The 72,089-nt window shown below is 42.7% G+C and overlaps 2 protein-coding genes across 2 annotated transcripts; both read left to right on the top strand.

Annotated features, from left to right (window-relative positions):
- Positions 1-25,943: 25,943 nt before the first annotated feature.
- Positions 25,944-43,924, top strand: prkx (protein kinase X-linked). Its single transcript, XM_080520200.1, has 9 exons — positions 25,944-26,191; positions 26,530-26,682; positions 31,610-31,778; positions 32,391-32,654; positions 36,821-36,940; positions 39,048-39,143; positions 40,627-40,684; positions 42,124-42,201; positions 42,279-43,924. The coding sequence occupies exons 2-9, from the start codon at positions 26,556-26,558 to the stop codon at positions 42,402-42,404; spliced, it is 1,038 nt and encodes a 345-aa protein (XP_080376326.1). The 5' UTR covers positions 25,944-26,191; positions 26,530-26,555; the 3' UTR covers positions 42,405-43,924.
- Positions 43,925-55,978: 12,054 nt separating this feature from the next.
- mxra5a (matrix-remodelling associated 5a) lies at positions 55,979-67,891 on the top strand. The gene is made up of 8 exons (XM_080519573.1): positions 55,979-56,117; positions 57,284-57,510; positions 57,616-57,745; positions 58,118-58,508; positions 58,927-62,649; positions 63,322-64,231; positions 64,982-65,305; positions 65,535-67,891. Exons 2-8 carry the CDS (start codon positions 57,323-57,325, stop codon positions 67,123-67,125), a joined length of 7,257 nt encoding a protein of 2,418 aa, XP_080375699.1. The 5' UTR covers positions 55,979-56,117; positions 57,284-57,322; the 3' UTR covers positions 67,126-67,891.
- Positions 67,892-72,089: the final 4,198 nt, after the last annotated feature.

Here is a 72,089-nt window from a genome sequence, read left to right as displayed (position 1 = left end):
ACACATCACTTCAAGTTTAACCTTTTGGTCCTAAAACTAATGAAAATAACCAGAAATAATAATAATAATAATAAAAAAATAAGAGGAAATAAATCACTGTCGTGACCTGATCTCAAAAAGAAAACTTTTTCACCTGAATTCATCACTGTTGTACTCTAATTGTAATTCTAAAATTGCAGTGAAAATGTTGTCTGGCTATAATTCAGTTGATGAATATGAATAAATCTGGGCTGTTTTTGTAAAAATGTGAGGTTGATTGTAATTTCCTTAACTGATCAATATAAAGGGGTCATGTGTAAAATAGCTCAGAATAGAAAAGCAGTTTCACAATTGCATAAACAGACTTAGTTAATTTCGTCATAGCATAATGCAGTTCGGAGTCACTCCCACCAGCCTGAGTCCGATCACATTGAACTTGTACCAGCCTGCATCTTTGCCTGGAGGGGGATTTCACTGCTGAGGCATTGGGAGAGGTAAAACCTGAAGATAAAAGTCTCGCTTCATTCAGCGTGACTATGTTCATAAATCAGATGGAGCGGAGGAATGCACACTCTAAATCAGTGATGGCAGAAAGTGGTACAAACAAATGTGCTGTGTCAGTCCTGGTCACAGAACAGAAGGTGAAGATGCTGTTTGACGACTACAAGCATGTATTGACCTGAACAGACAATACCATTGTTAGATGCCTCAACAAAGCCAGAAGACTCGACTGGCATTCAACGGCAGTCTGCACTGATAATAAATGACGTTGCGATCCACAGAGGGTTGTAGTGTAGCACGAACAACACGACACTGCAACAATAGCCAAAAGCCAGTTGCCTTGTTGGCGAGGTAGCATTAGCATTGAAGCCATGCAGCGACAGTGAATTTGTAAAAACGCAAGTGAATTGTCCGAAAATGTGTTAACTTATAAGGTTCAAAACATTTACTGGGTCCAATAGTTCAATAAAAGTTTGACTTGTGTGTTGACTCTCTGGCAGAGTCATGATGGAGCAGCTCACTGAGCGATGATATTTTTCAGTGTTGGAAATCATCCTGATTGTACTCGTGTCTACTCACACAGTTTCAGCAGCTTCAGCCTTCTTCCTATTTTCACATCTTCAGCATTACGTGTCTGGATGTCCTTTATGGACTGAGGACCAACAGATCAGTAGGTATGTTGTGAATGGAAGATCAAACTTGTGAATGTTTTTTTTAAGTAAGAAGGGTGGATGTGATGTGTTGGGTATGAGTTAAAATTCATGAATGAAGCTATTTGGTAAACCATTTCAGGGTGAGTTGCAGTAGTCAAGGTGAGATGTGACCAGATTAACTAGTGTTGGAAATGAGGAATGAATGGAGGCGGTTTGTGTTGTTTGTGTGACTCCGAACCTGAGGGATAACAGGGCAGGAGAGTTATGGATGCAGAATGAGAAACTAAGATTGGAAGGAAAGTGTGGATTTGGAACTGAGAAGATGAAATTTACTGCTATTTGCTTTTAGTTTCAGAAGTTTTGTCAAGTTCTTGTAGATTTGAAACATCCAATAAGGGATGAATTTTGAAGCTTTGTGGTGGGCTTAGAATGGAGCTGCACAGCTCACCAATCATTTGTGCAACAGTCCATCGATGTGTTGGACAGCGCCACAGTTTATCACTGTATTCAGCAATGGACGGTGCCAGTGCCACAGCATTCAGTAATGGATAGCCTCACAGTTATCACTGCATTCAGCACTGGACAGCTCCACAGTTTAATACTGTATTCAGCTCTGGACAGCTTCAAAGTTCCCAATTCATGCACAAGGAATGTTTCTTCTCATTTAAGTGCAGCTGCCACCTTCAACTCATTGTTGACACACTGGCAGCAGAAAGCGAAAAACATAATATGGAGTTTGTTCAATAAGAACACATATTGACTAACACTGAAAATATGTTTTCATCCTTTAAATTGAGGCTTAATGACCAGTGAAAACATTTTCTGTAGCCTCCAGCTGTGCCAGGTGACGTATGCAGGTGAAGCAGAGAGCAGGAGAAAAAAAGTTAAGAGAGCGCTCCACCAATTATTCTCAACTGGAAGCAATGTGGTGAAAAAAAACATGCTTCCATTTATTTTCAGCTGTACAGCACAGTGAAGCAGCAATGTGCATGCAATCTTGGTGCAGGCAGTGCCACACGAGATAAATACAGTGCCGGCTGGAGGAAAATCACTGTGTTATTGGGTCCTGAATGGAATTGGAGCCCTGTGGATGTGTGTGTTGGGGTGTCGTTTTTGTTGTATCTCTCAGTTGGCACACTGCTGGCGACTCCTCCATGTGTGGTGTTAACATGGCATTACATGGGGCTCGTGTCATCGCTGACATTGACGAGGAACAGCATGTGTTTGTGCGAGGATGCGTGGAGCTGTGTGTGTACAGTGCGGTGAAACATAAAGCCACATCTCCAAATTGCCAGTAATAGAAACAAGCAAGAGAGAAAATCTATAGAATTATTCATAGCTTACTTTTTTTTTTTTTTTTTTTTTCATTCAAGCGAAGGATGACAGCATGGAGCAGAAGTAGCGGAGGCCCCATGGTACATTTCTGAGATGAGAAAATAAACCGAATCAATATCCTTACAGTTGATGCCATGTGGCAGAGATTGATACTCTGCTGGTGCGTATGAAATATGCATGCCCTCTAAATCTAAAAATATTGTGATTGTGGAGCGAGCCCGTTAGACTGCAAGAAACTTTTAGATGTTGCTGAAAACACGTCGGTCCTTTGCAGTTCAATGGTTACTGTAATTAACTCACACAACAGAACTTTATCAAGGGCTAAAATTCAATACATATCTGCCATGTTTCTTCTAAAACCAATCTTTGTTTCTCAAGCTGTCCTACCGTCCACCTCCATCTACCTCCATCCATCCTAACACCTGTCTCGCTCTGTCCAGCCCTGCTCCTGCTCACCTGTGATGGTGCCTGCAATTATGGCCCCTTTTGGAGCCGTTTCATTCAGATTGTGGGGGTTTAAATGTATTTTCCTCCGATTCAGGGGGTCTGGGTGGGTTTTTTTTTTTTTTTTTCCCTCAAATTGATCACATCACTGTAAAGACAGCAGCTCCTCAGTGTGGTCTGAAGCACCAGGCCAGAGTTGTTCTTCTCTGTAATGACAGTCCGTTCCACTGTATAAATCCTGTCAAGCAGCCCAGACTGGCTTTAAACTCAGTGGAGGGGATGTTGAACTCTTTCGATGAGTAACAGCTCTGGTTATAGCTATTTCAACTTTACATTTTGAGCCACATATTCACTCACTCTTCCATCTACGTCAGTTAAACGTCGAATTTGAGCTGCATTGATCATCAGTTTAAAATGAATGTTGTATCTCTTCCTTGTCTCAAAGTAATCCCTGTATCATTCCATCTTTCAGGGACAGGTTACTGTTATCTGGATGTTTTTTAATCTTTATGAAATACAAATGGTTTCAGATTACATGTCCTGTACTTACCATTCAAAGACGAGGTGAAGAAGGTGAGGAATCTCCTTTTCTTTGACCAAATATAAACCAGCCTAGTTATGATGAGGCCAATTTAAAACCAGATTCTGTACTCACTGTGATTAAGAAGGGTCTCCCTGGGAAGGATAATGAAATGTTTTGAAACTGTACATACCAACCCACACAGGTACAGAAATGTAGAATGCACGATGCAGTTCTTTCTTCTTTTGGAACCTTTTTTGAATCAGTGTGTGAAATATCTGACTGAACAATACAGAAACGTACACTCGTGCATTTCTTGAATCTGCTGTTCTTATTGTCTATCTTCTGATTGATTGTGCCTCAATGATTTCAGCCTCTGTGTGTTATTGCTGCCCTCATCAACTTGTGTTGTTCTTTTGAGTAGATGTGAAAATAAGCATTTTTGAAATACTTCACAAATATTACCAGACTTCCTTGTCATAATAAGGGATTCATTATAAACCTCTTCAGCAAATGGCCTGATGTCTTGCAGACTTTTTAATGGGAATAAATAAATCTCCATAAACAATAAGATGATTTGATGGAACTTCGCTGGGCTCCATAAATTGGTCTCATTAGTGGGTGAAGTGCTGAATGATGGTGCAGAGCCACATTTCAGTCCCACTCAGAACCAGCATGCATGCTTAACTTTGATTTAATACATACAGAAGACAATTTAAGGGATAAATTGGGTGTGATTGCGAGGAGACAGAAATAATGAAGGATTGCTGACTATTAAATCTCTATCAGCTTGGAGTAATTAGCGACTTTTGTCCCAATGTTGCAGAAGCTGCAGTCAGGAGGTGATGGAAGATGGATGTTATCGCTTCATCACTTGAGAAACGGAGATGGGCCGAGGTGCTGGAAACAGCCTGGAAAGCTCCTGGTGACATTTGGATGCCTCTGTGCTGACGAGCTGACATGATTCTCTGCTTTTGTGGCGGCGTCAAAAGAACGAGGTGACAGGAATACTGCCAACGTGAAAACCTTTGTTTGGGCTGCAAAAGCTGTGAGTCACAGACCTGTGAATGCATGAAGGACTGCGTGGATCCTCCTTTATACCCGTCCTGTCCATTATGCAGCACAGACTGTGACTGAGCACAATCTGTTTGTTCAGTTCTGTCACATTAAAGCAGGGAGCAATCACTGAAGGTCACATCATTTCAAGAAAAAAAAAAAATGTTCAGTCCACGCTGAATGATCATAATGTCATTATATCTACAACACGAGTGTCAATCCCTACCAAATGATCATCCAAAATATACATGGATGTACTAATATGATGTTAGTTGTAATGAAATTCAAGTGGCTGCACGGATTGGACATGTTTTTGGGATATCTCCCTATATTTTGAAGTAGGCGACATCATTTTTTGAATTTTTTTTAAACAAATCACTGTTGAAATGAAATTGGGCTGAATGTAGCTCCTGAACATTTTGTGCATTGGTGGTGATGAGGTCTCTGCGTAGCCTTCATATCAACAGTATGGACCAAGACGTGGACTGAAGAGGACGTCTGTGCTGAGAATGAACTCAAAACCGGCCAGTAACAGAACACCACAGTGCTGGAGGAGACGTTTCAGCATTTTAATTTGTCTATTCATGCATTCAGTCATTCAAATTCATTTTTAACATGTTAACCAATGATTTGTCACAAAAACAAACCACACGAAAAATGCAAAATACACAACCTGCATGTCTGAGGTGCAATATGTAGCATTCCCGACGTGTCATAAATATGAGCTCAGCAGCAAAAATTGACAAAATATGAAATTGCTCCAATGGTTGAAAGTTGTTTTTAGCAGCCAAAAAGTTTAACTTAAAATTGCTACACATCTCAAACTGCTGAAATTGTGCAAAATGCTAAAGGTAGAACTGCAAAGGTCATTCACAAAAACCTCTCAATTTCATCAATTCAAACATGTTTTGTGACTGCTGACAAATTTCATTTTGTGGAAAGTGGTAAAAAAAAAAAAAAAGCGGGCGAAAGGGTGATGAGATAACTGTATATTTGGTCTGTTTCAAGCGATGACAACATGTGACAATATTCACTAAAGCTGCTCGAAACTCAGTAAAAGTCAGATAAATGATAAGCATGCAGTGAAACATGTGCCACATAAAGATCTTTATGAGCAAAACAGATCATTACATCTATTTACCTTCAGTTTGATGCACCTGTCAGGTCACTGAACGAGTGTGCTGGAGGCTTTTTATGGAAATAAGTCTGAAAAGCTGCCAAGAGTAGTGAGAAAACACGTTGATTTTTCAGCATTAGACAGAGAAAAGCTGAAGTTGTTGAATTTTAAAACACAATAAATCACAGTCAAATTATCTTAGATGCATTGCTTGCACATGAATAACACTCAATATGGTGTTTTATGTTTAGACACTTTAATGATCTCAGCTGTCAAACGTATGTTTACGCCAGCTACTATATTCAGTACAAGTGTTACTAAAGACTGTCACATCCGTTTGAATCCACCATCAATTTGTCCACTGCAGGATAAAGAAAACTTTCTAAACCTTCAGCTGGGGATCATCATGATAAGTTCCTTCATGCTTCCTCACAACTAACTAAAGTGAAACACACACAATTGCAGGTTCCGCCTTCACATTGCAGCAGGAACGTCTCCCGGTACAATTCCGTGTTGAGCTCCGTGGTGATTCTGGGAAAAGAAGAAGGAAAACAGTCAAGATTCTTCAAATGAATGAAAAATATAAATAACTTTGAGGGAAAATTTTTATATTCTCATTAAACTAACGCAAAAGTTTCACTTAAATGTTTGAATTTAGAGGGGGGGGGGGGGGGGGAATGATGATTCTGAGAAAAAAAAATAAAAAAATGAAAAATGGGGCCAAAAAATTAAAACTCAAATTCAGATAAAACATTATTCTGTGAGGAGAAAAGTCACAATTTAGAGAAAGAAAAGAGAACAAAAGGAATATTTTGAGTTTTGGGGAGAAAAAAATACTTTTTGTATGTTTTAATATAATAAATTCACATTGACTTGAAATGATATATAGCTTAAAGTGTATAATTGTTTGTTTTGTTAGATGATTCAGTCTTCTCTAGATTTCACTAGATTCACCGAGCGCAGCTACAGTATATTTTGCAGCACAGTGACTTTGTGTCACCGAACACTTTCAGTGACGCTCCTTCATTGAACGATGACTGTACATGTTGAACTCCACACTCACAGCAAAGTGCTGCTGACGGTGGTATTTACTCATGCGTCATTGAATCCCACACATAATCCAGACATGCAGAAGGCCTGGGGCTGATGAACTGGTAGGGAGGGTGCTGTGTACTCGTGTTCCCCCGGTCAGGGGTGAGAAGATCACAGACGCCCCCCTGGGGCGGGGGCGGGAAGCACGAGTTAATGTTTCGCAGCCAACAGATTAAGAACAAGCCGCCAGACATCAAGTCCAAGCAGACACGAGGGAGTGAAGGGTAATGGATCAGAGAAAATACTCCGCGCTCGGTTCGAGAAAGGAGGACACATTCAACCGCAAAAAAACCTCTCAGAGCCGATTAGTGGGCCTCATCATTTCATGGCTGGAGAGAAACGATCATCTGAGGTTCTGCTGGAGACACTGCAGACGGCTCGGATCAGGGGGATCAATATGTTTATCATAACAAGTTGAATCCTTCTGTTGATGATGAAGAATCAAAGGCACGATTAACTGTCAGGATCTTTCACCAATTATGTGTTTACCTCGCGAGATATCTTCTTATACTCTTCACACAAAGCTGTTTTATCCTCAAACTAAATTTTTTTTAGATGTTTTACATTTTTACACATCATAGTAACTTTTTTTGTTGTAGCTGTTTTCACTCTTTTGGAATATCATGCTTGCCATTTATCTTACAGTTTGTTTCTATTTCTTATTTTAGTTTTCATAATAGTTCGGTGACTGTCAGGACAATTTCCGAGTAAAGAAATATCTCAGGGAGACAGAATACACAGGAATCAGATTGAGAGCAATTTAAAAAGTTTAAGACAATTGTATTACATTATTCTTGCAAGGAGAGACAATGTCACAGTGCAGCCTTTGCTGGAGTTTGTCCAACGATGAAATTGGACTGCGCTGTCTTAAAGGCTGAATTGTTTTGAGAAAGATCCACCTGTTTCCTGCACTGTTGACTCTCAAGGATACAAAAAGTAGCACAGAGGTTCCAAAAGCGCTGACATGGGCCATCCTTGAAAGTCTGGCTGGAAAACAATTACACATCATTCATTATGAGACAAAAACAAGATTTCCCTAACAGTAACTAAAGGAGTTATTAGACAGGTGAATTCTATTTGTTGTCAGATGTTGATATGCGGAGCTTCTGAAAAGTGGACGATGAGAGGAATGTGTGATTTTAATCACCCTGCTGGTGGCTGGTCACTGGGAGCGGCGTGCTGAGCTGAAAAATGACCTTTCGTGTTGGAGATATCAAGCATTCAGTGATATGAGAAGACTGTAGGGGAGGATTGAGGCTTTTCTTTCTCCAGGACAGTGGGTCATTACTGAGAGAGGACTGAAGGGATAGTCAGAGGGGTGATACTGCGCTCGCTCAAGGAGGGGAAAGTAACAAGTCAAAGAAGGAGAATTCTCTCAGAGATTCGGCAATGGAGCCAAAATACCACCACCATCATCATCCAGGAGCTCCGTGTGCAAACAGGATCAAACCCACTCAATAAACACAGCAGCGTCAGATTTGAGGAGATTATCCTGCTGGTCAAGTGGAAGTCTGATCATCGTCTGATATCTGGAACATGTTCATTACATACTGGAAAAGATCATGATGGTAGAGGCAGGAAGCAAAAATCTAAAGTGACTCATTTCTCATCTGCTTCTTTCAGTCACAGGTCTCATGGTGATTGGTTTATATATTTGGGTCACTTTTAGGTCACCCGTGAGTTTATTGTACCCATTTTTTTTAGGAAAACCCAAAACAGGAACACAACAGATGGAATGTTCTTACACGCAAGTAAATGTTTACATGCGAGACTTAAATTAATTAAACATTAAATAAAATGTTTACAACTTGTCGTGAGAAAATCACTCATTATGGATGAAAAGATAAAAACACTTAGTCACGGTGCAAATTCTTTGTTTGTTTCCTGTCTGTGGGTTTAAGCTGCTTGATTTCCCCTTCTGGTTCCTTGACCTGATGTGTTTCGTCTTCTCCCACTGACAGCACAATATATTGAGCTGCAGTCCTGTGTTGAGTTGCCAGTTCCTGGTCTCCGGCCCACCTTTTATCAGACTATACTTCTGCCCTGCCCTCGAGTAATATCTAGATTGTGACCCTTGTGTGCTGCTGGCTCCCCTTTGTCTCTGTTTGACGATAAAGAGAGCTCCTGTCTGGCCCCTTGTTGTGTCCGACCTTTTGAGTCCTCCCCTCGTGTGTGAAAATGTTCTTTTGTAACATGGACATCTTGAAGTTTCCTGTGCATATATCAAATGTATAATGTCACCATGTGGCATGTAAAAATATTTTGAGAGAAGGTACAACAGGTAAAACTGCTATTACAGCTATTACAAAACATTATTTAAAAAACAAAAAAAGATACTAAAATGTCAAAAAAAACCATTATTTTTTTCATTGATATTTGAGGAAGTAAACATGAGATGCTCATGGTGCAGCAGATAAAGGGTTAACAACACTGCCACATGGTGCTCATGGGCCATGCGTTCATACTATGGTGACATTGTTGTTGACACGATGATCCAATTACGTCCCGGTGACCTTTCCTGGAGGTGTGGGACGGATGAAGGCCGTCCGCGGCGAACCATTTTCACCAACATTTTTGTTTTGAGTCTACAGCTTCACTCAGGTCCTATTTTTATTGATTGAAAATCATCATCATCTTCATCATCATCTGTGCAGATGTGAAAGGAGACTCAGTTCATTTTATGATGTGTAACCTGAACTAGTGATAATATTTGGGGTTGTGCATTGGCCTTTTTTTTTTTTTTTTGTCGTCTTTGCACTGGAGTCTGCATGAATCAGAACAGAATCACGTCCTGTATTCTCACTCCCCACACATTCATTCACAGCTTGCTCACTGGTTATTTCCTATGTTGTCGTTGCATTTGTTTGAGGTCTTCTTGCATTTTTCGTCTTGAAAGCATATTTGTGTTTGACCTCTGGCTTGACTACATTTTGATTTTTGGGTGTCTTGGACAGCTTAATTTCTGCATACGTGTCTCCAATCTAGTTCATATAATCACAGATCCTGATAATAATACGGCATTACTTTGTCTAGACTGTATTACCCACTTTGAGCTGGTTAAAGACAATCTTTTTAGTCTTATTTCAGCTAAACTAATTCTATTTTCCGGGCTTTAACAAAGCTTCTTGAAGGGTTTGTCTCATCTGTTTTCTATTACTGATAAAACAGCTTTTGGTCATGCATACAAATGTTCTTCATCCCACTGAAGAACCGTGTCTGTTCAGCTGAGCACAGGAAACTGCACATCACACCACCAGCTCATTAAGCCTGCAGCAGCACCTGGATTCCTTTTCACCTTATTTTTGCTTTTACGTCCTCGGGAGGACATTTATAGAAATTAGGCCACATTGTTTCATTGAATAGGAAGAGTTTATTCACCTGAAAATAGTCCTAATTAAATGCAATTCTCCTTTTTTGTCAGTGCAGTAACGCGAGCACACAGTGATAATTGTTTCAGACACAGTCCATAACTCAAGCTGCTCCAAACCTCCTTCAGCAGGGACTGTAACTGACCCCATTCACTTTGTAAGTTTTTATATTACTGTGAAACCGCTAATACTTGAGAGGCTATGCTTATTATTGAAAAGAAATGAATCACCGCTAAAAGTCCTGTCTCATTTCACTCACTTTTAATTGCATCCACTTTGAGGTTTTTCACCCTGACGAGTGCGTCAAGCTAAATTCCTCACATTCAAATTAAAGGTCCAAAAGGCAATACAATGTCGCTGGAACTGTGGGGGAATTGTCTGAACCTTTATTGTCATGATTTCCCTGAAAAACTCAATCACAAAACTTGATCAGGGCCAAATAGTTCAGAGTATTACTGATCAACTATATTTAATAAATTCCTAATTTGTTCTTGTTTTTTGGTAAGCTAACAATTGCAAATTGATAGCAGACATGGCGAAACAGTCAGGATTTAGATTTAGATAATATTGCTTTCACATAAAGCAAACACGTTTTGCAAATGCACCCGTATTGCGAAATAGTTCAAGGAGCTCTACATGCAGTCTCAGAATTATGTTCCTCTGGCTCCTGCTGGGTTTCACAGGGTTATTGTATTTCCACATCCGGCGATATTTAAAAAAAAGCTCATATGGCTTTAACTGCTGAAAAGGAATAAAACAGCAAAAAAATATATATATATATATGAAACATGAAATTTCTGAAATACTTGAAATAGCTAAAATAACTAGGAAGACTAGAAATAGCTTCAACCACCGGAAAAGATAAAAAGAACACAATAAAGAAGAGAATTGTAAGAAGAAGAGAAAAAAAAGCTTAATCTTAACTATACTTATTCAACCTCAATGTTATTTTACCCGGAAGCGGAGGCCCACCGTAGACCTCAAACACCCAGAGCACCTGCAAAGGGGCCCAGTGTTTAACAGACACGTATTTAATGTGTAGTATCTTTGACATTGAAATGACGCGTCATGAAGCAGCAGTGTGGAAAGTGTTCACAAAGTGTCTGTTTAAAGCATACTGTTGTTTAAAGGTGCTAATCCATCAGCACTCAGGTGCTGGCTGCACCCTGGGGCTCCATCTGCAGAGCTCAGCCTTGGAAAACAGAAGCAGCTGCTCTTCAGGGTCCTTCTGGAGCCTGTTTATCCCTTGTTGATTTCAGAAATAACCCATTTGAGGCTTGGTAATGGCAGCAATCAATAACCGACGTGTCTCTTGGTGGAAGTGAAAGTCCCGGCTCATGGGCACACCGCACGGCTCCGCCGCTGCAGCGTTGACTCTCTTCCACGCTCACAAATGCACGAATTCATGAGTGAGAGCCGATGTTCAATATATTCTATGTTTTCTTTGTTTGTCAGTGCTGAAGCAGCGTGAGTTGCGATACAACAAAACAGGACACAGAAAACCAATGAATCACAAACAACCTTTCTTCAACACGCAAACTCCACAGAGGCTGACTCAATGAAGTTAAACCTCAGATTACAACCATTTTTGTCGTTGTTTTCTTTTGTTGTTTTGTTTTTATCTGGAAGCTTCACAGTGATTTGATAAGATGTCTTTCTTCCGTTTGCACCCACGTTTGCCCTGTTTCAAACTGTGGTTTGGTTAAGAGATCTGTGCAGCCGCTAGCGGCTCTTCAGCCCCTCTGCAGTGGCTTCATGAAGATTTATATATACATTTATTTATCCTTATTTTTTGCTTTAATTGCATTCAAGCCATCTTTGAAACATTTGATAATTTCACTAGTTGAGTTTGTAAAGTCACCTCTTAGTAAATAAACGCTCATTGAAATCAATGAAGGTCAATATAAGACGAGGAAGGATTTCAATACATGAAATGATCCAATATAGTAAAAATATTCTATCTATGATGATTTAGTGACAGTTTTATTCCATTTTTGGCCACGAATGACTAAAAGGTGCTAAATGCATTGAGAAAGTAGAAATGACTTGACCAGGTTAAAGATTGTAGATTTCAACAGAATGCTACGAAATTCAATAGCCAAAATTAATACTGAATGTCAAAAGGCTGACAAAATGAGAATCAAGAAGGACTCATCAAACTATCGAGTTAAAGGGAATATATCAATATGGGATCATAAAATGCACAGGGCAGTGAAGACGTGAGCCGCATCACTGCTTTTTTTTTCTCTGCAGAAAATGTCAGTGGCTGTTTGGTGCTCGCACCTCAAATATTGAACGAGCTGACAGGCGATCTCCAATAGGTGGAGGAAATATAAGTCCAAAGACAAAGAAACCAGTGCGAATGCTTCAACAATGTGCACAAAGCTCTGTGATCATCCCTGAAGCATCTCTGCTAATATTAGCCTGCTCCTCATCACTGCTTCCTCCGTAACTGAGCCGGAGCTTTTCTGACAGAAGAGGAAACGCAAACCATCAAACAGCGCACAGATCTGTAGACTACTGTCGCCTTCATGGAGCGTCGTCTTCGCTCGGCAGCCACGATGTGTTGCCCCGGGGCCGCAATCAGGTATTAAGCACCCTATTTTTAAACTCTCCTGCCAATTTGGCGTCTCTCTGGGTGATTACCAGCAGAATAACTATGCTAATTGTTTAATAAGCGCACTTTGCTCTGCATCAAAGAAGAGATTTTTGCATAATATTTCCCGCAAGTTCAAAGCTGTCGTTACGCTGAACAAATGGCCTCGACAGCGGAGGCTGCTTTTAAATGCAACCAGAGAGGGGGGTTAGAAGACAGCCATGTAATTGCATAATTAAAACAAGGTTATCAAAGTGGAAAGCGGAGCGGTTTTGTCATATATTTGCTATAAAAAAAAAAGCTATAGGCTCTTTCTGAGCTCTGCGCTCAAGGCTTTACAGATCTTAATTGGGCACCTGAGTCAAGTACTTAGGCACTATCTAATGTGATTTAATTTATTCACTTTCTTCTAGACACAAAAACCTCTGGCTATACAATGAGAAAATCACTTTTCAGTGTGTGTCTTTCAGTAAGTCCTCCGATTGTCCCTGGCAGATTTCTTCATCAGAGGGAGCGGTTCGTCTCTAATCGTTCTCTGCTTCCGTCTCCTTGAAGTTCAGAGGAAAACAGCCTCGCTGGGTTTCTGCTGCTACCTGCCATCATGGCGCGTCTCCTGGGGGACCCGACGGGCCTCTGGAAGCAGGAAGCCCTCGGAGGTCTGAGCCGGCTGTCAGTCAGCGGACAAGGTCACCGTGAAAGTGGCTCCGAGCCGTGGTGTTAATCCTCGCACCGCCTGTCTGCGAACACTTTCACATTTCAGACACTTCATCAAGTCACATCTGACCCTCACATGGTCACAATTAACCCGACAGCCCGTACAGTCCCGCCGACTGCTACCTGTCCAAAGAACAGTACAATAGACCAACACTCCTGTTGTCTCCAGGTCAGTTTCAACCATTTTCAAGAGTGAAAATGACATTAATGGTTCCATGCTCTTTGTAAGTCGCACTATTAAAACAAATTTGACATAATAAAGGTAATATTTGTGAGATATGCGTGGATCTAAATGTCCCCATGTTCATTTAGATATTTATTTGATTGCTGCTTGTGTTTGGAGAATGGAAAAATAGTTAGATATATTTTCATTGATGAGGTTTTGTTTAATTTGACATATAACAACAATAACTTTGGATTATTAGTAAAGTTACTCCACAATGCTAGTGGAAAGCTACCATTTTAGTCACAGCTAATTGGTAACGTACACTAAATCTAATGGTAGCAATGGATACAAATACTGAAACACCTCCAGAATAATTTGAGGATATTTACGATAAGATACTTTAATTATTAAATTAAAATCAAAATGAGCAACAATGCTGTTACCATACATTTCCATTGCTGTAATGTAAAGGTTCCATTAGTGGCAATGCAAAGTATCTTCTGGGTTTCCCTTGTTCTCATGAAACTATTTGTTAGACATTGCAAAGGTGACTTTACATTTCCGCTGCCGTCACTCAAGCCTTCGTTTGTCAAAATGCTTCAGTTTCCACGCATTTTACTGCCAGAGATGTTGACCAGCATGAGCAACAATGCTCAGGCTACAGCATATTTCACTCGCTGTAACATTAGCTTTCATTATTGCCAATGTCATTGTTATCATATGTTTTCTTTGCCACAGCAAGTAGCCGTTTCTTTTCCTTCTTTTTTTGATTCTACAAGATTATCTAATGACTCAGAATGAATGTGAAACCTTACAGCTACCATTTACTAAATACCCATAAAAAAAAAAAATCTAATTACGAGTAAACCCAAACTGGATCTCCAACCTGAAGCCCCCCCATCCTCCCTGTAGACCACCACTCTGTGCATAATGAGTCATTGATTAGCTTCACACGACAATCGGTGTTTTCTTCGTTCACCTGCTGAGTTGGTATTAAAGCTGCATTTAAAATCAGTCTGTTTACGGTACAGTGAAGGTTGTTACTGGAATATTCTTCCCGTTTTTGACCGAGCCGGTCGTCAGCTCTGAGCGATGGAAAATCCAAAGCGTTGTGTTGGTTTTTACAGAGAAGGAAAGTCGACAGTCTCTGCATCTCTCCCTCCATCCCTGTCCTCTCCTCCTCCTTCCCCTCAAGAGTTTAATTCAAACCTTCTGTGCAGAGTTGAGCAGCCACAGAGCATCAGGCACAAATCCAGAGCGCCCCCACATGGACCAGAGGGGAACTCCACCCTGAACAGACAGGAAAAGAGAGGCCAGCTATGTTTAGAGGGAAATTATTATGTAAGTCATCGTCGTCACATTCAGAGCACAGTCTGCCAAGAAGAGAAGAAAAAAGAGAGAGGAAATACAATACCACAACCTGCAGATCTGCAGCCACATGTGGCTCTACAGCTGCTCTTTAGCCACTCCATGAAGCCATTGACATAAACAGCTGAGCAGAAAATTTGTACCGAAGACTTTTCTCTTTTGTGCATATAGCAACCTATCCCACTATTTATCCTCATTTCAAAGGGTAAATGTATGTTGTGGCTCCAGATAAATTCTATGTGGTTTAAAGTGGCGAAAACAACTCTCTTAGTCATAAAGGTTGCAGTCTGCAGGAGAAAAGCAGATCACACATTTAAAAACTTTTAAATCCTTTCATACCGTGACTTTAAGTCAAACCCTGGCATTAGACTAATGAGGGTCTGATTATGGAAGAAGCCTGTTTATTTTAACCTCCATGATGATCAAAAAGCTGTGGTTTACTCTCATCTGAACTGTGATGTTGTATGATTCCCACAAGTAGTGCATGGGGTGTGAGCCGTCGTTTAGGCATTGAGAGGAAATCGATCGGTTCTGTTGTTTTGCTGTCTGATTTTTATTTCCCAAGGGAGCTGATGTAGAAAACAGGATGCGAATAAAGTCTGAAACCATGACTGCATGCTACGGTTTGTCTTCTGGCAGGAAACGCTGACTAAAGTTTGGCTGAAACAGCAAAAACAGCCACATTAGTACTAATATTAGGAGTACATACTGACCAGTCTTAACTATTTCAGTTTATCGTTCCATTTCAGCCTTTGTATGTCTTTATAAACCTATTTTAGTGAAATTACTCATTTACTGATTTTAACTATGTTAGATGTTGCTTCCATTTTTTAAACTTTGTCTGTTTTTACCTTTTTCAGCCATTCTTACCAATTTCTACTCTTTATTAATGTAGCCATAGCTGATTTATCTTTATTAGTAGCTTTGAGCCTTTTTAGTTCAGACGTTCCTGAATGACAAAAAAATTATTTAATATGTTCTCAGCTGTTGATTTGATTTTTTTTTTTTTATAATTTTTTACCAAAGCCACAAATGTTGGTACAACAGTTAGCAGCTGCTGTTACATCAATCATTATTCTATGTCAATGATAACATTCTGTCTGACTGTGGATCAGACGTTTAATAGAATGTTTACATGGTGTGATGAAACACTCGTGTGAGATGTGCAATAATGCTAAATACATTTTAGATCTCCCAAATGTTCATCTTTTTTTTAAATGTTTTTGTTTGCTCCGTGTCTCCTGAGGCCATTTTAAAGAGTGCAGGCAGTACAACAGCTACTAGATTTATCGGAAAGAGACATTTTCTTCAGTATGGTGGACATCTCCAAAGCAGCTCTTTCTAGTGCGAATCATGTTGTCTCACGATCGCACCGGAGACCTTCTATCAGACTGGAGCCTGAAATCCATCTGACGGTGTCAGGCGGTCTTCGGTGACTCGCTACGAACATCAGTCAGCCTGACTTCTTGTTTCCACTGTGAGCTGGATATCCAGCAGGGAAGGTGTATTAAACCAGAGCTGGAAGCCTCGGGGTCCAGAACCTTGATATGTGCAGAGCGCCAAACAGTACATTATCCTGTTCTTCAAACAGAGTCAGTTCCTTTGACATACTGCAGATCAAAACTGGTTCTGAGGCCCCAAATAACGACTTTTCCCTACTAATGGAGAATGTGAAGGACTCACAATTTTGTTTTTCATTTCAGGCCCCGTTCCAACCTCTGGAAAAGAAATTGAGTCTTTCCCTCTCATTTCACTCCTGAATGTTTGGCTGAGTTCATCGTGTTTCTGCAACCATAACAATAACAATAACACGTATCAATGCAAACAGCTGCCATACGGAAAGTTTGACTCTTTTGAACATGTTGCACTTCAAGTGATCTCTTGAAAATACACACCAAAATATGAAAAATGTTGTTGTTTAATTCCAACATGCAATTAAAACACACAATAAGGGACACATTTTAGATTTGGTTGTTTCCAAAGGTCTACCATTTCAGGCATTGTTGTGAAGGATGCTGCCTCAGTAAAAAAAAAAAGTCTGTGAGAAAGCTGCAGCTCATCCCCACCAACACAAAGAGGGTGGAGCACATTACTCCTCAGCTCCAATCTCTGTGTGTGTCAACTTCAAAATCTGACTTCTGCTCTATAAACACTTTAATACACCTTGGATTTTCTAGTCGAATATCCAGATCACAAACTTCATCACTATTTCAATGCTGCTGAAGGTCGAGGCTCTGTGTTCCCATGGAGGTTAGCATTTAGTAACCCTGTACCATGTATGCGCACTCAGGGCTTTCAAGGTAACAAGGCAGAGAACCATTTATGTCATCTCTTGACAGTTTTGCGTCGCAAAACAACTATTAGCAACGTACATCACTCACGACATTACTGACGACACTGAAAATACAGAAACAGAGAAGCTGTGTTTGGATTGCAAACAATATCCCGTTGTGGTTTTAATTAAATACGTTTAAAGCCTCAGCAGCAGAGCAAAACCAGTTTTCTCACACTGGCACATTTTTCAAGCTCTTATTGTGTAGCAGCGGTAGAAAAAAAATGGATAAAAATACATCCAAGCAGAAGCTCCCTATCTTAATCATCTGAAGCGGACTCTGACAGCTTCCTGTATTGAGCCGCGCTGCAGAGGATTAACTCGTTTTCTCAAAGACCTCTTGGATATCTTTATCTGCCTGCTCTCAGTGGGGAATCCCGGGCTCGTGCTCTGCTTCTGTTTTCCTCTCTTCTCTCCTCTTTTCCGCAGAGTCACACTGTACAGAGGCAGCGAGCACCAACGCGTGAACTAAACGTTTGAACCATTAGCAGGACTTGACTACAGATGGTTGAGATACTGAACTATCAAAGAAAGTACAATGCTGCTGGATCTGTGCTAAAAGTACAAAATGCAACACTCTAGTAAAAAATACATTCAAAAATGACAATGGTATTTTTTTTCCAAAAAGCAACTTACCGTGCTGATTTTCAGACGCTCTGAGACGAACGGTCTTCAGAACAGGACCTGAGCGGAAGGAGCGTAACCAATCCGCTCCCAAGTCCGTCAACCAGTCAGAGGAACCTCAGCAGGCGTGCAGACCTCAGCAGAACATGGACACCAGCCGTGGTTTTGATTTCACATCACAGCCAACATCTTGCAATCAGATGTAGTTTCTTTGTCTGATTCCACCAAGTAAGCTCTTCTGCTGCAGCCGACAGTCCCTGGAAGATCATTTGTAAGAAGTATCTTAAAAGACGTTCGTCAAGTGTGTTTCACTGGGCAGCGACTGTCAGCAAGGCACTTGGAAAGACTTGGAAAGTCAGATGTCTCCCAGTGGATGTTGGTTACAGCAGTTTTTCTGTTTTCTCTGAACAAAACTTTCAGAAATTCAACAAGAAAATCCAACAAAAGGCCACTGAAGTGGCAGAAAGAACTTCAAGACGGCTGTGGTTCAAGAGAGGAGAGTCAGATCACTTAGCGAGACACAGGCCTGAATGAAGGTTAATCATGGTCTTATCTGAATATCCTGGTTTAGTCTCATGATCAGGAATTTTTTATTTTTGTTTATGTTTAGTATTATTTCAAACTAGACCTGTTTGGTTTCCGATGAAGCCAAATTGTGAATTAGCCTGACAAAAATTAGTCTAAAGTCTATAGTTTGATGTCAATATGTACAGTACTCATACTATAATACAATACTCTCATACAGTAGTACAATAATCAGTAATGTCACATTGAGGGCCATCATGAGATGAATGATGCAACAGGAAACACTGAGAGCAACGCTGGAGGTCTCCACACCCCACCTCGACCCCGGCAGTCTGCTGATACACATTCTACCTGCACAAGGTGATGATGCAGGGAAGAAGACAAAAAAAAAACTGACAGCAATACGAGCAGAGAAACTCTTATCGTACACATTTCGGTTGTCAAACAGAAAGCAGCAAGCTCATTTGAAAACAGGTCTTTAAAGAGGGAAAGACAAACATTTCTGACATCCAGCATTTCCCCCGCAGTGCAGCTGGGGGCACCAGACGGCAGATTCAGGTCAGGTAGACTGTGGATGAAGAAAAGCTTGTTTAGCACCAATCACCGCTGTGCTGGAAACATCTGAGGACTGAACAGGAGCTGATGCTAACAGGAGCTGCTCTGATTCATTCCAGGTGACTGAACTGTGAGCTGATGCTCCGCTGCATGTTCCCACTTTCACCCAAGTCCTCTGCATTCAGCAACAGCCCCGTCAGCTCTCAGTATCCCCTGTAGTTTTCCATTTCTAAAGGCAGTGTTCGTGTTTCCAGGCCTGCAGGAGAACCCAACCACACATATTCTGCACGGCCACCCGGCACCGCCTTGACACATTTCACCCTCAGGAAGACCTGAAGGTCTCAGATTTAACCCGATGAAGTGAAGGTCAAATATCCAATTCTGTGGCTTTATTAGAGGTATGCCACATGATGAGTCCATTCGCATGTTGAGAGGAAAAAAAGGCCCTTGAGAACCCAGTAAACAATTTTTGCTTGGAGTGTGATAAAGTGTTTGTTTTCAGAGGGGATGTTTCACTTTACTGTAAAAGTTTGCTTTTTCAGTTTAATTCACCTGTGAGGGAACTCAAATTTGTTCTGTTACGAGGTGAATAAGATCTGCTGGTTGGATCTCAGTAGTTGGTATTTTGTTTTGAGATATGCTGATATCTTCTTTCAATATATTAAACATTAGTATATTTTCTGTGTTCATGTTAATTTGCTTTGAGCCGGTGTCAAGAGGCACTGAATTAACTCAATTCCTTTTATTTGTAAGTGTTGTAGGTAACAAATGTACTACAATCTGAGTGATTCATTCACTTCACATACAGTATGTTTTTTTTGTCTTTTGCAGAGCTCTGGTTAACAGCTGCATCTTACATTCATCTCTACTGAATCATTAAATTGCAGAAGCGTTAATCAGCAATCTGCATGAAACTCTATTTTCCTCTGAGATTTTTCTGTATTTGTATTTAATCATAGTTAGCTCACCAAGAGGTGCAGATCTCTGACATTCCCTTGATTTTAGTCTTTTCATGTTCGTTCAGCAGCTTGTTTGTTTTTGATGGTGCGTTCACATTTGGTCTCTCTGATTGTGTTTGAGATCAAACTGTGATTCTCTTCAAGGTTTGGCTCGGTTTGAAAAGATTTGTTTTTTTTTTAATGAGTTGCAGGACTTATAACAGACAAGTTGTTATGCTGGCACGGTCTGCACACACTGTCCACATGGTTGCAGCCTGACTTCACACAACATGAACAAATCCTCACACATAGATAAACTGTGGGCTTCTTAGTGTTGTTTCATATCAGTGCTGAACGAGTGGGTGATGCTGCCGCCCACTGGCTCCAGATAACATTCTTCAGAAAGAGTCCACAAAGTCTTCAATCACTTCATCTCTCTGTTCAATTAATGTGAGTATAAACAGGACTTAAAAACTGATTTCATTCAATAATTCCCAAAATGTTTTTCACAGCAGAATTATGACTTCTTCTTTTTTCAGATATCAGCATCTACTGTACAGATTATGATCAAAGTACTCAATAATCTTGGATCATCTCTGACTGTATAGAACAAGACCAATAGTTTATTCGAACATTTGTTACACTTGGTTCCACCTGCACAGGTGAGCAGCCCAGCACGACAGAAACATATCGACATTTACAGGTTACTAAATCATATTTTGATGTGACAAATGTGACCCTAAATAGTTTCAGTAGCTAAAACAGCTAAAAGAGCTACAACTTAAATAAAATTACAAAACATCAGTGGTAATCGCTTGCAAAATCCATAAATGCCACAAACTACAGTTTTGCTTCATATTGAAAGGCTCTATGAGCTGTGTCCCCTTTATTTAACAGATTCAACATGTTTTGTGGCTCTAGATGAGCATAAATGGATATAAATGGTTCCTCTGGTAATCAGCTCCATCAGTGCCAATCTGCACACACATCCTTGTTATCCATCACTGCAGCAGGAGTTTTATGGAGAACTGGATGGAGAATAATTGCTGAAGATGAAACCGTTTCCAGGATGTGGATCTGTTCCTGATAACAGAATTAAACATGATCCTGTGACGTTCCTCCTGCAGAACACAGGATCGTCCAGCCTGTTCTCACTGCCTCTGACCTTTGTGCTTCAGTCCCACTATATCTCTGCCCAGTGTGTCTTTCACAGCACGCTGAGCTCTCCACACTTTATCAGTCAGAGTGCAGAATAATGGTGCACAGAAGGGGGGAAAAAAGCCCCCCTGTGTGAGATTGATAAAAGGAGGAGGCAGGTTTTCTCATCAAACACTCTGGGTTTATCTGGAGAACCTTCGTAGAGTGACTTCAGTCTGAAGAGCATTCATTAAACATGAGGTGTGCGGCCCTTCAGGCTGCCGTGCTGCGGTAACACACCGAGGACGTGCTCGGTATTAGCAGCCAGTCATCAGCAGCCTTGTTTCACCATTTTTAACCATATTAGCAGCTTCAGCACGGAAAGCATACCCGTCTCCATGGTAACCAGCATGTTTTTGTGAGAGAATAAGGCTGCAGGACCGATTAAAAATGATACTGCTTCACAGCATTGAAAGGTTGTGTTAGTGGTTCTTGTGGGAATAAACATTTTAACATTCTTAATTGCAAAGGAATAAAGTTCCAAAAAGATTCATTTGTATGGAAGAACATCAGGGCTAAACAGCATCAACAAAATCCTAAATTCCGAGGACAAACAAAAATAGGAATTGTGACTTTTCTTTATGACTTGGTCCTTAGAATTGAGGTTTATCTCTCACCACCAGACAGTTGGGTGATAATGTCTGAAATATCTTCTGTTAATATTGTGGCATTAAATGTTTGATGTCAGTTCTGAAGCAGCGTTCAAGTTGCAAACAGTCCATAGTGCAGCAAACTGCCTCCATTAGATCTCGTGTTCGTCCACTGTGCGCAAACGGAGGCAGATGGATAATGAGAATGGCGGACAGCCTCGGGGTCCTGCCAGTTTGGATCCTCTCAGTTGTTGGGACAGTGTTTTTTGTTTTTTTGTTTTTCTTTGGCCCTGTTGCCTCTGTCCTGTGTTTGTGGTGGTGGCGATGTGAGAGCGAGGAAACAGCAGATCAAGCTCAGGCTGTCTGTTTGACAGTACACAGCAACTCTGATAGAATGGCATTTTACCAGAAATTGAAAATCTTCTTTTGCTCACAGAAATTCGATTAATAATCTCATAGAGGGACCGTACTGTTTGAATGTGCATCCTCCTTCAAATCTAGACCACTGCAGATAAACTGTAATGCTCTGAACTGTGACAAAAACTTGCTTCATTATTCTACAGCTGCAAACACACGTGGGGGTGTCAAACAGAATAGGCCCGAAGCCTTTAACTGCCGACATTAAAGAAACTAGCACCGAAACCTAGTCTAACTCAATGGGAAGTGTACTGCCTGGAAAGACAATTTGTTAATCTATTAAAAAGCCCTCCACAAAACTCAAACTACCTATTCCACCTTAATAGAATAAAACAAGAACAAGTCCAGGTTTCCCTTTAGCGCTAAAGCCAACCTGACAAACCCTCTGTTAAAAGAAAGGTTTTCTTCTGCCGCTGCTGATGTGGAACGGTTGTTTTGTCTTCTTTGTAAAAAAAAAAGGCATCAGACGATTTAAATTGTGTGCAAGAAACTTGTTGATGAATATTTAAAGACCGGAGCCTAAAGTTGGTGTAACCAACCAAAGTGAAGAGTCACAATTAGTGAACATTACTAATTGTTTCATTTAATGAGGATTACTGTCTGTACATGAACTTGTAGCTCCAGCTTGCACGGCACATGTTGAGATCCATTTCTGCAGTCACACAGTCCCATGTAATCCTGCTTCATAGTCTGCATACAGGGGTTGGCATCAGTGAGTAATAATTAAGCACTTCAGCACTCAGTGCTGAATTAGTAGTTGTGAAACCCCCTCAGTGAAATTAGGCGAGGATGCAAAGTGAGTCAGTGATTAGCTAATGAAAGCACACGGGTGAGCAGGCATGACAAGAAACCCATTCACCTTTACTGATAACGACCATCCACAGAAAGCTACGAGTGAATTATTTGGTTGCAATTACAAGAAATTCTCATTAATGTTGTTCAGTCTGACTTCACAGTTCACTTGAGCGAGAGCTTTCCAGTCAGTGATCAGGTCACTTCAGAAAACAGGGAGGAAAAGTGAATAATCCCACTTTTTAAGTGTTTTGGAAGAGGGTCGGATTAGTTTATGCTCTTATAGGACTATTGAAGGAAGTCATGGTAAAATAAAAAATAAAAAAGTTAAAAAAATGGCTGAAACAGATCAGACAGCAGATCTTAAGCTAATAAATGCAAAAAGAAACTCAGTTTTGTTGAAATGCACATCGTTCTTTCTTCTTGAAGGAAAAATATTTGTTTGTTTAAGGAAAGTGGGCGCAGATGGCTCTGTTGTTTGTACCGGTTTACAGGACAAAGATGACATGCATCAGGACGTTTGTGAGAAGCGTGTGATATTGTAATATCATGCTGCTGAAACACTGTGTTCACTCCTCAGTGCCCATTCTCTCACGCTCACCGTCGTCCTGATAACACTGCTGCTTCTGAGACTCCAGCCTGCATTAGGAGCAGTATGGACACCGTGTGAGGGCGTGCAAAGGCGAATTACACAGCTGGACGACCATGTCACAGTATGACTGACCCCAGCAGATGGGAGAAACATTTATGGGAGAGATAATAGTGACAGCAGCGCACTAAAACACACAGAAAGAGGAGTGGCTGCGCTCAGGTGTCGTATGACTTGAATGGTGGTTAATAGTCAAACTTCAGGCCCGTTTGGCTGAGCAGGCAGTGGATTTCATCATATAGCTGTTCACCAGAGGATGACTCCCGATATTGGAATGACCTTACAACCTTTCCATATGGCAAAGTTATCAGTGGACCTTTATTTCACGGTGCGGCGCATGTATGGTGCTGCAGGAAGATCTCTCTTCTGTGAGACAAAGGAAGTTCATCTGTGGATTACTGGATTGTTGCAGACTTTAAAATATTCATGACACCGTTAGATCATTTTGGAGTCGTCACCCACCTTCAGCAGCTCTGCCATTAGACCACTAACAAACCGTAACCCTTCCAGCTTGTTGTGAAGAACCACTTCACTCCTGAAGCCCCTGCTGGAGCTATCCTATCGTATTGATTGGCCATCTCTTGGCCACCCCGTCAACAGAGACTATGTGGTAGGAGATTATGTTATTGGGGGGCTCCAAACCTTCTCTCTCTTCTCTGTCCTTAAGTCTCTGTGAATCTGGTGCCTCCTTTAATTTCATCAGTGGAATCAGGATCCCTCAACAGAACCTGATCTTCCAGACGAGGATCCTCCTACAGCCTCCCACTCCTCCCCTCTGTGTTTGACAGGCAGCTTCAGATGAACTGTAGCGCTGTGAGGGCCCAAATAGTTTCACGCCACCAGGATGGGAGTGCAAATGTTAGGCTACCTCTGTCTGAATCACACACACATCTCCATTCCATTCATGCCGCAGACAGTCTGAACAAAAAAGAAAAGAGGCTGCTGTATGAATACTAATGGCAGCCGCTCTGCTTTGCATTGCTAATGCACTGAGAAAACTCTGAAACAATGAAATAACTGAGTCAGGAATTTGAATTATGTTTGATTAAAATTAATGTGCTCTTGTTCTGCATTCTGTATTCAAATGGATCAGATGTTCAGATCATCTATCTTGAGTCAAGGAGGCTGAAGCTGCACTTGAGCAGAGTTATGTCAGTGCAGGATACACATTTGTACGACAGACAGGAGTTCAAAGCAGGCACAGCTGCTGCACCTCCAGCCATATTTAAAAGAATAAGTCTCATGTAGTGACAGTGTCCAGCCTGGACTCGGCTTCTCCTCTCCCTGAAGCCCCAGGCAGCTGACTCAGGAAGGAGTATTTTAAGTCCATGTCAGTGCTGCACATGCTTGAGTTTCCTCTTTCACCCACTGACAACTTCAAGCTCTTTTGCAAGTACAGCCCACTCAACCAAAAGGACAATCTCTGTCTGTTTCGGCCTCCTTTTAACATCAAAATCACAACTTCCGATTTTACAACCTCACGAGGTAAATGACCTTTTACTGCACACATTGTTTTTATTGGAAAGTGAATGGAAAGAGATACACCAATGATTTATTTCAGTTTAGTAGATTATTTGGGATCTGTATGTTGGTCATGCGCTGTAACGATAGTTTTGCAATATATGGTGCAGCTGCAAAATACATGCTACCACGCCATCGTGCAAAACCAACAATGACTTGCAGACAAGAAAAACACAATCATCTCAGTTGTATTGCCAATGTCACAGTCTATCTTCAGTAATAAATATTATATATAGGATTTAAAGTCATAGAGATAATATCAAGATGAATTAGAAACGACAATATTATTCTTTCAGAGTCCTGATCTTAATACCATGGAGTGTGTTTGAATTTTATACACACTATACTAAGTCCAAAGGTTCTTTTGGATAAAACTAGTGCACAGTCTTCAGGTAAACTAATTCATTGTTTATATTAATGTACTGCTAAATACTTTTATTGTTTTTAGACATTTATTATTGTTTGGGCTCAATAATATTTGTGAAACCTTGAATACATAAAGGATTCGTCCAATTTAGGGAATTTTTTCATTATTTACCATGAGCTGTGGAACAACGGGTTTGTAGATGGATGGATTTATAGATGGTTCATGAGCTGGCTTCAGTGTTCAGAATTTTTTAAACGAATGCAAATCTGGCCTCATATGAGTCTTTGTTTTAATAACATTTTAAAATATATAATCACTTGATATAACGATTATTATTATTGTTATTGTTATTATTGTTATTGTTATTATTAATCACTGACATCACCACGCCTCTTCACGTCTGATTAGTTATCGTACCGGGCAAGCTCGCTTTTCATTGGTCAAACTCTGGCAGCAGAGGACCAATCAGATGTAGTCATGTGTGACAAACAGGAAGTGGACTCGTTCCGATGCTGTTTGTAGTTTTTTTGTCCTCGCAGGGTTGGATGCCGGTGTTTGGACAGATTTAATGTCTTGACATGGACCACACTCTTCACAAGGGAGGATAATGACATTTCATCGACAGGTTACGTAGTGAAAGAGGACTTTGTTGTGAGAAACACGACAGGAGCGAGTGTTTCGGGGTCTCTTCCTGGTTTCTGTGGGTGAGGTCTGCTCGGAGATCATATCGGAACAAATCTACACACACGGGGAAATAAAACATGTGATTTATCAGGTTAGTTGTTATTTCTATTAACTTTCCTCCCTCTGTTTCCCCGGTGTGCTCCTCTGGAGCTTCCCTCAGCCGCTCACTGTGAACTGTTAGCTGCTCATGCTACATGCCTCTGCACCTGTCTCTTCTTTGTCTCCTCTCTGCGGTTTACTTTCACGCTTTGTGTCCGTTAGGCTGCAGATCGACTTAAACTGTGATCTAATATTATGTGGCATTTGTTTTAAATGTGCATGGAGTGTGTGAGCAGCTCCTCAGGCTGGACAAAGACCCCAGAGGTGTGCAGAAATGTGTGATCCGAGCTGTGTGTGTGTGTGTGTGTGTGTGTGTGTGTCCCCCAATAGTCTGAAGAGTCCTGAAATTGAAAAAAATGGCTTCTTCCAAAGCAAAGGTGGGAGTGAACAATGAGAGCCCGAAGGAGAGCGGTCTGTCTGAAGAAGCAGCTCAAAATACCAGGATATACAGCCTGGATGATTTGGAGACCATGGCCACAGTGGGTGAGTTTTATGTACACACACAGACACACACACCCACACACCACCCTCCAGCTGACACACACCTTGTGCTGTGAATGAAGGGACCCTGACCCAGCACAGGTGTATCTCACATGTCCAGTCTTTGAGATGACACAAGATCCACCCAGCAGCTGATCTTGTGTGAAGGCGGGCTTCACCTGGACAGGTGAACCATCCATCACAGGACAGGTACAGAGGTGGAAAGTCAGGCTCACACCTGGACTGTGACAGAACATGCAAACTCTATTCAGAAAGACCTGGCCTGGGCTCATATTAATGTGAACATCTGCAACACACAGCTGTACAGTTTTACAATAGTACCACTGAGAACCAGAACTGAATTGATCGTAGCTGACAGATATCATTGCTGTCATAATGGCAATAGCATCAAATTGTCAGATGTCCTGTGTGTGGATAAGCTTTTGACCTCATTTGACTGAAAACAATCCATTTGTATTTCATTGTAGTAAATCTTTGGGGTAACTATAAGTTGTTGGTATTGTTTATTGCTATATTCACATCAGATGGCTGATTGATGAGAGATCAAAGTAGGCTCTGTGGCTGTGGGACAGAATCGAGTTTGGATACCCAATATAGAAGATCAATGATTGTATAGATTAGAAGATGTGCTGTTGGTACAGAATATTAATGGATACTCGGTGTTGTATACAAGACTGACCGATGCTAAAGACAATGGATAGATGAATGTAAAACCTGTTGAAGGGTGCAGCCCTGCATGTTTGTGGTGTTGATGAAAATGTTATCATTAAATTGTGCAGAGACTAACGATGAGCAACTTGTTCATCACATAATGATGTCTGTCGAAGCATCGACGGGTCAGAACTTTTCCCAGTGGCTCATTTCTTTGTCCATTCATTAAAACTTAAAAAATAAGTGTTGTCTCAAAAGAGAAAATGCTAAAAAATAAAATACTGTCACAATTTGGCCCGTTTTGTAGTTGAAAGTGCTTTCAACATTGTCCCTAAAAATACTGTGTGTGTATAAAAGGCTCTTTGAATCCTATTATCACAATCTTCACAGCAAACCAATAATCTCCTCCGAGCTGGACTGAACACAGACTGCACTCGCATTTATCTTTCATCTTGTTCCCAAACTGAACAGGTAAATTGAGCCGGTATACACTTCACAAGGGTGCATTAAAGTGATCTGTATTCAAGAAGATTTATGGTTGAAGTAAAGAAGAGTGAATTGTAGACTCGGAGAGTCATAAACAGTTAAAATGAGATGACACCAGGTCCTCCACCCTTTATCTTTCCGTGTTTGATGAGAACAATCCTCCACTGAGGCACTTCACCATCTTTCAGTGTGTAGCGTCGCATTAAGTGCGCTGTCTTTTTGTCCATTAGTCAACACTGACATCATAAACACCACGAAGAGCAAACATTATTCAGATCTCATATCAGCCTGCCAGCCTCCTCCAGCTGACCTACTTTTCTTATTTTGTTTGTTTTTATTAGGATGACTCAGTTGTGTTGATTGTTTGATTCTAATCTGTAAATTACAACAGTGCTGAGAATATTCTCCCCGAGCTTTGACGCATTCGGCCAAACACTCTTAAAATCAGTGTTGAAACAGTGGAGATTTCTTTCTTCCAGATTCTGTAAGTGAGGCAGCCCGAGGTGATGTTCACTCTGTCGCAGTCTTGTCGAGGTTAGTTTGAATTCAGAAAGTTTGAGACAAACCTGCATCCTGATATTACACAAGACATTCCACAGTCTGGGGCTTCACCTGTAATATCTGAATCATCTCCTCCATAGAAGCAGCTCAACAAGCAAACATAAACCGCCTCAGACTCAGATTTGATGCTTTTTTTATTCACCAGGAGGAGATGGGTTTGCTCAATTTAACATCAAATCAACAGAGGGGTTGCTATTCGAGGTGATTTGCTGACAGCTGCAGAAAAGGAGATTTTTCACACTGAACTGGGAATGAAGAAAGCACAAACCCTTTATACATGTGACCAACATACATACACGTGGTTAAAATAATGGTTATTCTCCATTGTAATTGTTGAAGAAAAAAAAGTGTAAAATTTAAGATAACTCCGCTTATGAAGTTGTTTTGAGGGTCCAGGTGATTTTTATTTAAAGTGTCCAGAAACAGCTCTTTAGCCTTCGGTTCTACTTGTGCCACTAATAGAAGACAGACAATACACAAAGACACCAACATCATCTACGTACATGTTTGTGTTCACTGCACATCATGTCGTCTTATTGAGCAGATACTGTGCAGCCGTGAAGCCTTTTTGCTGAACACTTCTCTACAGGTTGTGCAGACGGCTTTAACGTACATTGTGATTTATGGTTTTGTGATCAGTAATATGCATCAAGCTACACGCGAGCAGCCCGAGCCCGCCGTCTGTGAGGGAGCAGCAGTCACCCTACATTGCTGGGGCTTATGAGCCCGCGTAAAAATCCAATTTGCTGAGCCATTCTGTCTGATGAGGGGGATTTGCCTCCGAAAACAAAAGCATCTAAAGCTCTTTATCTGTCCGCTCTCTTTTAATTGTTATTGAAATCATGAGGCGTCCCTCATGCACCATTAGACTTATTTGCTTCTGTCACATGTGGAGATATCCTCTGCGGCTCGGAGCCGGACTGTTGCTAGGGCGGATGAATTCAGCCTCCACCCAACCCCGTCAGGAGTGTTTCTCTGCTCCTGAAATGGAGCAGGTGAAGAAGCAGTGAGGGATGACCCCGTTCCCACAGGGACGAATATCAGTTGCAGGACATTATTCTAAGTGGAGCAGCTATTACGTGGGTTAGCTTCAGTGCCAGTGTCTTTTATTGGCCGTTCTCGGATGACAGCAGAGGAAACACGGAAGCAGCAGCCTCGTCCTGTAGAACAGCTCTCGTGGAACTGTGCGGGGCTTTCATGTTATCACATTTAATCACATCTGAGTAGATGAAGCAATTTAAAATTCAAGCTGATTCCCGAAGACCAACATTCTCACGCAACATAATCTTTATTCATTTGGGATTCTTTCAAGCCTCCAATATCTGGAGGAAAACAGTGGATCTAACATTAGCTCGAAGCTCCATGTTAGCATTGAGGTTCTACACAGAACCTCATTGTAAACTCTTTTTCTCATATCTTCCACATGTATTCATGTTTTCTCCTCACAGGTTTTAAGCAGAAACTTTCCTCCCCTCTGTTTCACCATCACATCTGTTGGCAGCTTCTTTTCACAAGTTGTGACGTGTTGGTGTGTCATTTGATCGGTATGCCGGGTGGAGAAACCAGCGACTATTCATCGGAACGGTTAAACATCTGCACCACAAATGTTAGTCAGTCAGTGATTAATTCTTGTACGAGGTGCGGTTAAGCTGTCATATACCCTCCTTCCATTAGTAGGAGCTACAGAGGCTCGGAACAGCAGTACTGGAGTAAACAGCTGGATCTGAATACACACAATATATTTTCTTGTTAAAGTACTGAACTATTATTTGTTAGTTTTGAGGGTTTTCCACTCAACATTTTCATTGAGCACAACGAAGAACTGGTTGCCTCTGAAGAAACATGTTCATTTCTGCCCTAAAATATTCGAGTAAAGGTATGAGGTGGTGACTTGACTGTGACGGCGTCCCGGCCTGAGACAAAGCTTCTTTGTGACGAAAGCTGAGAAACAAGATTGGCTGCGTTTCATTAGCATGTTGCAGCAGAGACTGTTGAATCACATCCTGTCGTCATTTATTGTCTCCTCACTGCTCATCAGCGGCTCCGCGCTGACCTTCAGTCTGAACTCTGCCGCTCCTGCGGGGCTTTTAGCCATTACCTCCCACTCTGCGTGCTTTTTCCAACCACAATCTGACCTGAACCTTGTGCAGTCGGCCTCGTCCAACAGGCATCACTCAGCGGTGAACGGATGGAGGACAAAGTAGGAGTGATGTGAGGCTGCCGTAGCTCTCTGTGACAGATAGAAAGCAGATGTGTCAGCCAGTGCTAATGTGATTGTCTACACATCATATTAGATTAAGGACGGCTGTTTTGTGTAAGATTACCAACACGAACATGAAAAAAAGGCATGTAACTAATTACACAGCCAGGGTGTGAAGACAGACAGAAAGTGAAACTAAAGGGTTTCCCTGCAGGCGGAGTCTGTGTTTCTACATGTTTAATAACTGCCTGTCAACACACACACACACACACACACACACTGCTCTGTCTCACACAAGAACACGCCGTGTGTGTTTCCAGCACGAAATACTGAAATTTCTAATCAGCTTTATTGTCTCTTAGCTCACACTTAAAGCTGGCAAATGGAACTCTTAAATACAAATCTGTGAAAGGAGCTAAAATGGCTAAAACATGAAAACCTGCTCAAATCACATGAAATTATGTTGAGAAGCTGGAGGGAAATACAGTCGAGTTCTGTGCACATCGGGGATTTATATACAATATATCTCAAATGTGTAGTTGTTGGAATACCAGTATGAACAACGTCCATGTCGCAAAAGACTGAACTGTGACTGTGTTTCCATGCACTTTGCATTCGTGCTCTGCAATTTCAAAATGACACTTTTTAATTATGAAAAAAAGTGAGATTAATCAGAGAAGTGTGCACTTAACTAATTGAAACTTAATCAATTAACCTGAATTATTTCATACCTGGAGGACTGAGGGAAGAAGTTAGTTATAAAACTGCAGATTTCAAAGCTCAAGAACATTAATATTGTGTACTTATTATTTATAACAAATTATGTCAGTGTTTCAGTGCTGTGCAAACATTGTTAGTTGCGTGTTTCTGTGATATTGTGCGTTAGTCCCTTTCATTGGAACACGAGACGCATGTTGAGATGACGATTATGACAGCGATGGTTGGTGTATTGGCTGTGATCGACAAGTGTTCACTTTCACTTCAGGTGTTTTTAATGTCGCCCCGCCTCAGGAACGGGGACGTTTGGCCGAGTGTTCCTGGTGAAGGACAAGAAGAGCCGGGCGTTCTTTGCCCTGAAGCAGATGAAGATCCCCGACGTGATCCGCCTCAAGCAGGAGCAGCACGTCCACAACGAGAAGGAGGTGCTGACCGAGGTCAACCACCCCTTCCTCATCCGACTGTGAGTCTGTACCACAAGCGCCTCGTGAGCAGAGACCCGACACATTCACCCCCACACAGCCTCCACACCCCGACATGTGCCCCGTGTCTCTTCAACTGCATCTCGGCGCCACCAAAACACCACTTCTGTCATGTGGATAACATCACAACATGCCAATTATTTAGTATATTCAAAATAATTCCAACCATCATTATTTAAAATAGCCTAGATTATTAGGTAGTGTCAAACATATGGCACGCAAGCCTCATTTTTGTTTTATTTAAAGGAAGGCTATGAGCGTTATATGTGATTTAATAGTTTCATTTCTTGTTCTGATGAGACTCTCCACAGCCTGATAAATGTTTCTGCGGATCCAGTTGGACCTGCGTTGATTGTGCTTTATTCTGTCTAATAAAACACTTGATCTGAATGTCCCCGCTCTGTAACGAGCAGGTTTATGTGAACACTGATGGCTGGTGTCAGTTTACACTCCAGAGATCTTCACTGCTTTATAACACTGATCCGTCTGCAGCTTTGCCCCTCAACCACAGCGGGGGAATGAAAGATTCAGACTCTGATTCGGCTTCGACACTTCATTCATGTGTGTGCGTGGTGGTTCTGTGTTTCCGGCAGCTTCTGGACTCACCATGACGAGCGCTTCCTCTACATGCTGATGGACTACGTCCCCGGCGGCGAGCTGTTCAGTTACCTGCGCAGCCGCGGCCGCTTCAGCAACACCACCGGCCTCTTCTACACCTCGGAGATCGTGTGTGCCATCGAGTACCTCCACTTCAAGGAGATCGTGTACCGAGACCTGAAGCCCGAGAACATCCTGCTGGACGGCGAAGGACACATCCGCCTCACCGACTTCGGCTTCGCCAAGAAGCTGTCTGACAGGTGAGACTGATCTTTAGGTCGACGTCGGTGTTCGTGTTCGTCAGCCAGTCGTATAGCCGACTCCCTGAGGCTGTCGCTAAATAACCTGTATGCTTTCCTTGACGTCGGATTTCGCCTCCAGGTGACGGAATGTCGCACTCAAATCACAAAGTTCAATACATGACAAAATGTCAGCTGCATTTCTGATTCTCACAAGAATGAAACACAGACAAATCATTTTTTCTTTAACGCGGACAGGCTCATTTCAAACATTCCTGTATGTTCGATATTGTGTGCAGAGAGAGTGACAAACGGAAAGCTATGATGAAGGTAAAATATGTCAAACTACAAAAATGAGTAATACAGATAAGAATAGTTGAACTGTAGGAACCTGGTGATGACGGGACAGAAGTCAGGAGAATGAAAATTCAGAAAAATGACGAAAAAACCGCAACACGCACAGTTTAGTTGTGTCTGGTTTCAACTGGGTCCAAGAAGAGAAAGAGCACTGTTATATTGTTAGTACCTGGATACTGGACAGCGTGCCACTGTTTATGTAATATCGATCAGGCTGAATTTCCTCTCCGCCTGTGCCGATCAGCAACAAGACGCCAAGTCTCCACAAAGCTGCAGCGCAGACTGAAGGTTTTCACGTTCTGTCAGGAAAGCCGCTTTTCACTAATGTCGGGGGTTTATGGCGACATGACACCAGCACAAAGAGCATTTTATTGTCTCACCAAACACAACCCGCTCCCACCAACGCGGCCCCACGCTGCGTTTTTATCCGTGGCCAGCTGAAGCGGGAAGCCTCATCTCAGATCGTGGCCGGGCGTCTTGATTCCCAGCGTGTCTGTGCTGTCATGTTTTGGGTCTGTCCTCACAAACACACTGACTTCAGCGACAATCCCTCTTTATTACTTCCACACTGCAGCCTACACACTCGTGGTGGGGGCTGCATGGAGCCGCTCGCAGGCAGGTAATTACTTCGTGACGCCGTGTGTCTCGTGTGCTGCATGCAGCTCGGGTATGTTCGGCTGTAGTTGTGAGCGAAGCTGCAAAATAGATTAGGAATGTCTCGTTATCGCCATAGCAACGCGCCCAATGCACATATGATGTGATTGTTGAAGAAGATACCATCCGGCTGGTTGTAATTGGGTCAGTAACAGTTACTTTGTGGGATTAGGATTATTTTTCTTTAAAGACATTAATATCATTTGAGGTTATCTGATGGCTGCGCAATATATTGGAAATTGTATTTTCACATGAGTAGTAAAGCTCAAAAGAAGTTTAATTATCACATATGGACGGCTCACGTGACGTCATTCAGCTTCCATTCTCGCCACAGTATCGCTTTTCATAATTTGTCGTAAAGTATTTTGTGGTAACTTTATCAGAGAACATTCAGAGCCAGATGCTGCAGTCGATCTTTACCAGCAAAGTTACATTGGCGTCAAATCCATACACGCTGAAGGCTGCAGAGACTGTGAAGCGACAGTCTCTTTAGTTCCAAAAGATAAAACTCCACTCAGTATCACAGTATTTTTCACTATAGTGATATCGGGAGTGACTGAACTGTGATCAGATGTTTTCTCCTTTGTGCATTCATGCTCTTCAAATTCAAAGTGACAATATGAAAGATAAGTTAATTGTGATTAATTCACAAAAAGTACATGATTGACAGGCCTGAATACTTCATATCTGGTGGAGGCTGAGAAATGAAGGAAAAATTACTAAAAACCGTCTCACACATTATTTTGTTATTGCAATACTCTTGTGATATTGCATGTTCACCTGATATCATGCAGTTTGACTATTTTATCTGAAAGCTTATTAAAGTGAACATTTTCAGAACATACTTTCTATGTTTTGCACTGAAATAACGTAGAAATGTTCAAACTGACAGTGAACATGCTGTGAAAAGTCAACATGACACAATTCCATCCTTGTGTGCACGATGTGCTTGATAGTACTTATACAGGCTATGCAGACTTACATCTTTAACTTAGTCTATTTTTACCGATTTCTTTTACTATATTATTACCAATTTTTTTATATAGCAGTGTGATTTTCTTCTAATCCTGCTTTGCGGCGGTAACACTGTATATTTCTCCGTCTGTGAGATCAATAAAGGATTATCTTATCTTAATTGATTCCCCCCCAAAAAACTAAATCATCCGACTGTTGTTTTGGAAGAACAAAGCACAAAGTCCTCAACATAAGCCACTTATGTAATAATAGTTTCTTGTTTCGGGTTTGTCCCCTGATAAAGTTCCACATAGTAAAGCTGGGGTTTCTGTGGGAGTTTGAAGTGTGAAGCTCAGACGAGGAGTCACCAGAGGAGCGGTGCACAGCGGCTGTGATCTGCACTGCAGTGTTTCCTCCGAGCTGACCCCCCCCCCCCCCCCCCCCCCCCCCCCCCCCCCCCCCACCACCACACACACACACACACACACACCCCGACATGTAAACATAATGGAGTTAGATTACATTTCCCCCGGACCGCCGCGCGCAGCAGATGGAGAGTGGATACCTCTCTGATGTGCAACTGACCCACTTATAAAAATGAAGGGCAGCACAATTGCCTGCGATGGGATGACAACTGCCTCATTGCTACAATAGCACTCTCCTGCTTTCCATGTTGAGGACATGATGGAGCACCATCAGTGCCTTGCCCTCCCAATGCTGCCACAGTGCCCCCTGCTGGCTGGCCTGCTCATCTGCACCTCCAGAATTGATATCCACTCTTGCACTGACTCTTGAACAAAATTGTTTTGAATCACTTTTTAAAAATGTTTGTCTCCCAGCTGAACATGACACATGTTCCATTTATAGTAGAGGTTGAATAGTTGATCCGGTAAAATCCACGGTCTCTGAAGCTGCCGTTCACTTCAGCTCCTGGTCTCCTCCTGGTAAAATAACCAGGATTTAATCCAAATAAAGAAAGGTCTCAGGGGAAATTTCACTCATTGAGTTTCACTGACAACCTGAAGGTTGTGTGCAGAGAAACAAAGCAAACTAAACAAATGAAAATGGAGAGAAAAACTATTTAAAAATAACTAAAATGGTCAAAAATAAAGGACTAGAATGGATAAAATGGCAATTAAAGGGAAAAAAAGGTGTAACAGCTAAAAGAGTCAATAGTTCTTTCTTGTTTATAAATGTAATACAAACCACAGTTTTGATGAGTAATTTAAAAACTACATGTACAGAAGTGTTTGATTTTTGGGGGCTCAAGATTTTTTTTTTTTTAAGAAGTTGGGTTTAAAACTTTATATAAAAAAAACCCGTCTCTTTCGGTGGTGAAGTTGGCTGCTCTCCGCGTCAACACGTGTTGTTATCGCCACATTACTACACTTTATTGCCCCGCCTCAACTTCAAGCGAGCAAATTACCATACCAATCACCGTCGCCGTGGCAACCGGCCCAAAGAGGTCATTACCCAGGTGATATCGGTGACGGACGATGAAAGGCTGGAGCCGGGCCGAGTGCTGTTCATCGAGTGTGTGTTTGTTCCCCGTCATCACACACACGAACACACGCGCCCGATGGTACATGTCTCCACAGTGTGTTCATCTGTCCAGTGCATGCATCGCTCCACAGATGGCTCTCTTTAACGCCTTCATGTCTGAAAGACTTTCCATCATATTCCACAAAAATCTAATTCATCTGGAACCGCAAAATAACGTTGACCTTCAGGATGAAGATTAAAACTGCACATGGAAGTATGTACTCAGTTTTATATGCATAGAAAAGCTTTTAAAAAAGATTTCATGCCATTTAAAAAGTGCATGTTGGCCTGCATTATTTTTGTGACAACATTGCAATTATTCTTTCAAATAACAGTGCTCCTCTCTGTTTTAAATGAATTGCGCAATTTTGTACAGTGTGAATGCAGAGTTCACAGAAACATCATTTACATATATATTGTATCCTGATACCTCAGCAATAATGAAATCATGATAGATTTAGATTTTAATACAATTTTCACCACGCTGAATACATTATTAATTTAGTGCTTTTGACTGTCTGCTGTGCAACTCGATTAAAATAAAATCTAAATGAATATTTACACATACTTTCCTGACCTTACGGAGGGGCTAAAGCCCATTTCGGGGACATTGTTAACGAGAAATGGTGAAATGTGCGGCATGCACAGGACTGACGTGTGTTGAATACGTTTCCCTTCAGGACCTGGACCCTGTGCGGGACTCCAGAGTATCTGGCTCCGGAAGTCATCCAAAGCAAAGGCCACGGGCGGGCCGTGGACTGGTGGGCTCTGGGGATCCTCGTCTTCGAAATGCTCGCCGGGTAAGTTGTGCGCTCGACCCGCGTCCGCCACCGGGGGGCGCTCTGCTCCGACACAAACACATTTTACACCAAATGACATCTGCGGCCACAAAACATGTCTGAAATGAAGGGAACAAACTCCTAAAGTTTACATTTAATTTTACTATACATGAAGGGTATAAATAAAAGGAAGTGGGTTTTTTTTCTGTATTAGCTTTTTTTTTTGGCCATTTGGAGCTGCCAATATAACCTTGGTCGTCTTTGAACCTCTTCATTCCCCCGACTCTCGTTCGTCTGGATCTATTGACGGTTAGCTTACTGCGAGGTCAACAAAAGTCAATGTGTCGAGTCCTCGTCCACTCGTCTTGAAAGGTCCCCCGTCGTCGGGCCCGCCTTCTCTCTTCTGTGGTAGGAAACTGAGGCGGCTCCGACTGTGTGGAAGGAATGTGACCTTTTCCCAGCATTCATAGCGGGGCTTTGAAGAGTTTCGGTTCTGCAGACACTGGATGCTCTTTTGTCCACGGACGGGCAGTTAATATAAATGCACCTCAGACAAAGAACCTCCCTCATCTTTAAAAAAAAAAAAAAAAAAAAGTTAACAAAACAGAAAAAAAACATAACCCAATATCAGCAGATCTCGATTGTAGTTATGAAACATCAACTTAAGATCTAGTTTTTGTACGTACAGTAATAAAGTAAATTAACTTTCTGAGATGTGTTCTCTTCATTTTAAAGGTGTTCAAACATGTTCTGTGGCTCCAGATGAGTTTTATTCATTGGAAAATGGTAAAAAAAAAATGAGTCTTTTGTTCAGGAGGGTTTCCAGGACTCTGCTGTAAATCCCAGAATGTGGAGTGTGTGTTTGTGAAGATCCAGCGGTGTGGATGACCCGGGTTGAAGCCCGAGTTAAATAAACAAAAAGTTCAGGAGAAGAAGAGTCGATCCTTTTTCTGAGACGCTGCCTTCGGGGCCAGATTACTGGACTTCATGTCAACACTTCTGTGTGTGTGCGCGTGAGTGTGTGTGTTTCCGCCACTTGACATGAGGGCGGATCATTAAACACAGGATTTCGCCAACATCATCCATTCATCAGCGTTTGTGTAGAAAAGTTGAGGACGAAACATTCGATCACAGAAAAATAGAGCTCATGCAGGGAGAACATGCAAACTCCTTGTTCCTTCATTTATCAGTTTATAGCGTTAAACACGCAAAGCTCAAGGAAAAGCAGCAGATTGTCGGTGGAAGTAAATGGTTGAGACATCCTGCCTCAACTATTCAATCTTGTCTTGACTTTAAATGGAACATTTTGACCTTTGAACTGTGAGATAAGAGGCATTTAGAAGCACAAGGTAAAGATGTTGAGTTCCCTATAATGCAGTGGAAGTTTCATAGAGCCACTGCAGAGGAGCTGTGGAGCCGCATGTGGCTGAAAGTAAAGTCGACATCATCAGATAATCACTGTATGGTATCATCCTCCCACATGTTGCTGCAGTGACCCAGATTCTTCAGCTGTGAAGCATCACTGTTGGAGAAGAAGAAAGAAATAGCAGCCAGCTCTCAGACGCCTCCGCCCCAGTCTCCACTCTGTGTGCGCGTGTGCGTGTGCGTGTGCTGCTGGCCTGATGTGTTTCGAAGCTGCTCTCATTATGTAATGTGTGGGTAATGACAAATCCAGGCCGGAGACACGGAGGAAATCACTGAGTCCTCTAACTGGAGGAAACAGACACTGACATCAGATCAGCCAAAAACCTGTGAGCCCAGTCGACTCCTCTCACTGGACCAGAGATCTGCAACCAATAACAACAAAACACACCTTTGTTCTCTCTCTATACATCAACAGCACACCTATTGTAACTCACCTGTATGTTTAAGCTTCAAAATGAAGAAGACACGGCTCATAATCTTAGATATGTTGCATTCAGGATATTTAAAATCCTGATATTACTGTATTCAACACCCATTTGATCTGTTTGACCTTTTCAGTCTATTTTAGCTTCATTGGCAGTTTTATCACTTTTCTATTTGATCAGTTTCATGTCAGAATGTGTTGTTTGTTTTTGACAATTGAGCTATCTTTGTGTTTAAGCCCGCGCCTCAGTCGCCTGGAGATGACTCTGTGTGTCCGCAGGTATCCTCCGTTCTTCGACGACAATCCTTTTGGCATCTATCAGAAGATCCTGGCCGGAAAACTGGAATTCCCTCGTCATCTGGACTTCTACGTCAAGTAAGTAATCCTTTCTTGAGGTCATTGAGTAGGAATCATGATTAAAAAGAGGACGAAGGACAAACGCTTTCAGAGCTGAACGTCCTCTACGCCTGCATCAGTTATTAAATGAAAAGGACAGATGGGATATTTCTAAATTCAGTCCTCCGTGGTGAACTAATACTTTTAAATTAGTTTAAAAAGTAGCTTGTGAAATTATTTGATGTAAGACTGGCAACATGTCATTAAAAAACAGCATAAAATCCTAAAACTTCCCCATCAGTGACGGAAAAAGAATCGGCTTTGTTTCCATCTTGTACAGAAATACAACGTGTGTGAAAATGTCCAGTGTGTTTTCACAGAAACGAACTCCAGCTCATAATTCCGGCCGATTATTGTGATTCGCGGGCCTGGCATCTCTGTATATTCTCACATTGATTAACTCTGACCCTCTATGAAGTGAGTCGGATAAAAGGGTTAAGGAGATGGATGGAAGTCGGAGTTTTCTGTTGTTTTCCAACAAAGTGTATTTCTTGATGATTAATCAGCACAGTAAATGATAAACTCATCTGCACTTCCACACGCTCTGTGAGATTCGGGGGATTTTTTTTTTTTTAATAACTTGTAAGCTCCTGCACATTCTTGTCAGGCTGCTGTAGGAACCAGGGCCAGCGTTCCCACCGTAAACACACACTCACACACACACTCTCACACACACGCACACACACACACTGAAGTGGTGTGGAGGAGTGCATCAGGTCAACAGTGTGTCAACACTTCAGCCAGCAGCTGCTTTCCTAACACAGGCATGACCACACTGTGTGACGAGCAGGCAGGAAACATGAAATATTCCTCCGAAAGCGGCTGGCCGGAGGCTGAATCACCAGGGGAAACTGTCAGTGTGTGTGTGTGTGTGTGTGAGAGATGTGTGTGTGTGTGTGTGTGTGTGTGTGTGTGTGTGTGTGTGTGTGTGTGTGTGTGTGTGTGTGTGTGTGTGTGTGTGTGTGTGTGTGTGTGTGTGTGTGTGTGTGTGTGTGTGTGTGTGTGTGTGTGTGTGTGTGTGTGTCAGGACACATTCTTGCAGCATGAAGCTTATGAAGCAGCACTCCGGGGCCATCACCGCTCCGGAGGTCTGCAACCTCGACAAACTGAGAGATGTTTTATAAAATTCATCTGCAGCCAGGAAACATTTTAACCTTGAAATGAAAGAGCGAACGGCTCATGCATCATCTTTACATCCAAAAACTGTCCGGATTAAAGGAGACGTGTTCCGCTGGATCGATCTGTGTTGTTCATTTTGGCTTTTGACCTTCTCTCGGCAGTGGCTTTACATCAGCAGCTGTTTGTGGGTCAACCCTCTGTAGCACCAAATGCCGAGAGGTTTTGTAGTGTGATGAAAAGTTCCAAAGGATTCACGTGAAATTGAGTTTTGCCCATAAAGTGGACTGTGTGTGTTAATCTGTCCTTCAGTCGGATTCAGTCTCCTCTCTACTTTCCTCCTCAGAGACCTCATCAAGAAGTTTCTGGTCACTGACCGAGCGCGGAGACTCGGGAACATGAAGGTCAGTTACTTCCACTTCTTCAGCACACACACACACACACACACACACACACACACACACACACACACACACACACACACACACACACACACACACACACACACACACACACACACACACGCACACACGCACCATGTGGTTCCACTTACTCTAACTGAACTGTTTTATGGTGGATTTTTACAAACAAACACTGTTTTCACATATTTTCAACAACAGCTGAAATGATTGTTTAATTTAAAATCGCCTCTCGCACGTTTTCAGGACTTTAAGGTAAAAATTATAAAATGAAGAGAATGGCTCTTTGTTTTGTTGCCTGCTGAAGGACTTTTAAGAGCTTTTGTGAGGTTTCCTCGCCTGATGTTCTCTTGTTATTCACTGTAACTACAATAGAATGTTGCTGCAGGTTGGTTTAGCAGAATCAGAGAAGAGCGAGTCCCTGGATTTCTTGCTTCTTGCAGCTTCAGCACTCGTCAATGTGAGCTGAGAAGTTTCCATTCAGACTAGAGAAGTGCAGCTTTTCAATCAGCATTGCAGCCACAAATAAAGCTCTGGGCCCCTTCGTTAACTCCACATAATCCCCACAGTGTTTGGAAACACTCCAAGACGTCTCAAAGGTCTTTTTAATTATTTCTGATAAAATGCTCTTTAAGGATTTAGGACGCGGGCGTCCTCTTTGACTTGAGCTGAGAAATGTTGAGTTTCCCAAAAAGAAAACAATGATTAAAACAAAATAAAGAAACATCTCTGAGGAAAATAGAGCAATGTGAACAGAATGAAAAATATATGAAAGTTAAAAAAAAAACTAAAATGGCAAAAAGAACAAATTATTAAATTGGCCAAAATATCAAAATGAAACTACTAAAATGAGTGGAAAATAGCTAAAACAGTTAAAGGAACTTAAATGTCTTAAAGGGCTGAAAGGTTCTAGTTGTAACTTTTCACAACAGCAAAGAACTAAAACAAATAAAACTGTCAAAAACTGTTTAAAATGGATTCAAACTAAACTAAAACAGCTAAAATAACAAAAAACAACCCGAGCTTTAAGCAGTTGAATCTACTAATGGTCTGTGAAACGACTCCAGTTCTACATTGTAATTATTAAAATGTCTAAATAAAACAAAAGACACAGTTTTGGTAAATATAATAACTGTACTGTATTCTGATGTTTAAAGATGTTTTGTGACTCCAGACGATAATATTTGGTAGAAAGTTGACACAAAATGAAAATGAAAATGACTCTGCTCATGTACATTTGTACAGGGAGGCTCTTAAAATATTATTATATTCACCAAATTGTGTTATATTTAGGAACTACAGTGTAGAACTGCTGATATTTTAGTCAAAAAGAACTCCAAGAAGCAGAACAGTGTGGTGAAAAGCTGCAGAAACCCCAGGTCAGCAGGTGGTGTGGTGAACCTGGAGGTGCTTGTGTGTTCCAGAACGGAGCGGACGACGTGAAGAAGCATCGCTGGTTCAAGACGGTGGACTGGGAGGCCGTCCCCCTCAGGAAGATGAAGGTGATCCTCCGTCGGGTTCAGCCTCACATCGCTGATCCCGCCCTCTGATGACTGAGCCGTGTGTGTTTCCCCCCCAGCCTCCGATCGTCCCGAAAGTCTCGCACGAAGGCGACACGTCCAACTTCGACGTCTACCCGGAGGACGACTGGAAGAAAGACCCCGCGGTGCCGCCGAAGGACCTGGAGATCTTCAAGAACTTCTGAGCCGGAGGGGGGAAAAAAAACACTGTTTACCACTGTGGAGGTTGTGAGGGCGGAGGTCCAGCTGGACCGACCACCTCCACACAGGACAACTCCACTGACATGATTCACTTTTAGAGTTTATTTATCGGACTCCAGTCCAAAACTTTGATCTTCTTCTTTTTTTTTTTTTTTTTAATCACTGTTTTGTTTTCTGAGCCTGCTCATATGCAAAAACACCAAAAGACTGTTATTTCCTGTGTCTCTAAAGAAAAGATTCAGGTCTTTTTTATATTGTTTTATACGTTCTCTCTTTTTACTCTGTTCATATTTAAAGTGACTCCACACCGGTGCTGTTAACCAACCAGAACGTCTGCAACCTCACTTGAATGGAAGTAACCATTTGTGTTTTGTTTTTTTTATTATTATTTATTTACATATCAAACTGGAGATGCCACAAACAAAAAAACACTATATTGAAAGTGTCAAATGAGAAAAAATACAGAAAGAATTACCAAAACACTAAATGAACAACAGCAGCCAATGGAATAAAATGGCTAAAAATACCAATACAAGAAAAAAAAGTACTTGAATGGCTGAAACAGCTAAAAAAAGAAAAGAAAAGAGGAAGAGCTCGTGAACAAAAATAACTGGTCTAACAAGTATTAAGAAAAATACTAATAAAAAGTTGCATAAAATCACTAATAGTTGAAATGCCTTAAAAAAAATGATAGAACTAAAATAGAATTTGACTAAATTAAATAATAATAAAAATGGTTAAAACATTACAGACTCAAAATGCTGAAAGAACCGCCAACATGTTGTTTTTTTAATGTTATAGATGCAACATAAACCTCAGTTCCTAACAAAGGTTAAAGTCTGTGTTTTCTTCATTTTATAGCTTAAAAGTGTTTTGTGGCTCCAGTTGCTTTTCAGCCCCTTTTAACGTTGATGTTTTTTGATGGTTGCAGACGTGTGGTTAAACTTTTGACTCCTGATTATTCACACGTTGTCTTTAAACTGTGTGTCTTTGGTTTAACCTGAGTGAGGATCCCTCTCCGGCCTCTCCTGCATCTCTTCCTGGTGCCTTCTGGCAAACTTCCTCTTTGTTCCCTGTCGTGGAGCTCCGAGTCACTGAAGCAGTGAGTGGACATTCCCATTCGAAATATCTTAACGTTTATCTCTGCTGGTTTTAATTTCTCTGTGAGAAGCCCGACACAGACTCTGAATTCACTGGGTTTTGAGTTGAAGTACTCCGTTTGTAAATTGTTTCCAAACAAAAAAAAAAATCCAAATGATGACTCCGTTTCTTCCCAGCCGAAAAGAGGAACGCATGAGTGGCTTCACCGGAGGAGTGTGTGGTCCCTTTAAAGTCCGATCAGACTGTTTGTGGTGGACACTTGTTTAAAGGTGCCTTCGTGACAGCTTGATGTCCTGCACACTCTCTTTTTCTTCCATTACGTGCTTCCTCACGCTTCACCTGTCCCTCTGTACTCACATGGATATATTGGCCTTTCAAATAAACTTCATGAATGTGTCCTTCATTGTAGTGAAGACAACTCTCGCTCATTTCCATCTTATCCAGCTCTGTCCTCCCAGATGAAGGTCTAAATGGGCCATTTAAAGTACAGAAAGGTTCCAGTCAATGTAGATTCAGAGTGAAATGTGCAACGTTGCACTCGCCAATACTTAATACAACGTCGTCTGCATAATCTGAAACATTTCTTCCCGAGTGAGCCTGTTCGATGAAGAAAGGAGGTGATAAGTTCACATCATATTGTTCCCCACTGGCATCGCCTGGCCTGGCATGTAAATCAAAGTGTTTTGGGTGATTTACACAGAAATTTGCAGGAAAAACACAACCTTTCCAGCAGGTGGCCCTCGTGTGAAAAGTGCGTGAGAGGTGGTGTTTTCTTCCATTCTGTGTGAAAATAAGACTATTTGCAGATTTTCAGTGAAGGCAGCTTTCTGTGTGACTGAAAGTCCTCTTTTCTCACTGTTACGTGTTCCGATTTTTCTTTTTGTTTTATAAATTGATTAAACTGTCTACTTTTCTTTAACTGTTTCAATTCAAACGTATCTATTTCTCATGGAGGAAATAAGTTTGGATTGGATCAGATTGGGGTGCACAGAAACAATGCAAGCCATTGACAAGGAACACCGGCGTTATTGTCCGTGTGCGCGGCCGGACCTTTTACTGTGACGCACACCGTCCGCGCTGCACAGTTTAGCGCTGCACAGTTTAGTGCTGCAAGACGCCGCCAGAGTTTAAGCTGAAAGTGTTGTTTACAAATATAAAAGGATGATCCCGTGCAAGATGACATCAATGAATACAGAGAGGCAGTCGGTAAGTTGACGGAACTCTTGAGTTTATTGGTTTCATACTGCTAGCTTTAGCTTAGCCACAGGTTTGTTGCCTGGCAACGCCAGTGTTAACTCTTTAATGGCTAAACATATTTTTTCTTTATTAAATGAGGGTATTTGGTCTTTTTTGTTTCATTGTGGATGTGATTTGTTTTCAGCTTCTCACCTTTTGTCCCATTTTCTACAAAACTTTTAGATTTTATAGGATTTTGATTTTTTTTTATACCTGCAGATGATAAACATAAACAAATGGACACACGCACTTTGTCTTGTACTATATTTTTCGATCAAATCCCCAAAATTGATTATTCAATCACACTTTAAAATTTATAGCAGTTTTCATATATGTTTTGTTGAATCATGTCATTGGTGTATAAAACATGTATTCAAAATGCTATAAAAATGTGTGATTCTTGTGAAAATCTGAATAATTTGTGGTTTTTTTTTAATAAGCTTCATACTTTCAGCAGAATGTGTAAGAAGGTGGAAATGACAGAGGAAACACAGGGCGTAAAATAATAAAAACCCACCCCTAGAGAATAGAAAAATTAAATGAAAATATAAATACAATGGCACAGAAATCACTGCATCTTGTCTAAAATATTTTTAAAAATGTGTTAAATTATCAACAGTTTCTCCTTAAAAGGTGTCGGCTTTGTAAAATGTGGAAATTGTATCTATTATCTGCAAACATTTCCCCCTTGAGATGAATTCAGCTGTAAAAAGATCGTGTTTGGTAAAATAATGGATTGTTTTCCACAAACAGTGTCTGTGTGCTGGTTAATGTGGTCAGATGTTTTATATGAAGCAGAAGCATGTTGGATTCCACTTCACAGACTGGAGGTGTTGGTGGTTTTGAAGGTTAACATGATGTTTCTGGTCCCCACATGTTCTCCTCTGGATTTATCTGGGCATGTCTAATTAAATAAGTTGAGTCTGGGTCAGCCAGCTCAGATTTCCTCTTGTTATCTCCCAGAGCCCAAGCTGGGTGTGGTGTTAATGTGCTGAGTGCACAGTTTTGTGCAGGGTCGTTATGTTTACAGTGGAAAGTGAGTCATGTTTGCGTCTGGAGTCCTGTTGGATCGAAGTGATGACAGTCAGGATCTGCTCTCCTGCACCAAACAGCTAATGAAAACCCTCTGAGGGGGAGAGGTTGCTGGGATTCTTACCACTAAACAAGAGAGAGAAATGATCCTGCTACAAACTAAATCGGCCGAGCATTCACCTCCTGACCACTTGGTGGTTTATTTATTGACTCGGTCCCACATTAATCCCAAAACTTGTTGTATCTATCTGATTTATTAACTTCTGGTGATAATTCCGAGAAAAATATTTCCAGATCCAACTTTTCTATTTAAAACAGCTGAACCACTTTCTATTGACGCTGCTGTAGGTTTACACTGATGCAAAGCTGTTCAAAATTATAAAACTAAAATGAACTTCAGGACAAAAAAAAATCAAGTGAGGCAAAAAAATGTAAGCAAATAAAACCGAAAAACTGTGAACTTGGTTGGTGGATTTCTCTTTTGGTGATTTTTACTGATATAGAGTGAGGTGAGGTCCCACCTGTCCTAACGACTGGGTGGTTCCGTTGGGGTGCCCTGTGATGTTTCAATAATTACAAGTCGGCGTCACGGCCGTGTGACCCACAGCACAAAGGCTCCTGTCATCAGGACGGGTTACCACACCTGAACGCACCGTCCTGCAGCCGGGGTCTGCAGCGTGCCTCCCTGCAATGGCTCTCTGCAGCCTTCACAGCATCACACTGTCCACGGGAGTGTGTCAGATTACAGACGCTCTGAATTCCTGATGACAGACACTCGGACGACGTGTGTCGGCCTTCGGGGGTTAAAGAGTCCATCAGATTCTCTGCTGCTCCTGATGGATCCTGTTTAATTAGAAGGAGTTGCTTGCTGGAACGAGGCGTGCTTCACTTCAGATTCACATCTGAGCGAGCTGCTTCAACACCGGAGGTCTGCACCCCGCTGCTCTGCAGCCACATGAGGCTCTGCAGCTCTGCAGTGGCTCCAGGAAACTTTCGCTTAATCAGTAAATAATTAGCAACATCCCCCCCCGCTCCTTTTTTAAAGAAGTGACTAGCAGCAAATAATGATTTCCAATTACTTGCCAACACTATGCAGTGTTGTGTTTGTCCATGCGAGCTGTTTGTTAAAGATGTTTGAAGAAGTTGTACTGATCTGATACCAAGGAAAACCATAGCTCTTATTGTCAATACATTACGGATACCAATACAATGCTAATATTATATGAATATGATACACATGGTATTATACTGATTTGATGTCAATACGATATCGATATGGAGTATTATCAAGGCAATACAGACATGATATGAATATGAGATGATTCTGATATGATAATATATCTAAATATAACACCAATATGATACTGATGATACCAGAATCATCAATATTTTGGTGTCACTTACCAGTGTCACTGTCCAATCCTCCTCCTATCAGATGTCAAACTATAGAACTGGAGAGACGTCTTTCAATATAAAATCGCAGAATAAAAAGCTTTCAGTGTTTAAGATCCTCCAGTTTGCATGTCAGCACAAACGTGAGTCATGAAGTCTGCGCAGACTGCAGCGTTGTGAGATGAGAGTGTGGTGGGAGCAGATCACAGTGGGGGGATGAATCGGCCTGGAAAGCTTCGCCTGTTCCCAGCAGCGCGCCGGCTTCAGTCACTCTGAAGTGGAGGAAGTCTGAAAACCGCCAAGAGTCTCCGTGGAGCCGAGTGAGGCCGGACTGAGTCACACAGCAGGAATGTTGGTGGTTGGAGAGGTGATGGAGCACCGAGGGGGAGGCGACAAGTTCGGCAGCGTTCAGGAGACTCAGTGGACACGCGGCCATGATTTTCTGAAAATGAAGAGTAAATGACCATTTTTCTCTACTTTCACATCAAACTTCCTGTTTTGATGAGCTCACATGTTTTGACACTAATAACCAGAAGTGCTCCAAACAGTTGCAATATCTCATACATCCGTACAGAAAAACGGTCCGTGTGTAGATTCATAGACTCTCTCCTCAGCCCACCGCAGCATCAGTGACAACATCCTCTGATGATTTCTGGTCAAATAGATCCTGTTTCAACGTGATTTCATCATTTATTTAAAGACTGTGACATATCCCAGTGGTGATGATCTCATGAAGCGGCATTTTTGTGTGAATACGAGTCTGTTTGGTGCAGGAGGTCCTGAAGGAGCGGCTCTTCTGGGTCTCTGTCACTAAATATAAAACCTTTAGCTGGCAGGACGCTCACCCTTTAAATAGATTGTTTGATTGGAGTTGATAGAATTGTAGTTAATGAAGGGATTCGAACCGTGGCCCCTGAACTGAGCTACCGCTGCCGTTTGTCACTGGAAGAAGTTGCGTAACAGCTTTCTTGTTACTGGTAAATCTGATATACTGCTGTATATAAAATGCCTGTGAGTAATTTTCTAGTTATTTCTCGGCTCAAACCTCGTTTTCCTTCTCGTGGGCTCCAGCCAGGAGCTCCACTGCTCCGCTGTCGGGGTTGGACACCAAACCAAGCAGCTAGTTTGGTTCTTAGGGAGCTCAAAAAGGTTTTACTGGCTTTTTCCATTTCCAGGTCTAACGTGAAAGCTCACCAGCTTGTGAACAAGCGCCGGTCGTCCGTCAGCACAGCAGCTGGATGTGATTAACTCCTCGGCTGCGTGTCTGTGTGGAAAAACTCCTTCTAAAGATGACGGTGGCCCCGGTTCTCCTCCGGTCTGTGCTTTCACTGTCTGACGAGTGTGTTGGTCCCACGACCGTCTCCTCAGCTGTTCGGCCATGCTTGTTTGCACACTGAGCCTGTCCTGACCTCCTGACACACAGAGTGGATGTTTGCTGCAGGGTCCAGCGGGCACTCTGCTGAGGAATTCTTGGAGAGGTTGAAGGAAACATTAAACACAGGAAGATGTATGCCGGACGAGCAGGAGAGAGATAAATCATCGCAACGTCTGCCAGGATTACACTCACATGAATCATCTTCGTCTCTGACAGTGAAAACGGCGTCTGTGTTCGAAGCGCGGCCTCATTCTGAGAGGGAATCGCTGAGAAGAGCTCCCACCGAGACCTTTTGGGCAGAAACAGTGACCCGGTGATGTGTTCAGACTCATCACTGATGTGTCATGTTGGAAATCTGCTTAACTCACTGTAAAGTCTACAACCTGTCACTCTGCAGCCACATGTGGCTCTACAGCTCTTCTGCTGTGACTCGACGAAGCTTCCACTAAATTATATGTAAACAAATGTTTTTTTTTGTATTTGCATTTTCTTGTCCAGTAGAAGATCTTTTAAATGGAATTTTCTCTCCAGGTTTCAAATATAAATTGCAGCAACAAAGCGATTGAAATATCCTGTAATGAAGCAATGTCAATAACTATATCATAACATAACAATATCAAATGCACTGATTTCTCAAAGATTGCAGCACCAAAGGCAAGATTAGGATTTATTAAATGTATAATTTCAGATTTAGAAGTTGCCTTTGATTTTCTCATTTCTGACTCCGTCTGCAACCACAAAACAGTCATCAGGTATTTTCAGTGAGTGAAAAGTAAAATCTTCTGCTGAAACAGTTTTTAATCATCTGTACTAATTGAGCTCTTTGAGTTAAAAACTGAGCTTGTCTTCACTTGAGCTGTGAGTAAAACTCACTGGATTCACTTTGTCTGTTCTTGAGTGGATCTCCACCTCAATCTGGCCCGGTTGTTCATTTCTCAGGTCATACGAGGCCCCATGTGAACCATAACCACACTTTTATTCCGGTGTAGTGCTCACACAAGCCTGCTTCACATCAAATCTCTGAAAATAAATCGAATTCTTTCATTTCCAAGCAGCTGCAGCGATGAAGTCATTCATCATTACTTTTATTGAGGTCAAATTGATTTTCATCGTCACAGATGTTCTAATCTTCTCCTAAACTTTGGGGTCTTCACTGTTGTTAGAGTCGTTTCTCCTCCTCATCCTCTGATTGAACACTGCCTTCACAAATGGATTCCGCCAGCTCCGGCTGGGTTCTGGTCAAGTCTCGAGGGTCCAGAGAGTCGGGAGGAGGAGAGTTTGAGGGAGCTGGAGTGTGTTGAGAGCTGTGTGGAGTGAGAGAACAGAACTGGAGAACGTGCTGGGAGTTAGGGACTCGGCCTCCTTGTAGTTTTGTGTGTTTGTGGTTATGGCTCACAGTAATCCATTACATTTTGTCTTTCGTCTCAACATTAGTCTTCAATAAAGTGTTTGCAGTTCTCAATGTCAGCTACACAGTGCAGAACATTTAAATCTATCTATTGATTGTTTCATGCCAATGTTAGTTTTGAATGAATAAATGCTGATTCTTCTATCAAATTAATCACATTAATTATGGAAAAGTAATTGGATGAGAGTCTCACTGCTTTGTCTCGTCCAACTTATAACATTGCAGATTTCATGGTTTTATACTGTGATGACAGATGCGAGACTCCATCTGCCTCCTGTTTTATTTTTAAAGTTGTCTTTTCAGAGTAGATATGATAAATGAATAGATACATTTTAAGGGTTAATATATTGAAAGTGATGCTGAGAAGATGCTCATGATGAGAATTTGTTGAAGTGACTGTGTGTACGTTTTATATATAAGAGGTTAAAACAGTGAATTTAACATTTTATCTAAAAATCCCAGCCCAAATGATCACCAGATCAAACACAATCTGCCGTGTGAATATTTAATAGCGGTTTTACTCATGCGTGCACAGTTTTGTTAAATTCTCGGCGGGCAGGAGGCGAAAACTGCCGCAGTTCTGCAGCATGTGAGTCTGATCGCTGATCCTTTTCCTCAGGAGACTCATCTGTTCACTGATGGAGACGAACGGCTCCTCGGTCCCAGCTGAGGAAACACAAAGCTGGCTCAGACCCCGAGAAGCCGAGAGGGGAACCGTCAGAGGACCAGAGATTTACTGAACATACCTTCAGACCAGCAGCAGCACGGATCCAATCCCAGTTTATCACTGCTGAAATCAGGTGCTCACCAAACACTCGCACACCATTATTCCCCCCCGGGTAGTTTTCTCATTCTCCAGCTCCCGAAACTCATCGGACTCATTGACAGGCAATGTATTAATTCCACCTCAGACTGTTACCGGCAAGTTTTTCACTTCAGAAACTCACAAACATCCACATGTAACCTGCGCCGACTCTCCTCATGTGAGAAAACTGCAAATATGAATATGTACTGCAACTTTTATGAGAAGAAGAAACGTTTTTAATACTTTACTTCAAACAAAATTCACCTGGAGCCACAAAACATGTGAAGCTTTAGACTCGAAGACGTCCAGATTGTCAAACTGAGCCACAGCTGCTTGATGTGAGTGCGGGATTCCTTTCACTGAAACTTATGAAACAGAATAGAGTCACACCCTAAGAAAGTTTACCATGAATCTGATTCATCACACAGTAAAATATGATAGTTTGTTTTTTAAGGTGAAACTGAAATTTCTCTCATATTTATGATGAAAAGCACCAAAGTGCCAATAAAACTACAATCAGACGCGCAGGAAATGGTTTACATTTTTCCACCTGGTGTGTGTGTGTGTGTGTGTGTGTGTGTGTGTGTGTGTGTGTGTGTGTGTGTGTGTGTGTGTGTGTGTGTGTGTGTGTGTGTGTGTGTGTGTGTGTGTGTGTGTGTGTGTGTGTGTGTGTGTGTGTGTGTGTCACATTCCTGCATTTAGTGTGAGTGCGACAATTCCTGGCAGCCGGTGGCTGGTTTCCATGACGACGCCTCCTCAGGTGTGTCTGCAGGTCGACAGCTGTTTGTAAAATCTCTGCAGGCAGCACGTCATCTGGTTATTCCCTCTAAAAAAAAAAAAACTGTATCTGAGCACACAACACTAGAAAAACAAAGAAAACACACATCAGCCGTTATATTATAACCATCTGCATCTTATTGCACACGAAGGAATTTGTGGGCCAAATCAAAGTGTCAAACTAGTTTTATTTCCACCTCCTACCGTCTTCCCACTTGTTGCCACAGATTCTTTCGTGGCTCCATGAGCCTTTCATTAAAGTATATGAAAACTAACAACAACAACAATGGATGAGTGCAAATTGTTAGTAAATCTGTCAAACTGCTTCAAAAACTGTTAAAAAAAAGTAAAATATTATGTTTATTACATTTCATAAATTCAGCCTTTATATAGAGTTTACGAAAGGCAAGAATACATATTAACTTTAGAAGCTGTGTTCTGCTTATTTTGAAAGTTAAACGTGTTTTTTTTTTTGGCTCCAAAACAATTTGATTTGTTTAAAAGTGTTTTACAAAGCTGCTCTTCAGGTCTGAAACGATGTTTGGGATTGAACTGCTGCCATGAATCTTCTGATTCACACCGAAATGAAGGGAATTTAGCTCCACATAAGAACGTTTATATTTTAGACATTTGCCTCTGAGACATCACTGTTCTGAGTCTCAGAAAACTGAACTCGCATAGATGAACAATAACGATTAGGATTTGTACCTGCTCCTCTCCAACAAAGTGAACATTTCCCATAATTTACTGCAGCATCATCTGCATACAGGAGACACATTTCTTCCATCCTGACACTGAGTGGACCCACTGTATCATGAGAGAGGACGGAGAAAAGGAGCTGATAGGTTTACATTTTCTTGGCCAGACATGAAAAGGTGCAGCATTTGTTCTGTTTCGGCGCACAAGAAGAGCCAGAGCGTGAAACCTTCCGGAACGAAAAACATTCAGTCGTTGCTGCTTTTAGTTGTTGGTGTTAACAGGGTTGACGCTGATGACACATGTGAAGGTCGGACCTGTCCTCGACTCGTGAGGTCAAAACCGTCGGCTAGAGATGTCTGAAAAAGTGGGAAAGTTTTTCTCCTTTCTGCAGGCAGCAAAGCCTCTTTGTCTCTGAGCTCACATCTCTACCTGTTTAATCCTCCGTGTTGTGGCTGTCGGAGGAGAAAACAGTGTGGGGGCGTGTGAAGAACTCCTCGGGGATCCTGCTTCACCTCGTTCTGCCTCTCAGTGAAGGCAGCGGGATGAGGAGCTGATCTCTTTACCTTCTGCTGCCTCGTCAGCCTCGGTCGGGGAGACTTCAGCTTCCCTCGGCCTTTACGTCACGTCAGAAGTGCGTCCAGACACGGTTTAAGCAGATCGTCATCATGCTACTCAGTCACATACAGAAACCAGATGTGTGAGCAGAGAGATTTACTGTAAAGACGGCACACAGACACACGCACACACACTCTTTGTCTGCCGCCAGTTTATTTTGGTTACAGTAGCTACTGGGTCAACGCTGATATGACCAGCTTTTCCCAAACATCGACTTTTATTGGTCGAAGGCCATCTGGACCGCAGATCTCTGAATCAGAACTGTCGTTCAGACTGAACACCGACGACTGTTCAAACCCTGAGACCTGCTGGGCAGAATCACTGTTAACAGGCGCAGCGTGACAGTAACAGTGTTCGTGACTTTAAATCATCTCAGTTAAACTAAACCTCAAATTGCAACGAAACCCCAGAGTTTATATCAACGCCTTCACGCTTCTACAAGTTGAAGTTAGTTCCGTTCTCACTTTTTCTGGTTGATTATACATATACAGGCAATTACTCGTGACTATACCAGCTGCTTTTTTATGAATGAAATGTGTTGGAGTAAGATATTCTCTGATGATCCACTTTATATAAACATAGAACGACACAACAAAATGTCTTTGAATAACATCAGATAAATCTTAACAAAGGTCCATGTGATGTATTTAATTCATTCTATGTGATCAAAACGGATTTGTGCTCATTTGATAGTAATGAAAACTTTCATTAGTTTCTGAATGTGGTCATCCTTATTGATATTAAGATATCATCTCATTTAGGTAAGATTAGATTGCTTTAAATGCTTTAAATTACAATAAGAGATGTTTGATTAAGTCACAAAAATGAAAAACACTATATATGGTGCGATATTTAACAATAGTGAATACGTGAATAAAAAATGGCAGAATTTGATGTGCAGAACCAACATTTTCAGATTTTAAATCTTTGCTACTACAACTTTCCAGCTCCTGCTTTTGTATTTTTCTTAATCGAGCCACTTCTTTTCCTTTTCTTTAAGTAATTTTGCAGTTCAAGCAGACATTTGTGGTCTGTGAGCCTCTCATCACAGGCGTCATTTCATGGAAGGAATCTCTAATTATAAAGTTGAAAGATGGAGAACTGATGTTGTTTGGATGTAAAAACTTGTGTAATGACTCAAACGGAAGCTGTCAACTTCAGCCAAGTCCTCAAAAAGCCAAAAATCAACGGTCCCACATGTTTATAATGAAAATGTGTATTTCCTGACAGGCTTTATGACACAAAAACACAAAAGTTCATCCTGTGTTATTTCTTACTGATGTGACAAACTTCTGTTATATTTACCAAAACTGTGGTTTATGTGGCATCTTTACAAATTTAGAACTACAATGAAGAACAGCTGATTTGAATTATTTTAGCTCTTTTAGCTGTTTTCATTGTTTTAGCCGTTCATTGCTGTTCTTGGCAGCTTGACTGTTTGAGATTTTCCAGTTTAGCTTAATTTGATGCCATTTTTGCGTCAATTTATCTTTCTTCCTGCGACATCAAACGTCCCCCAGTCTGTGAGCCCAGTCCAGTCCAGTGAGGCATGTTGGAACCATGTGAGTTATTACGACTGTAAAAGTCTCAGTGATTGTTCACGCTGCAGGTTGTCATTGTTTCTCAGATTCTTTCTTCTGTCCAGGTAACAGACCCTTCCAGGGAAAACAGTCTCAGAAATAACACTACTGGAAAAAGTTCACTATGGCTGTTTGTATTGGAGCTCATGTCCATGAATGGGGTTTATTGGCTGCTTTTGGGGAAACTGTCCAGTTTTACACTTGTAGTCCTCTGAGGATGTCGCACCTTCAGTGATGTGTCGTCACACCTGGTCTGATTCTCTACTGCAGCATGACAGAAATACACATTCCATGCTTTTTGAAAACAACGGTGTTGAGTGAGAGGTTTTCCAGACGTGTCTGTCTGAGTATAAACCTTTCTGAAACGCGTACTTCAGCACATATTTACAGTCAGTAGGTTAAACAGCAACACTTCGGAGGTTTCACCCGCCTTACTTCTGCTCAGGTCTGCTAAAGACTGACCGTGATGCTGATGGAGAACATGAAGGCACCATCAATACACTGCACTTTGCACTTTGGCATGAATGTAAATGTAGGACATAAACAAGTGTTCAATCAGGAGATGAAATTAACAAGATGTCCAGGTTCTTCCACATGCAGCACATTGTTCTCCTGTCTGTGCTTGTCAGTTGTCCGGTAGCATCCAGGCTGCATGCCGTGCATGTATTAGTCAGCGTTAATGAAAGGCCTGTGTACTTTACTTCAGCTCACCTCTTTTAACTCGTCCACTCATCATGTACACAACCTGAGCATTTCAAAGCATCCAGGGTACAAATTATTCTGACTGAGCTCCTTAAACTGAGAAACATCAGAAATGTGTACAAATAGTTGCTTCAAAAATCTAAGCAGACATATTTTTGCAAATGAGCTCATATCCAGACAGAGATTCTGGTTGCTGTGTACAGAAAATGAGCAGTAAAACAAAATGTCATTAAAGTTGAACAAATAATTAGAGTTTCTTACATGTGCATTAATGTTAGCTTTAGGTGAATCAGGTGTCGAGCTGTAGAATCCAATCTGCCCAGCTGTTAAAGCAGTTATCTTTTGTTTCTGAGGAGTCTCTTTTCACTTCAATACTGTCAGGACGTTTCAATATATTGACTAGATGCAAGAGTTTCTGCTTGGGTGAGGTGGTAACAAAGTTAAGAAAGTGCAGACGTGATGAAAACGAGAGTCCAGTGACAGATGACTGTATGTTAAGTAGCTGTAGTACAGTAACAATGATCAATACATCAATTCCATGTGAATCAGGCCTCCTAACATTAGGGAATTGGAATTAATCATTGAGTTTATGACAGACATCGAGGTGTCCCCTGGGTCCTGTGAAATCCTGGTTCCAGCTCTGCTCCAGCAGCGTTTGGCTGAGTTTGATGATGTGCGAGGTGTGTGCGGTATATCTAGAGCTGCGTGGCTCCTCCTGCGCTTTGCGCTCTGCGCTGCAGCAGCTGGATCCAACACTCGCTCCTCCCTGATGCTCCACACAGCAGCCTGCAGTCAGAGCAGCGCTCTCCCCCTCAGGATTCACCTCTAGGATTCACCTTCACAGTCTATGAAATATTCACTCCGCGCGGGATTTCGCAGTTTGTAACGCTTACACTCACAGTGCGCGCTCTGGATTCACTCATGCTGAGATGGAATATGAAAAGTGCACCAGGGAACAGCTTTCACGAGTTTGAGGTAATGCACACCTTTTCCTCTCCCCAATTTAAAGTGAAGTTTGTTTGAAGAAGTTTCAGAGCTCGTTGCGCGCAGTATGCGTAAAGACGCGCTCCTCCAGTAATGAGTGCGCACAGAACCTACAGAGTAAATAGATAAAGATAAACCTTTTTAGGATTATTACTGTCGTGGTCATAATTTGGATTTTCAGATGTCTTTTTGTATTTATTTATGAACCTTAAGACAGTGTAAATCACGGGGAGAATGCAGGGTCTGGACACTGGCCATGTGTGGACACTCAACCGCATGAGAGGAGTTTTCTGCTCAACAGGATTTGGGACTTTTAGGCTCGGATACAACTTTTTATTCTATCATTTAAAATTGGGCATATTAATAAGGGTGTTAAACAGATGGCAGAGAAGGGATTAAAGCCGCCTTATATGCGATTTCTGTCATTTTAATTTTGTCCACGTGTTGGCAGTAATGAATCACTGAAGTCTTGAGTTGTTTTTTTTTAAGTCTCTAGATTTGTAATTTTCAATGCTTCAGCCTGAAGACAGCCATCATTGCATGTTTTTAAATTAGTAATTATTATATTTTCATTAGAAAAACATCATCTTTATCTGTATATTTCACACAAACAATGTTGCTGTATCTAATTTGTCTACTGAAGATTGTGATGATTTAACAGGATTAGATGATATAATGCAACTCTGGGAACCTAAATGTAACAACAAATGTTGGAAGGGTGGATTTATTGTCTCTCCGTAGCAACTCCATGAAGCTTTCATAAAAAACGTTTTAATCTTATTTCATTTGCAAAAGAGACTATTTTCCAAGAGGACGTCTATCTCCTGGCGAAAATGGTCAAATAACTAAAGAGTCAACACTTGTTAAGTAGTTGAGTGTTTTTCTCCTAATTTTAAAGGTTAAACATGTCCATTTTGGGGGGGGGTTTCAAAATGTCTCTTTTAGTTGTAAAGTTTTAGATTTTTGGATTTTAAACTCTCGTCTCACTGAAGCCTCCAAATTTAAAAAAAATTAGAAACCAGTTATTTCTATTATAAAGTTGAATTAATGTGATTTGTGCCTATTGGGGGCCGCATTGAACTCAAAGATTCCACGATGTATTATTGTCTTCCTTAAAAAAATCATTTATTTACTTCATTGTCTGTCTCGTCCTGAAGCTTGGACACAAACTGTGACTGTTCCTCCTGTGGGTGAAGATGGATCCTCCTGTCGGCAGCGTCCTGCAGCTTCTGACGATGATGATGTTGATTTTGCCCCCTGTAGTTAGCCTCCCTTGCCCCCGGCCTTGCTCCTGCCCCCAGCCTGTGGAGCTCCACTGCACCTTCCGCTCCCTCATCAGCGTCCCAGCAACGGTTCCTAAACACGTGACGCGCATGAACCTGGGGTCGGTCCACTTCTGTGTCGTCAGTGTTTGGACTCTGAGCACAGCTGTTTATGTTTCATGTCGTTTCTGTTTTTGTTTTGTTTGTTTGTTTTTTTTTACCTTCAGCTTCAACAGCATCAACAGAATCACAGAAAAGTCACTGTCTGGTCTGAGGAAACTGGAGCTGTTCATGATTCATGGGAACGAAATCCAGAGTCTGCCTGCTGGTGTGTTCAAAGACCTGGCTTCACTTCAGGTGACTGAACATTCGCACCGTTTCTCTTCACCAAATCAAATTCAACCGTTTCAAATGTAAACAACACAGCACATAACCTTTTTATATAGTTTTGCTTTACCTACAAACACTTGAGCTGAGAACTCAAATTTAAAACATGTTGAAATTTTAGGTGCTTAGACATTTTGCCTTCTTTTAGCTAGAGGCTCAGAGTCTGTAATTAAAATAAGATGTTTATTTTATTATTCTTTAGTGAATGCAGCAGTTGTTGTTGTTTGTGAGGTTTTAAGATTGTATTGACTAATTTCAGTCTTCACAGGTGGTTTATTTCCATGCATTCTTCCATGTTGGGACAATTTGCCACAACATTCTGTCTTGTGTTATTTCTTGTAGATGTTGAAGATGAGCTACAACAAGCTGACAGAGATCACCAGGCAAACCTTTCAGGGTCTGTGGTCTCTGACCCGGTTGCACCTCGACCACAACCGTCTGGAGTCTATTAGTCCCGACGCCTTCCAGGGCCTCACCTCTCTGCGTTTACTGCAGCTGGAGGGCAACCGGCTCCAGCAGCTGCACGCAGCCACCTTCAGCACCTTCACTGTGATGGGCAACTTTCACATCTCCACCGTGAGACACCTCTACCTGTCCGACAACCACCTGACGTCCCTGCACCCCGGACTGCTGGCCTCCGCGCCCCAGCTGGAGAACCTGTACCTGCAGGGGAACCCGTGGACCTGCGACTGCGGCATGAAGTGGCTGCACAGCTGGAACGCAACGGCTCCAGGTGACACTTTATTACTCTGTTTGCACATTCATGTCAGTAGTTCTGTTGTTTGTAGAGATGTACTATATTGCCAGTGGGGCTTCATTCAATGTTAAAGGCTTAAACCCTCTTATTTCTGTCTTTTTAATCTAAGTTCCAGCCTCAAGTGATATATTATTATTGTTATTAGTGACTTTCACAAGATCAAACGCTTAAAGCTTTAGCTGCCCTATGAACTGATCCCAGATAACTGATCCCTCAATTTATTTGCACCAACTATTAAAAAGATTTTCACGATGAAAGAGACCTGTTATTGTAAATCTGCATCAGCAGTAATATTTGTAAGAAGTTGGATGAGACTAGACGGTTCAATCAGTCAGTTCAAATCAGAAGTTCTGGGTGAACGTGATAACTGTGGTCTCCTTTTCTGTCGCTCTAGGAGTGCTGAAGTGTAAAAAGGACCGAGCTCTTCCTGGTGGTCAGCTGTGTCCCATCTGTTCATCTCCAAAACACCTCCAGCGGCAGGAGCTCCCTGCTGTGGAGGGCCTGCAGTGCAGCCACCCCATCATCAGCGCAGCTCACAGAACGAGTCCACCTGAGGACGTCGAGAGTGAAGTTTTGACCGTGGAGGACTTCAGAGAATTCCTGGGAAACATCTCTCTGGGCCTGTCAGATGAACATGGGAACGAGGTGGACTTAGAGTGTCGTATCGAGGAACCCAAAGATCTGACGAAGGTTAGCTGGGAACAGGTGGACCAGCTTCACCTGATCTCCAATATTTCTCTGTCCGTGGATCTGGACTGCCCAGTGGACAGAGAGAAATATGAACAACTGTGGAGGCTGATCGCCTACTACAGCACTGTGCCTGCCCACTTACAAAGAGGAATTGTTCTGAGTAGAGACCCTCATCCGACATACGTTTTCAGACAGGATTCTGAGAAAGACGCCCTGTACTACACCGGAGTCAGAGCAAACATGATGGCCCAACCGGAGTGGCTGATGCAGACGTCTGTGAACCTTCAGCTGAACAGACAGCAGTCGTCAGCCAAGACGGTGAAACTGACCCTGAGCACGGACCTGTCAGAGAAAGTAGACATAGAAGCGATGCGCAGACAGAGGAGGACGTGGGTCATGATCAAGTCAACAAACACAACTCAGAAGATGTTGAGCGCCCACTTGGGAAGTCCAAGTGAAATGTTCTGTAGCGTGCACAGCTCAGGCCAGCCGGTGGTTCAGTGGATGCTGCCGGACGGCTCCAAGCTGGAGGCCTCTTACAGTCGTGCAGACAAAAGGGTCTCTGTTCACAGCGATGGAAGGCTGCTCATTAAAGCTGTCAGCCACACGGACGGAGGAGTTTACTACTGCATCTCCAGGGTTCATGGAGATTTTGCTGTCCTGCCTTTCTATTTAACAGTGCAGGACTCATCCAGCCCTGCTCCAGGAGAGGACACACCCACTGTGGAGGGGGCTGTTGGGAATCCTGTCTCCTTGCCTTGTGAGACGTCTGGCTCTCCCGATCCTGAAATTCATTGGATTTTACCGAATAACAACATTGTTAGCTCTCAAACCAACTCCTCCCGAGCATCAGTCTATCCAAATGGCACTTTACAAATCGCAAAGCTTCTGCCGTTGGACAGCGGTTACTATAAATGCCTTGCATTGAATCAACACGGTGTGGACACCCTGACCACCAGAGTCAGTATAGCCAAGCACAAAGGGAACCCAAGACCTTTCAAGAAATTTCCAGCTCAGCCTCAGTCAGCCTCTGGCGTGAGTACTCAGATTACAGTCCTGTCAGGAGACACGGAGGAGGTGTCAGGGGACGGTGAGGTGTTTCAGGAGGAGACTTCAATCAACCAACAAGACCCCGTCAGAAGGAAAATATCTGGAAGTGTCTCTCCAGGCAGGAAGGGCGTACATCCCACCAGGAATCTGCGGCGGAAGCCACCAGTGCTTCAGAGGCCAGCGGCACCACGTGTGACAGAGAGGAAAACCCCCATTCAGAACAGGAGGAGAGTTAATGTGTCCAAGAGTAAAATAGACCCAGAGAAATGGGCTGATATTCTGGCCAAGATTCGAGATAGAAATGCAGTGACTACCGTGACTCCACTCCCAGAGAGGACAGCAACAGAGCCGACGACACAGACGTCTGATGGCGTGACGGCGTTAGAAAAACGGGACGAGGATTACTTCACTGCAGCACGCACTCCTCCACAACATCCACAAATAAAAACTAATAGACACAGCATCCAAGGCCAAAGCACGCATCTGAAATCTGAGAGATACACCACACCTAATCCTTTTGATATGACTTCAGACTCGCAGCACTACATACAGGCCACAACAGAAGCACGCATCACGCTTAGCGCATACGGCGAGCAGCACACAGCCTACGATACACACTTGGACCGACACACAGGTTTCCTGCCACAGACCACATCTGTTCCTTCACACACTGTCACTTTGTGGCAGGATGTTTCAAACACTGCCAGCAGCAGGACAGTTTCTCTCCAAGATCACAGCGTAGATTCAGAGGTTGATGGAGTCCAAACAGCTGACTGGTCAGACATCAGCGATTCTGTTCATCAAAGTGACAATGTGGATAAATCAGACGTCGCTGTTGGAGAGTCCTTTGTCAGGGGAAGTGAGATCATCCCTTCAGTCAACCCGACTGAATCGGCCACAAGTCAAGAACACAATGGAAAACATCTGAGTATCACTGAGAAATCACAGACAATCTTTGATGATTTGCAGGCTGAACAAATGCTCTCGACAGCGTCGACAACAGCGCTGTCAACACAGAGCAGATCTGAGCAACCCAACACCAGGAGAAAGATTGGAGGCCGGAGGAGAGGGCAAAACAGGAGGAAGCACAAGCTGAGTCGGCCTGCAGCACGAGTGAATCCCAGCACCGCCTCGCACTCGAAAACGGAGCCATTAGACGTTACGATCGAGCTCCTCGGCACCACTGTTCCATTCACCGACAGCCAAGTGGCGTCATCAGGCAGATTGAGTCATAAAGCCAGCGAGCCCTCTCCGCATGACCGCCAAGAAACCACCAGACCTTCCGTGCATAAAGCATCTTCTCAAACTAAACGCAGACGTCCACCTTCAGCCAAGCCACAATTCAAAAGCACTTCGGCAGCCCCATCATTTCCAGCAACCTCTCCAGGAGTCGGTCATGGAAAGATGCATTCTCACACAGCAGCTGTGCCAGAGCACTCGGCCCCACCGCCGAGGCTTTCAGGCAGCCCTGTTCCACCTGTTCGACCCTCACAGGAGACACAAGCTCCACTCGTCCCAGAAGGTCCTGGACTGGAGCCACGTCCTGAGGGCTTCCATCTCCAAACGCAAACAGATGTAATGAGGAATCAGTCAGGCGATCCAGACGAGCAGGCTGGAACAGACACGGCGATGCCTTCAGAGGAGAATAACATGGATTTCACCCTGCCTCCACCTCCATTTACCTCTTCTGAAACAACATCTGGATCCTCGTCCAGTGCCACAATTACAACCCCGAGCACACTTTATTCAACAGATCAGGTTACCACAGAGTTACCTGGAAGGTTGTATGACGAGCAACATCAAACCTCAAACACAGTGTCGGTTGGAGATCTGAACATGGAAGACGGTGATCCAGTGACAATGGCGCCACCTCCTGCTGCCTCGTCTCTTCACTATACTGTAATGTCCTCCACAGTCACACCACCGTCCAAAACATCCTCCACGGGTGACAGCATCTCCCCTCCAGTGCAGACGACAGTCATTACAGTCAGCCAGAGTCAAGGCGAACACTTAAACTCCATCGTCGCCACGTCAGAGTCGGACAGAGTAACAGACTTCAGTCCTACAACCCTCTCACCTGACCACAGTCCTGCATACAGACTTTCAACAGTGAGCAGCCTGCAGGTCAGCAGCCAGACCGACCCCCCTCCTGCTCCACTCCCATCCACACCCTCCACAGAAACACCATTAGCCAGCGCTCAGGACGAGGATGGAAGAGCTCAGCTTCCCGGGCGAGCAGCTCCTCCAAGAGGGAAACCAACGATAATGAAGAACCACTTTCAGACCTTCACTGTGAACGCTGAAGCAGACGCTGTGCTTCCCTGCGAGGCTGAAGGCGATCCGATGCCCTTCTTATCCTGGACTAAAGTCTCGACTGGTGCGTATGGCCGATGCTCAAAACCATACTGTATCTACATTTAGACAGGCAGGTTCTACTGGTGAAGCTAATCCATTCCCAACAGGTTCTGTCATTGTTTCCTTTGATTGCTGATGTAATGTGTTTCACAACGTAAAGCACATTGAAAAAATTGGAAGGGCTCTTTAATTTAAATTTACAACATGTCGTATAGGAACAATATTATTCTGTCATACAAAAGTCCTGTCATACAATAAATATTTAAACCACATTGTTATAGATCGAGTCCCAACAGCTTCTAGTCCATCTTGTCCAGGCGTCACCAGGCTGCAGTGTTGAGCACCGTTATCGTGTTCATGAGTGGAAAATGCTGAAAACGACAAAATAAACTCAGATATTCATAAATATTTCACCAGGTCTTAGTTATAATTCTTAAGTGTCATACTTTCAACAAACTAAAACATAAGTTGAACTAAAACAAAACTTTAAATGATAGAAATGAGTACAGAATTGCAATAAATATCTAAATAAGAGATTAGTTAATAGTTCAAAAAAACAAAACAACTGAAAATATAGTAAAATGTCCTATCAGTCTAAATGCATTCATGAATAATCTATTATTGTATATCTTCGTTAAAAAAACAAAACCCTTGATCTGTGTTGATGACAGATCTGCTCTTTGTGTTGACGCAGGGGCGAGCATCGCCAGGAACATGAAGCTCCAGAGGTTTGAAGTCCACCAGAACGGGACCCTACTCATCAGGAAGACTGAGATCTCGGACCAGGACCAGTACCTGTGCACAGTCCAGAACCAGTACGGCACGGACCGGATGGCGGTGGACCTGGCGGTCCTGTCTCAGCAGCCGCGGGTGCTGCAGCCCCGCCACAGAGACGTATCCGTGGACGTTGGTGCTGAATTTGAGTTGGAGTGTACAGTGGAAGGTCACCCCAGGCCTCGGGTCACCTGGGTGCTGCCGAGCCAGGCCCACGTGGTCGCCGGCGCCGCCTCGCAGCGGCGCCTGGCCGTGCTTGACGACGGGACGCTGCGGATCAGCGAGGTCCGCTACACCGACAGAGGCGTGTACAAGTGTCTGGGCAGCAGCGCGGCGGGGGCCGACTCGGTGTCGGTGCGTCTTCACGTGTCGGTGCTGCCCCCCATCATCCAGCAGGCCGTCCGTGAGAACGTCAGCCTCCCCGAGGGCGGCAGCATCCTCTTCCACTGCGCCGCCTCGGGAGCTCCGCCCCCCGTCGTCCGCTGGACCACACCCGACGGCCTGCAGCTCGCCAGCTCGCAGTCTGCCGCCGCGCACAACGCGCTGGTCTTCCCCAACGGGACCCTTCACATCCGAGAGCTGGGCTCCGGGCATGCGGGGAGATACGAGTGCCGGGCCAGCAACGGGGTAGCGCACAGCAGCAGGACCGTGAACCTGAGCGTCAGGAAGACTCTGGTCCCCGCCAAAGCCCGGATCAGCTCCTCGTCGCCTCAGAGGACAGACGCCGTCTACGGCAGCACGGTGCTGCTCCACTGCGAGGCTCGGGGAGACCCGGACCCCCGCATCATCTGGAGGACTCCCTCCAAGAGGCTGGTGGACATCCAGTACAGGTAAGAGACACACACACACACACACACATATATATACCATGACTGAAAGAAACACTTTCACTATTTTACACCAAATAAAACCTGAAAACTCATTGATCACGTTTCATCATAACAACGGTACAGATTTTATCACCCTTTTTGTTTTACCTATTTTAGCTCCTCTGCTTGTTTTTTATTATTATTATTTGCACATCTGCATTTAGCGATTTCTTTTTCTTTTTTAACAAAGTTCCATTTCTATGGTTTTTTTTGCTATCTTACCTTTTTTGTTGATTGTAGGTGTTTTAGTCAATTCTGCTGTTTTATCTCTTCACGATTTTAGTTGTTTGAGCTGTTTTTGCCACTTGAGCTGGGAGGTATGAGTGCTTTTGAAAGCAATTCTGGTTGGCAAATGATCAATAACTGCAGCTCTTTGTCATAAACCACTACAAAGACTTTCCACCCATTAAAAACACAATAAAAAGTAGAATTCAGAGTAAGATGATAAAAGCAGGACTAAAAGTGCAGCTGTATAATACATCAAAACTACAAATGAAAAAAATAATTACATTCATAAATAAGATAAAGAGGCACGTGACTCGAGAGTTGAAGGTTTCAGACCACAAACTGTTCCAAATGGATGGACGGATCTCTTTGCATGGCCATACGTGAAACCCGTTTCCTGTTCCCCCCGATCTCCCCCCAACATTCACCCTGAATCGTCACACAGTGAAGGCTGCCTGATTGCACTCGCTCCTCTTGTTCCTGCAGCGTTGACCCCAGGATCAAGGTGTTCTCCAACGGCACTTTAACCATCCGCTCCGTCACCGACCAGGACGGTGGCGACTACCTGTGCGTGGCGCGCAACAAGCTGGGCGACGACTACGTTCTGCTGCGGCTCAACGTGCTGACCAGAGCCGCCAAGATCGAGCACAAGCAGCAGCGCTCCAGCCAGGAGGTTCTGTACGGCGGAGACCTGAAGGTGGACTGCGTGGCCTCGGGGCTGCCCTACCCAGAAATCAGCTGGGCGCTGCCGGACGGCACCATGGTCAACCCGGTCAAACGAGGCAGCGGCGGGGCGGGCCGCAGTCGCAGGTATGAGCTGATCCCTTCACTCTTTTGCCAAAATATGCTGACATTAAAATGTGATGAGAAGAAACACCTTTTATGAAATGTAATGGTGACAGATTTAAATGAATAAATAATACAAGTAACTGCTATTTCAACACACCGGACTCTCGAAATAAATGAACATTATTTATATATCCATCTGATAGAAAGAATCAGAATTCAGTTGTTCCTTCCTGTGCTACTCTCCATGCAGGTACGTGGTCTTTGACAACGGGACGCTTTACCTGAACGAGGTGGGCATGCCAGAGGAAGGCGACTACACCTGCTACGCCGAGAACCGACTGGGAAAAGACGAGATGAAGATCAGAGTCAAGATCAAAACTGGAGTGTCGGCGCCTCAAATCCAAGGTAAAGACGGAAAGCGCCTCAGCGTTTATTACGGGGAAACCGTGATGCTGAGGTGCGACGCTGAAGGCGAGCCGGCGCCGGTCATCACCTGGGTATCTCCGACCAACAGAGTGATCGCCCCGGCGCCGGACAAGTACCAGGTCTTGAACGACGGGACACTGGTGGTCCAGAAGGTCCAACGCTTCGACGCAGGGAACTACACCTGCCTCGCCAGAAACAAGGCGGGACACGACCACAAGGTCACCGGGCTGGAGGTCGTGGTGACTCCCCCCGTGATCAACGGCTTCAGAGGAGCTGCCAGCGTCGTCAAGGTCCGCGCCGTGCAGGACCGGCAGACGCTGCTGGACTGCGTGGCGAAGGGGACTCCCGCCCCCCGCATCATGTGGGTGCTCCCGGGGAACGTGATACTTCCGGCGCCGTACTACAGCAACAGGATGGCGGTTCACCTCAACGGGACCTTGGAGATCCGCTTGCCAAAGAAGACGGACTCGGGCAAGCTGACCTGCATTGCCCGGAATGAAGGCGGGGAGGTAAAGATGGTGGTGGACCTCACGGTGAAGGAGGAGGTGGCGAGGCCGCAGGGCCGAGGTCCTGAGGTGGACCGCCAGTCGCTCAGCGTGGGGAACGCCGTGACGTTAAACTGCTCCCTGGAGGGAACGCCGCTCTCGCACGTCACCTGGATCTTACCCAGTGGGACTCCTCTGTCCGGCGGCGATCGTCTCTCAAAGTTCTTCCACCGGCCCGACGGCTCGCTGATCATCAGCAACCCCTCCGTCGCCGAGGTCGGCACGTACAAATGTTTGGGCCGGTATGTGGGAGGACTTATGGAACGCACCATCACGCTGTCGCCGGGGAGAAAACCCGAGATCGTCAACCGATACGATTCTCCCGTCAGTGTCATGAACGGAGAAACACTCCTGCTTCACTGCCAAACCGCCGGCGACGCCCTCAGACTCACCTGGACTCTGCCCAGCGGCGTTGTGCTCAACAGGCCACAGAGGGCGGGGCGCTACGCTGTCCTGTCCAATGGGACGCTCGCCATCCAGATGGTGTCGCTGTACGACCGCGGGCCATACACATGCCGCGCTGCTAACGAGTACGGCAGCTCGCTGCTCCCCGTGTCCGTGGTCGTCATGGCGCTCCCGCCTCGGATCACCAGCGGCCCTCCGTCCGTGACTTACGCCAAGCGTGGCGTTGCCGTACAGATAAACTGCGTCGCGACCGGAATGCCCAAAGCGGAGGTCGCCTGGGAGACACCTGACAAAATGCGCCTGGCGGTCAGCGCGCAGCCGCGCCTGTTTGGAAACAAGTACCTCCAGCCGCAAGGTTCCCTCATCATCCAGAACCCCACCGCCAGGGACGCCGGGGTCTACCGCTGCACGGCCAAGAACGCCATCGGGGTGGACTCCAAAGCTACTTTTCTAAATGTCTTCTGAAAGTGACGCTCCGCCGCACTGTTCGCCCAGGAAACTGCCCAATCGGGAGTCTGCAGCCGGCGGCTCTGGAGCCTCGCGGCTCCTCAGTCCGTCTGCAGTGGAACTCTCAATAATATGTGTAAATACAGATTCTATCTTGTTATTTTATTTCTACACCAGACTATCTCACAGCAGGACTCTTATCTCTGGATTCAAATCGGATAAACAGGTGAAATAGCAGAAAATTACAAAAATAGCTCAATTAAAAAAAACAAAGAAATGCAGAAAAGCAAACAAAATGAATGAATCAGTTGGCTTAAAAACATGGAATTGAGCTAAAAGTGTAAAGAAATTCCTTGAAAAATGCTAAACATCTTAAATGTAATTACAATTTCAATCGTTAAACATGTTTTATGGCTCCAGGTGAATTTTATTTGATGTAAAGATGTGGAAATATCTTTGATCTGGTTTATATGCTCCACTGCAGTCGCATCGTGAGATTTGGTTTATTTATATCACATCTTCAATATTTTAATGACGACGTTCTAAAAACAGTGACGAAGACAGAAGATTCTGTCGAGCTGTACGATAATCTTCATCTCTTCATTTCCTTTCCTGGAAATACAGTTTCAGGTAACGAGATTGTTGTTGTTTTATGTGTCGGTGTGTGTTTTTGTGTGCAAAGTGCATTTTTTTTTTTTTTTTTTTTTAATAGGTGTTTTTGTCTTTGACAGACTGACTGAGACTATTTTTCCATATTTAAATAAAAGATTTCTCTGTTCTTAAACTGCGAGTTTCCGGTTGACGAGGTCAGATGACGACACCAGAATATTCACCAATGTTTTTACAATAACCAAAGTCTGTGACTCAAATATTTTATTTTATATGGAGTATTTTGTCCGGCGGCCCTCAGAGAGGACGAGGAAATGTGAGAAAGTTTAGTATGAATGAAGTAGGTCAGTGTTGGAGGGAGTGGAGCCGCAGAAACATCTGGAATCAGGAGGAAATCCCCCATTAGTTCAGCCTGAGAGTCACACTGTGTGTGTGTCTCTTTGTTCACCTATATGTTTAAAAAGCACAGCTGCGGTTTAATTTCAAAAGATAAAACTACTTTTTAAGCTGAGACTGACTCTTATTCTCACTTCACATATAAACCAGCTGTGGAGCCATTCTTTCAAATGCAAAAAAATACATTAGACTTTTCTTCTATTATCATGAAATCAGTTCAAATGGATTAAATGAAAAAGATATATAAAGTTGCTGACATGACTAAAAAAAAAAAAAAAATCCCATAGACTGTCTACCTGAAGTTGCATCTGTGTGTTTGTTTGTTTTTTATGTGTGTGAATTGAGTTTGGTTTGTGGCCCAGTTTCCAGCCTGCAGCTCTGTGCTCACAGCTGACTGCCGTTACTCCAACAATCACACTTCAAACAAAGTCTGGCTCATTAAAACTCCAGATCAAATGAGCCGAGCGGCTTGAAGCAGGAATCAGTGATCAGAGGAGCCACATGTGGATGTTGCAGGCCCTCTGGAGCGGCGCCATGATGCTGGCTGGCATGGAACAGAACCTCCAGGTGACGAACTGAGGTCACCTTCTACCGCAAGAAAACCTGAATAAATAAAATAAGGATATAGAGAGTTTTAGTAAACGTGCACAGACTCATTGGCCTTTATTTCCAGTGATGCTTCTTGACCTGCATGAGCAAAATGTGCAGAGGAAGTTTGGAATGAATTAATAATAATTAGAAATATGAATAAATTGATATTCCAAATGGACAATGGATCCAAACTGAGTGGAAGCTCCCAGGCAGAGGACTGCAGGAGTTACATAGGTTTTGTCATAGTTAAAGTTAAACTAATGTAAATTGCCATTTGCGATCAGCAATAATAAAAATATCAAGGTTTTTTAAGAACAAAATAAAACTTGTTGCTTCACATTAATTTAATCCACACCAGTGCTTCTCTAAAGTCGTCGAATTACAGCAATGAGCTGATTAATTCCACTTAAAACGCACTTAAAGTTGATACGTTTACCCCATTTGAGAAGCTTTACTTTAAAAGGAGCAAACCGAAATAGTTATTCTAATCCTATTTTTTAAACTTTACTTGTAGTTTCTACTTGTGGCCACCAGATGGCGACCGTCCAATCATCAATAAGGAGAGTAAATGGTGGACATTTGAGTGAATTATCTTTGACAAATGATTAAACTTTTGTCAGAAATATTTTCTGAGCCATCTGCAGGTGAATAAATTGAACCAATTAATTTGTCAAATCAGGACAGGAGGCACTGAAACCCCCCCCCCCCCCCCCCCCCCCAACCGTCCAGACAATGGACTGGTCCATCTCCCAGCAGGTAGGAAGTTCCTGTAGCCCCGCCCCCTTCAGGTACAGACCAGACCGGAGCAGAGCAGGAAGTTTGTGAGGTGAGTTGTTGGAGTTTTCCCGACACTTCAGACACACACAGGGTGTAAAAGAAGCAGGGAGCAGCGGGGAGCCACTACATGTCCACCATGTTTTATAATCCTCCCAGAAGCGCTGACAGGTGATTTGAGACTGTTTGATTGTAAACCGCGTTTCAACTCCACCTGACGACAAACTACAAACTCCCAACGTCCAGAAACCTCCTCAAACTCCAGGTTTCACTCTGGAAACACCACAACGTTCATATTAAGTCCATTCCTAGATAAGATGCATGTGTTTTAGTGCGATTGTGTGTACTTGTGTCAGAAAGTCTATCCCGCCCGCCCCGGCTGACACGGCACGGAAAACAAATGCCATTTAAACGTTTTTCCACATAAATGTTTTCACCTTTTGACTGTCATGAAGTCATTCTGAGGATCAAATCAAGTCTCAAACGAAAACGGAAAGTGCAAACGTTTCCGTCGTCATTTGAGAGGTTTTACTTTTAAGGAGCTCACCGGAAGTGTTGTACCAATCGTAACGTTGCAACTTTACTCGTAGTTTCCACGTGGCGCCACCAGAGGGCGACTCATCAATGACACCGCGGCGGTCGGGACAGTAGATGGAGATTTTTGTGACTTGTCTTTGAAAAACGATTGTAAATTTAGCATCAATCTGTGATTGATCATCTCCATCAAGCAGACTTGAGTTTTAATCCAGTAAGTGTGGACTTTAATATATTTATTTCTAAGTTTAAACAAGTGAGCTAAAGTTTAAAACATTTCTCAGATAGTTTTATCGTCACCAAACGTATGTTTCAGTGTCGATTAACAGAATAGAATAGAATTATATATATATATATATATATATATATATAAATCCCAGAGGGAAAGTCTCTATAAATGTACCTCTCAGTAAATTTATTAGTAATTTCTTCAATTTTACTTTTATTTAAATGTTAAAAAAAAACAATAATACCCCTCCCACCAGAAAAGGTAAACAAAGTACTTGATGAATGAAAAGTAATCACTAAAAATACTTTGGTATATTGAGAAATGCATGTGGGAATTTAGAATAAAGCAAAAACCAATGTGATTAGTAAAATGTACTAATTGTTTTCATTATTTTAGAAGCATTGCAGCCATTGTTTCTCTTTGTAACCTTTGAAACAGACAGAACAACAATTTGACCATTTTTTAATCAGTGTTTTTCTTTTGAGCGTTTTGTTGTGGCTTTGTTTTTTTCCACTTTTTAGTCATTTAATACTCTATTTTGGCTTTAACATGATAAAATCTGAAAGTATACTTGTACACAATCAACTGAAAAGATCATTTCTTTGTCATGCAGCTTCTTGTGTTGTTATGTTTGTACTGAGCCACCAGATGGCGCCACATGGACTCTGTGATGAAACCTGAATTTCCAATTTGTTTCTTGTTGTACTTGACAATAACTAATGACAAAGATAATTGTTTGTAAAGAAACAGTACTCTGTCTCCATCTGGTGGCAGAATTATATAACTGCATTTATTGACACTTTCTGATTACTTAACTTTTTGACGACACGTCATTAAATATTACTGTCCACAGTAAATGTCCACATTTCTAGATGTAAATAAATATATTTAGTAGCACATTGTTTATCACTTGTTTGATTAAACTTTGATTTAAATTGACTGAAAAAGAAAAAAAAAACACTACAAATGTATTCTATATGTTGTATGATTGGAAATACTGCAATTTAGCCTTAATATAGTGAAATTCTGAAAGTGTACTTGTACATAATTAACTGAATTTATTATTTCTTTGTCATACAGCTTCTTGTGTTGTTATGTTCTCCACAGTTGACTTTTTTAAAGTGTTTGATTCTTTTTAAACCTCTCAGACTGAAAAACAGTCGACTGTTTGTACTTCTAATTGTAGTAAAGATGATTTGCTGTTAACCTTATTTTTCGATTTTCTTTTAAACTCCAGTTAGCGAAACGTCTCCTGATGCACAACCTAGAACACGTCGTCACTGCTGAGCCTGCAAAGTACGTAAGTCCAGTCATTGATAAAGTAAAGAAAGATGATTTTCTGCTCCACATTCTCACTCATGATGACTTGGAAGATATTTAGTCAAAGTCTGAGACTTTCATTTGAATCTCTCTGCACTGTGAGGAGTGTGAATCCATCTATGGAGTAAAACTATGGAATGAATGAGGTGTGGAAATTAAACAAGTATTAAACTTAATTCAGTCAAAAAATATGTGAATAAAGAGTTGATACTGACAAGGTACATGGTTTTGGTCGTGACACTGAGGGCTGCTGTTGCATTAATTCAGTGCTTCTCAAATGGTGGGGCGTGGTGGGGTGTCAGGGGGGGCGCGAGGCGGGCGCGACTTTCAGTATTAGTGTCTTTATTCATGCTTGAACAATAAAAAAGGGCCTCCAGCCACTAGGTGGCAGCAGTGCTCAAACTAATCAACAGGCTGCCTGTTCAACCAGTAGAGAAGAAGTACTACACATGAACACCTGTGTACAGAGCTGGCGGAGGAGGAGGAGAGGTGGAGAAGTTTCTGACAGGAGTGAAAAGAAAAAAGGATG

Source organism: Blennius ocellaris (assembly GCF_963422515.1).
Source record: "Blennius ocellaris genome assembly, chromosome: 24".
NCBI lineage: Eukaryota > Metazoa > Chordata > Actinopteri > Blenniiformes > Blenniidae > Blennius > Blennius ocellaris.
Note: the sequence above shows the minus strand (reverse complement) of the source record. Positions and strands in the feature narration are given on the sequence as shown.

Coding starts and splice junctions, on each gene's coding strand:
- prkx (XM_080520200.1), top strand. CDS start 26,556: ATGGCTTCTTCCAAAGCAAAGGTGGGAGTGAACAATGAGAGCCCGAAG. Junction 26,683..31,609: donor GGAGACCATGGCCACAGTGG/GTGAGTTTTATG, acceptor GCCCCGCCTCAG/GAACGGGGACGTTTGGCCGA. Junction 36,941..39,047: donor GTCTTCGAAATGCTCGCCGG/GTAAGTTGTGCG, acceptor GTGTGTCCGCAG/GTATCCTCCGTTCTTCGACG.
- mxra5a (XM_080519573.1), top strand. CDS start 57,323: ATGGATCCTCCTGTCGGCAGCGTCCTGCAGCTTCTGACGATGATGATG. Junction 57,511..57,615: donor GTGACGCGCATGAACCTGGG/GTCGGTCCACTT, acceptor TTTTACCTTCAG/CTTCAACAGCATCAACAGAA. Junction 62,650..63,321: donor CTGGACTAAAGTCTCGACTG/GTGCGTATGGCC, acceptor GTGTTGACGCAG/GGGCGAGCATCGCCAGGAAC.